The following is a 62,953-nucleotide window of genomic DNA, read 5'->3' on the forward strand; positions in this document are numbered from 1 at the left end:
TCTCTGTCAAATAAATAAATAAAATATTTTAAAACATTTATAAGTGCAAAATATATACATACATACATACATGCATATATACGTATGTATATATACACATACTGTGTAGGGTATATTTTGCTGGTTTGAAAATATGCCTACAAATTCTCTGACACTTCAACAGGTGGAGCCTAATTTATCTCCCTTTAAATATGGGTAGATTTATTGATCTGTTTCTAACAAATGGAATGTAGAGGAAGTGGCAGTATATGATCTCCAGTGCTAGATGAAGGGGCCATCTTGGCTTCGGCCTTAAACTTGACTCACTTAATCTAGGGGAATCTGGCCACCATATCATGGGGACATTCAATCTGCCCAATGGAGAAATCAACTTGGAAAGGATGTTGAAAGGATCTGAAGGTCGCCCCAACCACCAATATCAGCTTACCAGGCATCTAAGTGAATCAAATAAGAACATTAGAAAAAAATTAGAAAATATATTTACATAAAGTGATACATTAAGAATTATAATTCAACTCTCTAGATATAATCTTAAAATTAGTAATATAGAATTAAAAGGTAACTTTATTAATTAATACATCAATATTGGGATGCAGAATCCAAAGCTGCAATTATTGGGAACATTTTGTACACTGTTGGGAATGCAAATTATTGCAACCACTAATGAATAAACAGTATGGATGTACTTCAAAAAATTAAAAATCGAACTACCGTATGATCCAGCTATTCTTTATCTGGGTATCTACCTTAAGAACATAAAAACACTTATTTGTAGCTAAAATATGGAAACAACCTAAGTGCCCATCAATGGATACATGAGTATATATAACCAAGACCATCATAAATAAAGGTCATAAATGACACAAATAGATGAAATGTTTATAATACATAACAGATATCAACATCCTTAATATATACAAAAGCCCCATAAACTAAAAACAACCAGTGGAAAATGTTTCAATTAGAAAGAAATAATATACACAACAAATTGGCAATATAAAAGAAAAATCCTAAAAATCTATCCTTAACATTACAAGAAAACTGTGTAATAAAAGTTTTTAAAATAACAATCAACTTTTGACTGATCATATGAGAGAAAAAAGGAAATTATCATGAATAATGTTGATAATTGATAAGGGTCGATAAGGGTAAGAAACTTGGTATTTCCCTACAACATTAAAATAGAACCATTACATGCATATATTTGGAGGTCCATTTGGTAAAAACTATCACAATTTAATGTTTTTATAACTTTTAAACTAGTACTTCTCAGGGTTTCTAAGCAAAGATATGTGTGCAATGATATTCACTGGTGCATGGCTTGTGAAAACAAAACACTAGAAACCATTCCAAAGTCCATTAATGAAGGAATTGCTAAATAAACCATGGTACCTCAGTACCATAGATTACCATGCAGTAATTAGAGACAAAATAGAACCATACATATATACAGAAATATACATCATAAAGTTATATTCTCAAGTGAATCCCTTAGGAGAAAATAGTGAACGCACACGCAAAGGTCTTCTGTGGAAGAAGAAATCATGGTGGTTAACAGCACTGGCTCTGGAGCTAGATTATTTAGGTGTGAATCTTACATTTACTACTTACTTTAAAAGTGGTCTTTGGTGAGCCACTTTAACTTTCCATGTCTAGTCTTTTAATCTGTAAGCCCTGAGGGAAAGTCTTTAGCCCTAAATACTAGTATTTCTTTTTGGCTCATTTTAGAATGTATGATGAGTACTGAAGAACCTTTATTCTAAGCCATGGACACTGGACAAAGTTCATGGGCCAAAAGCAAAGACCTACAGGGTGGGGAAAAAAAAAAAGTCTTGAAACATATTACAAACCGTTTTAAACTGTTATAAGGGGTTATCAGTGGAAAGAAGTTTCAGATTAGAAGATACTTTTAAAGAGATACCTAATTGTTATTTTCTTAAATCTGCTGTTTTTGGATTTAAAGTATGCATAATCAAATACTGTGTAATTTACATAGATCTTCCTAATCAAGGAAGAAAAACAAATCATAAAAATATAACAGGAAGTAAACAATATAGTTTCCTACTGTAAGAAGTTTTTGTTTTGTTTTGTTAGCACACCACTTTTTTGTTTGTTTTAAGTAATGTACCACATGGCTCCTCCTATATGCAGATGCTTCATTCATTCTGTTGCAAAATGATGTATAAGCAGGACTTCAAAGTCCATTTCAAGCTTACCTAATCCACTAAACAAATTTTGGTTAATTAATTCATCATTTCTCCAGTCTACAAAATTTAACATTTAGAGTTGAATTATTTGTTCTAAATGAAGAGGGCTCATGATTTTATATATATTTGGAAATCCAACTTAAAAGATTGCTCGCTAGTTGTCTTTTATATCTATAAAGGGTCAAATTATTAAAAAAAACCTAAATATTCTCAAAAAAATTTCAAAGGACCAACAAGTAAATTTTATTAGTGCTCATTTTAAAATATTTTTTTGTAAATCTAGACATTTTTATGTTTTAAACACTCAGTTTTCTGATAAAGGTGATCAATACATGTATTATCCAATTACACTTATATAGGCATGTACTAGGGACTTAGTGGATCAGAAATATAAAACACTTCCTATTATATACTGAATATTATTACATGTTTAAGTCAAAATTTTAAGCTGTCTAATGAAAAATAATTTTTAAGGTATCACTGCTTTTAAAATTGCTTTTGAAAAAAATTAAAGTTACAGCAGAGACTATCAGTAGAAACACATTAGTACACATTAATGTATTTTAAAAAGCCCAATATAATATGGTCTATGTTTTGTTTCATGCAGTCCCTGGGTACAGCAAAGCAATGTAAAATCCTAAGATATCAGAGAAGTTTCATAAAAGCATCTGAAACTGAAAATTGGAGATTAGTGAGGATTACAATTAATGGCATAAAGATGATTACATCTTTATGTTAAAATAAAAATTTATCATAAAAAATTATGATAAATTACAAATGAATTATTGTTCCTGACTGCACTGGTAATAAAGTTCTTTATTACACTAGAAACATGTTCTTCATCTCTTCTGCAAAATAAGTATTTCCTCTACATGTAGTGTAGATGACTGTACTAAGTCATCTTGCCAAAATGTTTACCAAATTGATGGTGGTTAGATATGATTAATAATCATACAAGGGCATTTGGTTTCCTACTAAAATAATGAATATGAATGTAAAGATGCTAAAATATTTCATCACTTTATGTTAATGCATCTAGTATTATAGTTTTATATATCCTGTCTTTCTGTAATATAACATATTATTTGAAAATTTATTATTTTTATTCATTTCTATCCACCACTTTAATTCCACTTACCTACAACCTTCATGAAGGCAGAAGTCTTATCTCTCTTCTTCACATTATCTCTAATGTCTGCCATTACCAACGTGCTATGTAGTCAAGATATATTAATTGCATGAACAAATCTTTTTTCTCACTTTTATTCTTTTTCTATATATTTTATTTCTATTCACATATTTCACTTATTTTGTTTTCCTCATTCCCCTAATATTCAAATTTGTTAATAAGTGATCTGACCCTAATTTACCATCAGTGCTGCTTATTTCAGCAATGTTAATCTTTAAAGTCCATGTCTATTATTGATGCAGTAGAATTTTTTTAGTCATTCTCCACTAAATCAAATGTCTACACTAACCCACAGCACCCATTCCATCCATGAAACATATTGACATATGTCTGTGGCCAGTCCTCCAGAACATTTCTTCTCCCATCATTTCCCTGAAGTCAGTTACATTTGTTCTCAAAGAAATTATGTCATATTCTTATTAGAATTCTCTAATGTAATTTTATATTGTATTAACCATGAGTGTAAAACAGGGAATTTTTTCCCCTAGTTATACCATACTTTGATGTGCTTTGAAAGCATCAATAAAGAATTGCTAAAAATAATTTGCTGTTGAGTTACGGTTGAGAGAGTGTAAGACAAAAATAATGATCAAGGAAGATTTTGCAAAAAAAAAAAAAAAAAAAAGAAGATTTTGCATACAATTTACATCACATACTGTCATTTTTCTTTTCTTTAAAGAAAAACAAATTTGAAAATCACAAATAATGTATTTTAGATAGGATTTATGAAAGCAAAATAATAAAAAATTCTAATCACCTTATCCATCATTAAAGAACTTTCCTATTTATTTAAACACTTTATGAATGTGTACAACACTATATGCATAATTTTTGTACTTCCAACTTTTCCAATATTTAAAAAAATTATGATAAATTACAAATGAATTATTGTTCCTGACTGCATTGGTAATAAAATTCTTTATTACACTGGAAACATGTTCTTCATCTCTTCTACAAAATAAGTATTTCCTCTACATGTAGTGTTGTTAGTGATGACATTTAATTCAATAGCCTATGTTTTTATTTGCTAGGCTCATCCCCTTCAACTCCATTATCAATACTAATGCAAAAGCATTAGGTCTATTCTATTAAATGTTTTAAAATAAACTTTTTAAGTTACATTTAATCAATAAAAATTGATTAAAATGTAAAAAATCAAGGAGGCATTCAAATCCCTGAGAAAATCTTGCCAGTTGCCTACTAACTATAAAAAAAATATGTACAATAATGAAACACTGTAGCATTGGCAAAATAGTAGACATATGTCAATATAAATGAACTTTCATTCTGAAATAAATTCAAATGTATTTACTATTTAATATACAGTAATGCTGGATTTTCAAGACAGTTAAAAATAAGGATAATTGAATAAATATTCTTTGGGACAACTATCCATGGAAGCAAAATAAACAGTTAATCTGAAAATTAAACTACATGGAGAACTCCAGAATCTGAACAGATACTCAATTTCACTATCAATCAAATACATGAGACATAAAACAACCATAAAGCACTTCTTGTGCACTTATGTTGGGAGTCCCCAAGGCTACCACCACCAAGCTCAAGGCTTTTCTAGGAAGAGTTAACAGAACTCAGCATATAAAGTCATACCACAGCTATGATTTATTTCAGAGAAAAGGATAAACAACAAAATCAACCACATTGGGTACACGGGGGGGAAACCCAGAGGAAACCAGGTGCAAGGTCTCAAGAGTCCTCTCCTATAGAAGTTACACGGGCATGCTTAATTCTCCCAGCAAAAAATTGTAACAATTTATGTGAAATACTGTCTACTGGGGAAGCTATATACACAGGGTTTTCACTGGGAGCTGGTCACATAGGTACTGTCTGCCCAACACATATCAAAATTCCAGACTCCCAGGAGGAAAGCAGATGTTTGGTATAAACCACATAGTTTTTACAAAACAGTTTAGACACAGTGGACCATTCTTCTCATTACGGGTTGGGAACCCAGCCAAAATAGACGTTTCTAGACACCAGCCAAGGGTCAACCTTGTCATTATACAAAGATATAATGTTATTATTCACATAGTGAAAATGAAATGTATGTATTTCTAAACTTTAGGGGATGCATGCCAATGTTTCAGGAGCAGTCTCTCACCCCTCTTGGGTCCACACTATTTCTGGTGTTCAGCAAGCTTTTATCCACAGAACAATATACATACCAATGTCTCTTCCTTACAGGCTTTGACAATCTGGATATCGGATCCTCTTTAGCATTGCCCCAAGCCCTTTCCCACCCCAAACACATGTACTTGACTTCCAGGGCAAAGAAGAACATCTATTTAAAACAAATAAAATATAATTTTTAATATACACTTCACTGTTGTACAAAACTGTTCAGTTCAAGTCAGCTAGATGCTTTTCAATGAGGACTGTATTGGTGAGACCTTATTTAATGTTGGACAATGTGATAAATCAAGGTGATTAAGATTTATTTCCTCCTCCCAGAAATTTACAGTTCAACAACCATCATCAGAGTAAGACAGCCTTTCTCTAGAAATGTTCTGGTGAAAACAATGGTTACTATGCCAAGAAGCAAACATTGTTGATGCAATGTTCATTTTTCTCTCTAGCAAGACAAGGTATTTTCTTTATTTAGTCTATCTCACTCCTCATTTTGAATGTCTTTGTGTTTCCACAATTAACAGTGGAAATTTAGGACAATCACTTCAGTTTTGTATGCTTTAATATTCCTGTTTGTGCCTTCCTTTTTATTTTTTTTATTGAGATGTAAGTGACATATAACATTATATTAGTTTCAGGTACAAAATGTAATGATTTGATATTTGTATATATTGCAAAATAATTGCTATAATTAAAATAGTAACATTCATCACTACACAGTTCAAATTGTTTTTCTTGTGATGAGAAATTTTTAGACTTTCTTAGAAGTTTTCAAATATAATATTATTAATCATAGTCAATATGCTGTACAGTATGTATCCAGGACTTATTTACTTTATAACTAAAAATGTGTACCTTTTGATCAACCTCAACCATTATGCCCATTCCTCAATCCCTGGCAACCACTGGTATTTTCTCTGTATCGATAAGCTTGGAGTTTTGTTCTAGATTCCACATAAAAGTGAGATTTTATGTAATTTGTCTTTTTCTGTCTGATTTATTTCGCTTAGCATAATACCCTCAAGGTCCATCTATGTTGTTGCAAATGGCAAGATTTCCTTCTTTTTTATGGCTAAATAATATTCCATTATAGTATATGCCACATTTTCTTTATTCATCAGTTGATGGATACTTAGGTTCCTTTCATAGCTTCGTTACCATAAATAATGCTGCAATGAACACGGGTGTACATATGTATTTTTGAGTCAGTCTTTTCATTTCTTCCAGATAAATTCCCACAAGTGGAGTTCCTGGATCACATGGTAGTACTGTTGTTTTAATTTTTTCAGGAACCTCCACATTGTTTTCCATAGTCGCTGTACCAATTATTACATTCATACCAGTTCCCTTTTCCCCACCTCCTTGCCAACACCTGTTATTTCTTGTCTCTTTGATACCAGCCATCAAAAAGTTGACACCTCACTGTGGTTTTGATTTGCATTTCCCTGATAATTGGTGACATTCCTTATCCTTTCATATACCTACTGGCCATCTGTATTTCTTCAGAACAAAGTCTATACAGATCCTCTGCCCATTTTTTCATTAGATTGCTTGGGTTTTTTGGCTATTGAGTTGCAGGAGTTCTTTATATATTTTGGATATTAACTCCTTATCAGATATATGCAAATGTTTTCTTCCATTTCATAGGTGCCTTTTCATTTTTTTCTTATGGTTTCCTTGGCTGTACAAAAACATTTTAGTTTTATGCAGTCTCATTTGTTTATTTTTGCTATTGTTGCCTTTCCTTATGGTGTCAGATCCAAAAAAATTATCACCAAGACCAATGTCAAGGAGCTTATTGCCTGTTTTCTTCAGGGAGTTTTATGGTTTCAGGTTTTACATTTAAATATTTAACCCATTCAGAGATGATTTTTGTGTGTGGTGTAAGACAGGAATCCAGTTTCATTCTCTTGCATATGACTTTTCTATTTTCCCAACACCTTTTATTCAATAGGCTATCCTTTCCCTATCGTACATACTTGGTTCCTTTGTTGTAAATTAATTGTCCATATATGCACTAGTTTATCTCTGGGCTTACTGTTCTAATGATCTATGTGACTTTTTATGCCAATACCATACTGTTTGATTACTACAGATTTTTAACATAGTTTGAAATCAGAAAGCATTATGTCTTCAACTTCATTCTTTCTCCAGATGTCTCTGGCTATTTGGGAACTCTTGTGATTCCATACAAATTCTAGGGCTGTTTTCCTAGTTCTGTGATGAAAAATGTCATCAGAATTTAGATGGGGATTGTATTGAACATGTATATTAGTTTAGATAACTAATGGAAATTTTGAACCTCTATATTAGTTCCGATAACTAATGGAAATTTCAATAGTAATTCTTTCAATGCATGACCTCAAAATATCTTTCCATTTATTTGTGTCTTTTTCAATTTCTTTCATCAATGTCTTATAGTTTTCTATGTGTGACTCTTTTACTTCATTGGTTAAATTTATTCCTAGGTGTTTTAATTTTTTTGATGTAACTGTAAATATGATTGTTTTCTTAATTTCTTTTTCTGATAGTTTGTTATTAGTGTATAGAGATATAACTGATTTTTGTGTATGAATTTGGTATCTTGCAACCTTACTGACTTAATTTATACATCTAACAGATTTTTAGTGGAGTTGCCAGGATTCTCCAAATATAATATGTCATCTGCAAATAGAAACAGTTCTATTTTTCCCTTTCCAATTTAGATGTCTTTTATTTCTTTTTCTTGCCTAGTTGCTCTAGCTAGCATTTCTAGTACTTTGTTGAGTAAAAGTGGTAAGAGCAAGCATCTTTGTCCTGTTCCGATCTTAGAGAAAAGCCTTTAAGCATTCACAATTGAGTATGATATTAGCTTTGGGTCCATCATATTTGGCCTTTACAATGTTGAAGTACTATTTCTTCTACTATTCCCTCAGTTTGTTGAGAGCTTTTATCATGAAAGGATATTGTATTTGGTTGAATTATTTTTCTGCATCTGTCAAGATGATCTTATGAACTTCATCTTTTAGTTTCTTAATGTGGTATATCACAATGTTCAATTTGAAGATGCTCAATCATCCTTGAATCACTGTAATATCACTTGATCATGGTACATGATCCTTTTCATGTACTGCTGAATTTGGTTTGCTTATATTTTGTGGAAGATTTTTGTGTCTATGTTCATCAGGAATGTTGGCTTGTAATCTTATTTTCTGGTAGTGTCTTTGTCTGATTTTAGTATCAGGGTAATGCATGCCCCATTAAATAGGTTTGGAAGTGTTTCCTATTTTTGAAAGAGTTTGAGTAGGATTGGTATCAATTCTTCCTTAATGATTTGGTGAAATTCACCAGTGAGGTTATCTGGTTCTGGACTGTTGGGGGTTTTTGATTACTGTTGAAATCTCCTTATCAATAATTAATAACCTCTTTACTAGTTGGTCTGTTCAGGTTTTCTATTTCTTCATGATTCAGTCTTGGTAGGTTGCATGTTTCTAGACATTTATCTACTTCTTGTAAGATTGCCAAATTTTTAGAATATAATTCTTATTTATCATAGTCTTTTGTGACTCTTTGTATTTGTGTAGCATTGCCTATAATGTCTCTCATTTCATTTTCAATATTGTTTATTTAAGCCCCCTCTCTTTTTTCTTGGTAAGGCTAGTGAGAAGTTTGCCTATTTTATTTATCTTTCCTAAGAAATAGCTATCACTATTCACTATCTTTTCTATTTTCCTTTTAATATTTATTTCATTTATTTCTGCTTTGATTTTGTTATTTCCTTCCTTCTGTTACCTTTGGGCTTAGTTGTTTTTTTTTTTTTTTTTTTTTCTAGTTCCTTGACATGTAAAGTTAACAAGATGTCTCTTTTAATGGAGTTTAAGTTAATAGGGATGATAGATAATAAACATGCAAAGAAAACAAGCCCAGGGTGTGATCCTGGAGACCCGGGATCAAGTCCCATGTCAGGCTCCCTGCATGGAGCCTGCTTCTCCTCTGCCCTGTGTCTCTGCCTCTCTCTCTTTCTCTCTCTGTGTCTCTCATGAATAAATAAATAAAATATTTAAAAAAAGAAAACAAGAAAAATATCAAATAGTAACAAATGTGAAAGGATAATATAAAAGGAAGACAGAGTCAGGGAATAGCTTTCTAAATTAGTGGCAAAAATAATCAGATACATGAAATCCAACATAAAAAGCATTCTAGTAGATGGAACAATTGGTGTAAAAACACTAAGGTGAGTTTAAGCTGGGCATCTTTAAGAAACAGAAATAACCCAGGGACCCGGGTAGCTCAGCGGTTTAGGGCCACCTTCAGCCCAGGGCCTGATCCTAGAGACCTGGGATCGAGTCCCATGTCAGGCTCCCTGCATGGAGCCTGCTTCTCCCTCTGCCTGTGTTTCTGCCTCTCTCTCTCTCTGTCTCTGTCTCTGATAAGTAAATTAAAAAAAAAAAAAAAACTTAAAAAAAAAAAGAAAAAGAAATAACAGCAGTGTTACAAAAGCAGGTTAGAGAAGAAATGCTATGCATGGCACCAGGGAGGTAGGCAAAGGCTATTATCACACAGAACTTCATATATGAAGGAAAATAACTTGCATTTTATTGTTACCATTGGAAACCCACTGGAAATTATTAATTTACTATTGTTCTTAGGAGAGAACAAAATTTCTTAAACAGATTTGATATTTATGGCTATTAAAATGTTAAAATGTGTTGTATTGTTATATTCTTCAGACTCTTTTTGCATCATATTCTTCTTTGCCTTGGGTACAGCACAGCTGGCTATCTATCAGTCTCCTGAACTTCCATGATTCCTTGGACTACAGGGCACTTGATCATACTGCTTCTTTTACCTGAGAACTTTGAATTTTAAGTAAATGAGTGGGTAAGATTTAGACATTGTAAGAAAACAACTAATACCTAGATTTATGAAATAGCAAAACAACTGAAAATGAATAAAATAGGAAACTTTCTCCCAACTCACTTTTCACTTCCACATTGAAGATTTAGTGCCTGTGCCACCAAAGTTTCTAGGTCAGCCTTCCTCCTGATGTAAGCCTCTAGGTGTGGCTAGGAACCACTTGCAACTCTAAGTCTCAGTGCTTATATATTACAAAATCAGACAATGTTCTGTAAGATAACATCATCTTAGAAGGGGATCTGTGATGATGCATTTTATTCTGAGTTAAGTGATGTAAAAACAAGATGAACACAGAAAGCTGTACATTCTGGAGAGGAGTGCTTACATACAAAAGAAGACCCATAGGTTGCTTTAAATTATGACAGGAACCAGGAATGAAAAATCAGGTAAAATTCTCACCTCAGGGCAGCAGAGCTGCATTACACAAGTACCTAATACAAAGGCCTATTCAAGAGTTACTGAAAACAATTTAACCTAAAATTTTAGAACTAAAGATCTATGGGAATAGAGAACATAGATACACTGTCAGTAACCTCTGGTCTGAATAGATCTCTACTGCTTCAAGACTGCATAAACTACGGGTAGAGGGAAATGAAAAAAAAATACTGAGGCCTATATAATACTTCATAATATAAAAGCATGGAACTAGTTTCTTAAAATAGGCAGAAGGAAAGTAAACCTACACAAATATTTACTTGAAGAAACAATAGGACATGTAAAACTATATTCATTTGAGTTTCCAGAAATATTAAAATAACAGTCCAAGTGAAATAAAGTATTAAAAATTAAATAAAAAGGTAACTAGGACATATAAGCAACAAATGCTTAAAAATTATAGAGGATTAAAAATTAAATGAAAAGGTAACTAGGAGATATAAGCAACAAATGCTTAAAAATTATAGAGGAATGCAGAAAACATACATGAGTTAAAAGAATCAACCAAACACAAATTCAAATCTGCAACTGGAAATGAGACTAAAACTATACTTAAAACATAATAGCTATGAAAGACATGATGGTTATCAAAGGCAGAGAATATATAGTAAATACAGAGAGAATATAGTTCTTTCATGAATGAACTATGTTTCTAAAAAATTAACTAGAATAAATAAAATATTTAAAAAACAGAAAAAAATATTCAAAAATAATCTCAGCACACCATATGTTTGTGTGTATTTAAATTAACCTATTGACTACAAAAATTTACTACATTCCTGGTTCAAAGAATGCGAAAAGAATCTCAGTTTGACATATTCTAAGAAAGCTTTAAATCTTAATGATAAAGAAAATACAATCATAAACACCCATGCTTAAAAAAAATAAGTGACCATTTTTAGGGAAAGTAATGTAATTCTGCTTTATTAATACACTTGCAAAAGCTGCCATGAATGTGTAAAGACAATCTAAAGATATTTTTGAATATGCAAAATCGGAACACAAGGTAGAAGATGATCCTGCACCAGAAATGTATTAATTGAAAATAGGGACTATAGTGGAGGAAGTTAGATTGATATTATGTCATAAGCCCTGATTCTATCTCATATTATTACCTGTGTGATATATATTCTATATATTTAAAATTAAGTTTAGATTACTCATTAAATCAACATATATTTTTTCAGCACCAATACATCATGGACTATGCCAGGCAACAGACTGATGACAAAAAAATTGTGGCCAATAGAGTAACAAAATTGCCAAAGGAACAATATTGATACTTAAAAGATGACATAAAAATTAATAATAATTATACAAGTGTATGTATATACACAGATCTTAATGCATTGAGAGAAATTGGGGAGTGAGAGAGTATTATGCTAAGTTCTTCATTTTACATTAAGAGGGAGCCATAAGTAATGCAATTGCTCTTGCATACGACAATTTGAAAATCATAATGCTAATCACATGTATTATTTTAAATCTATTGTGTAAACTCTAAATAATTTCTAATATATGTAAAATAAAGATATGCATATAATTAATACTATAATTAATGAAAATAATTTAATAGCTTGAAATTAATATATAAAATGACATACCACATATTATCACATTTTTATTTTTATTTTTATTTTTTTTTAATTTTTATTTATTTATGATAGTCACAGAGAGAGAGAGAGAGAGGCAGAGACACAGGCAGAGGGAGAAGCAGGCTCCATGCACCGGGAGCCTGACGTGGGATTCGATCCCGGGTCTCCAGGATCGCGCCCTGGGCCAAAGGCAGGCGCTAAACCACTGCGCCACCCAGGGATCCCTTATCACATTTTTAAAAATTAAATTTCCCATTAAGAGAAAATATCTGTTTGATGGGATAAAAGCAATAGATTGCAAGAATATACTATTTATTTGAAAAGTAATTGCAAGAATATACTATTTATTTGAAAAGTATCTAAAGCACAAGAGTAAAAAGGTAAAAATATAAAATGATATATGAACATAGTTTTGAAGATAGAGGATTTCAAATGTTTTTATACATGACATATATGAGATGGGTACAGGTAAATCATATTCCCAAATACTTGTACTTGTTAGCATATAATGAATGTTATATGTATATAGGTTTTATATATAGGAATTATAGATTTTACAATTTGTAACTTGTATATTTCCAGTTTTTTTTTTTTTTTCTTAAAAGGTATATACTTTAAATTGGGAAAAAGGAGGTGGAATTTTTATGAAAAAACAAAATCTTTTGTCTTATTTACTGTTTTGTTTTTTACAGAATATTTCTCATCTTCCCTGCCTAATTAACCAGCCAGGTCAGTACTTTGTTATTTTAGCAAAGATGAATAAATCTGGGAATTAATGGCTATCAACAGGGAATATTCTTAGATATCATGACCTTGATTTTAATGTCTCTAGAAATATGAGATATTAAATGAGCTGGAACTTGTTTATTTTTCATCATTTGAAGTAATATTTATTCTTACCTGACGCACCTGCCCCCAAAGCTCTTGAGATTAATCGTTCTACTTTCCTACCAATTGACAGCTTTGAAGTGTTTATTTCATTTGAAATGTTATGCATACACTGCAACTGTTTATTTTTTTTATTTTTTTATTTTTATTTTTTTATTTATTTATGATAGTCACACAGAGAGAGAGAGAGAGAGAGAGAGGCAGAGACACAGGCAGAGGGAGAAGCAGGCTCCATGCACCGGGAGCCCGACGTGGGACTCGATCCCGGGTCTCCAGGATCGCGCCCTGGGCCAAAGGCAGGCGCCAAACCGCTGCGCCACCCAGGGATCCCTGCAACTGTTTAAATAGAGAAAAAAACAACATCACGATTCCAATTTGAGGTACAATTTAAATTTTAAAATAGTTATTCTAATCATTTTTATAAGGCTACTTTAACCAATCATCAGCTCTCCACTTGTTCTAGGATTCCCATGTCCAGACAGCAGTATTTGTTATTCCTGCAAAGTACTCTCCTGTTCCAAAGCATTTCTGATTATTCCAGGCTCACATACCCAGGCTAATTTCTTAAAAATCCCTTACATATTTTCCTTTTGTTAAATCCCACCTTAAAATACCATTACTAGTGATTTACTTTTGCTTTTTCTCCCCTCTTTGTAAGAAAGTCTTCCTGCCTCTTTTCCCTTCCATTTATCCCTGAGATCTTTTAATCCTTCTTCTCTTTTTAATGCTGGCAGATTAAATTCAGCCCCAGTTTTTCTCCACAGACATGTATATCCTAATTTATGCCAAAGCTCAGCAGAGCAAAAGGGCTTCTAATAAACAGGACTCTCCTGAATTAGAAAGTATTCTATAAGCCTTCATTTTGAAGTCTTATTCCTTCCCCAAAATGAGTATTTCTTCCTAATACGAAGCATACTCTCCTCAAATGGAGGCAGTGAATTAAGATTTTTCTGTCTCCTTCCACTACCATAATATAGCTCATACCATTATAAAAATGTGGTCCCACAACCAGCCTCAGCAGCTCCTGTGACCATGTTAGCAATGCAGATTCCTGGGCCCTCATCTCTATCTACTGAATCAGAAATTTTACTTTTTCTGGTGATTCTGATACACACAAAAGTTAACAACCAATGAATATAGTCTGCAGTGACATTTAAAAAAGGTAACATGCATGCTCTCAAAATATATTTCTATGTGATCAGGTCATATTAAGAATGCCAGAATAGGGATGGGAATGGGGATGGAGCACTGAGGAGATACCTGTACATTCCAGAGTTCTGGGCATGCTACTCTGAGCTTGTCTCATCCCTACCTTCAATATTCAATAGCACCTTTGAGTCAGTTTACTCTGCTCCCACCTGATTCCTCCGTCACATTCCTCCAGTCTACACTAATTCATTGTTGGATTCGTATACTCCCAGCCTGGATCCTAAATGTTCCAAAACTTTCTCTGTGCTTTCCACTGACAGAGTTCACCATCTCTTCCAAGAGACTTAATGTCTGTTCAAGGGCTCTTTGTGTCCTTTCCCTAATTTCCTGTTTCTACAGACCTGAACCACTTGGTAATGTCAAAGGACTGGTATAATTTCACTAATCCTAATAAGGAATCGTATCAATGAAATAATTTACTGCACATTTGAAACTAGTCTCTTTTTGCCCATTTAATCATATAGAATTGGTCCAACCAATGAACAATATGGTATGACTCCAAAATATTTTTACTCCATTTTTAAAGTAATTATTGAAATTTTTAGTTTTTTTTTTTCCTCCAAGCCTCTAATTATCATTACTGAATGGCAGACTTGTGACAGGTTTCAAAGACTTGAAGATATTTTGTCCTATACACAATGATAACAGGTGAGGATTTTGTTTGTTTGTTTGTTTTAAGATTTAATTTATTCATGAGAGAGAGAGAGAGAGAGAGAGAGAAAGAGACAGAGACACAGGCAGAGGGAGAAGCAGGCTCCATGCAGGGAGCCCGACATGGGACTCGATCCTGGATCTCCAGGACCACACCCTGGGCTGAAGGCAGAGCTAAACCACTGAGCTACCCAGGCTGCCCCAGGTGAGGATTTTAATGAGATTGGAGGTATCATGTCCTGAGGAGGGAAAGACAAGTACTACCTGCAGAGAAACAAGGTAGAAGCCTTTGATAAGTCTGAGTGAAGAATTATGATAATAATTTGGCTGAAAATTGGCATAATAAAGCTTCAGGCAAGCAGAAAAACTCAAGGAAAATATATAACACTTCGAAATAGCTAGAATAAAGAGGAGGTGAGAAAAAAGTACTAAAAATTATTCTCAGATTTCTGTCGTACATCAGTAGATGGTGAGGGAACCATTCAGTAAGTTAAGAAGTCCGAGAAAAGAAGCAGGGGATGGGGTGGGGATCTTGTCTTCTACAATAACCACCTAAGAGATCTTTTTGTTTCCTTTCTCACCTCTGTTTTGGAGACAGAGGCAGTCATAATAACCTTTACCAATTATTTATATGTAAAGTTTTGATTATCATATGTGAGAATATATATTGAGAATATATGTTCTCAATTCAATATATTCTCAATTTCACATAAGAGGAAACTGAAACAGAGAGGTGGACGGCTTATTCAGAATCACATAGTTAATAAGTGGTAGAAATCAAACTTTAGAGTTCAAACCTTGAGCTTTTGCACATTTGCCTACCCAAAACTGAGAAGTGATACATATTCATCCTTGATCAGCCTAACTCTTCCTGGAGTAACTCAGTCTAACTGTAATATTGGACCCTTTCCTGTGGCATACATTTTTTTCTAAGAATTGCTTCTTCTTAGCAGATTCCCAAATCAGGCCTATCTCTCTACAATGTTTGTTCTATTAAATTCCCTCATACTGTACCTCATCATAAACAGTATACACTTCTAAACCAAGATCTCTTAAAATTCATGGAATAAGAGAATCTTGGCATAATTTAATTGGCACACTATTTTTTCTTCTTAGTGGCACATGCAATTGGTACATCTTACAAATAAAGCCATCTTAGATTCTTTAAAAATTCTTTATGTCCTGATTTTGTATCTTTAGAGAAGCTCGTACAGACACTCATCCGTGGAGCCACCCAGGCGTCCCTATTCTGCTAATTTTTACTTGAATTATTTAAGGCTATAATATGCTTTTTAAATTTTTATATTCTTATGAATCAGAACATATCAAGTGTTTTATTTTTAGTAATTATTTATGTATATTTAATGTAATTGTTGATATGATTAGATTTTAATCCATCATCCTGTTACTTACTCTCTACTACCCTGATGCAAGGGGACCAGTTCTATGACCCTCGTTTCAGTGGGTCATTAAGTGGTCGCTTCCCCAGGCAATGGAGGTGGCCCATTTTGGGGTAGGATGTAGAACCTCCCAGGCAGGTTTGCTCTTACTGAGCTGACAGGAATTGTCCAGTGGAAGTTTTAAGCCTTTAGTTGTGAACATTCATCCTGCTGGTAAAAGAAACTGAAGTAAGATAGGGGGAAAAAAAGGACCCATTACACTCTTAGAAATCAAATAACTTTTGGATACAATGAATATAAATAGAGTCTAAATAAAGGCAGCGTTAGGACTTAGTTTTAGCTGCTTTTTATAAGAAGAAGCCTTGCCAGTTTTAGGCTTATCCTATAGAGTTGAGTTTGTTGAAAAAGTAGAGTGTTACCATATATCTTGCAAAATATATTTTTACAGGGCTGCCTATAAATCACATCTCTAGTTAGTCTCAGAACTTCTAAATTATTCAAGTTAAACCTGAATATTTTATCTTGGAATATCTGAAACATCTAATGTTTAATGTCAGTTACCTTTGTTAGATATCAAGAGAAGTTTTATATTTCTTTTTATTTAAATTGAATAAAGTTTTGAATTTGAATAATTTCCAATTCAGAGGTGAAAATCCCAGAAAAAAAAACTGATAACTTTGATACCTTAAAATTAGCAATTCAGATTTATACAAAGAGAGTAGAATCATCAATTTTGTTTAAATATAAACATGTATTCTCTTTGTAAAGAGAAAAATGAGCTCCAGAGAATTCTTTAAGTCATTTTGTGCCTTCTACAAGTGGTATATAACTTCCTTCCTATTAGTTTTGCCAATATGGTTATCATCTTTGTGCGTAATATTTACAATCATCTGCTTGTCTTCTCTCATGTATTTAGAATGCTTATGAGAGGAAGTCCTTTGTAATACAATTTGGTAATGAATATTTTTTTAAAATACCAAAGTTGAATTTTTATACCTGACATCACAACAATTAAAAATATTTATTCAAAACAACCTTCTTCTTGGTGTTTACTAGTCATTGAACATTCATTGTATTGCATGCAATGCTCTTTTGTTTTCTTTTCCTCCTCCAAAGAAATGGAAATCATTTTATTCAACTTTAGCCAGCAAAGAATTCTCACCAAAGACGTATGAATTTATACACACTTCTAATCTTCTGAGGGTGATCTATAATACCTGTTTTCAATTAAAGTGCAAGAAATACCCTGTATAATGCATGTTCTGTCAGAAAAGCAATATGGGAAATGAACACTAACATTTCATGAGGCTGCTACATCACTTCATATTTGAAAAGGGAAGTCAATCAGTATTTGAAATAAAATTGTTGATATGCATTTTATGTTAACTACTGCATTACATGGTTATAGAGGAAATATAATAGGGAACCCTACCTTTCAAAATTTTTGTATTATAACTGGTGGCATCCTAGCATGATAGGACCCAAAAAGAAGAAAAGAAATTCTGACCTTGGGCACCTGAGTGGGAAGAAATAGTACTGATGGGATACAAAATTAATGAGACTTGGAATAAAAGAAATAACACAAAAAGAAGAAGAGTTGCCTTTGCTTACATTCTACAAGCATTTGCTTCATGGAGCAAATAATTAATCAATCTGTTAATAATGGGAGGTGGAAAAGCCTTAAAATGGGTTTCACAAAATAAGCAAATCTTTGTACACCTCCTACCTTAGAAATAAAACCTTAGGATCTTTAAGAGAAAAATGTTGCAAACCTTCTAAGAGGATTCATAGTGTTAGCCTGACAGTCTCTGAGACTTATATTGAGAAGCTTTTGTGAACATTAATCTACTTCCCAATGAGTCATCTTGACAGATTCAAGAATAAAAATCAAGGATTGGTCAATTGTCATTCTCTCACCTTCCCTGGCAATTCATTTGGCATTGTGCAAACCTACACACAGAGCTTAGCATGAAAGACTCTGTGAAGAGCGCTTGAAATTGAAATGTTTGAAATTTCAAAGGACTTAAATGAAGTTGGGTTATCCTGGCCTCATTTTCCTGGTCAGTGAAGGCTTTTCAGGGAGTGAAAGCCTATATTTTAGCCGTGTATTCTATGTAATTAAAAGAATCTTCACATAAGACATCTGTTTTAATTAAAGCTGGAAAATGGAATGCTTCATTTGAAAAACAAAGCTATCTCTTTTCTCAGCTTTCTAGTCTGTAGGTACTTGCCTGAATTTAAAATCAGAAATGTTTAAATGGTAACAGCAATACATTGGCAGATCTCCCCAGCCCTCTGAAATATCAGAGAGTCATTTCCATTTGAGTGCACTTACATAATTAGTGTTCAACCCACCATCTACGGCACTGGAGTGTCTAATAATTCTGCCAGAAATAAAACAAAAACAAAATAAAAAAACAAACATCATCATGTGTTAGTTGTACTGTTTAATGCACTAACAACTAAAAACTGTCCCCATCTGGGGATTTGAGTAGACTCTAGCAGGGTCAATGACAGATAAAGAGAATGAACTGGAGCTGGTGAGAACTTCTGGAGCAAGGAGAAAACAGCAATGGTACTCAGTAGGCATCCTTAGAGAACACTAGCACTAATTCCAGAAACACAAAACCAACAAGGCTGCGAAAAGATGAGAAAAATTCAGATACAGCTCTCTGAAATAGAAGAAGGGTCGTGGGGTGAGTATGAAGCAAGGCTGACCCAAAACATCTACTGCAAGTGTGCCTGGTTACTGTTCTTTGCTGAGGCAGCAAGTTTCAAAAGGTGAGGTTGGAGCAAAGGTGTGAGATAGGATAAACAGGTTAAGAAGCAAGACTGAAATCTATAAAATGAGATAATGATACATTATGTATTTGAAATTTATTGTAGTGCCTGGTACAGAGAAGGTTTCAGGGCATTAAGTTGCTGTCATTAAAATTCTTGCTTGTCAAACTCTCAAAATATATATCAACTTGTTTTTGTTACTTCAGTTATATGTTTAATTTGAAAATAAATAGTATCCTCTGATATGCCCTACACTAATGCACCTTAGCCTAATCTCCAACAATACCCACTAGCATAGAGGGCATACCTGCTGAGATGACTGGCTTCTTGGATATGGTACCCACATTGCCATCTACTGGAAATTACTTCAAGTTACAGACAGAGATACAAAATGAGCAAGGATGCTGCTAAAAGAACTCAACTTTATGTACAGTGACATAATGGTGAAATTTCTGATGGATAAGAAAGGTAGAAATAAGCACTGTGTGATAACCCTGCTTTCATTTCTAAATGAACATGGTCTGCGTGAATTCCTTCATTCAACATGTCTTACAGGATTTCATTGGTGCTATCAACACCTCATCACCTGATTATTCTAAATGTTCTGTTTTTTATACATGGTGATATTACAAACTTTTATTAAGAAAGGAAAAAAAAAAAAAACAGGGATGTCCGGGTGACTCAGTGGTTGAGCGTCTGCCTTTGACCCAGGGCATGGTCCTGGGGTCCCAGGATGGAGTCCTACATCAGGCTCCCTGCATGGAGCCTGCTTCTTCTCCCTCTGCCTATGTCTCTGCTTCTCTCTCTCTGTCTGTGTCTCTCATGAATAAATAAATAAAATAAATAAAATCAAGAAAGAAAGAAAGAAAGAAAGAAAGAAAGAAAGAAAGAAAGAAAGAAAGAAAAGAAAGAAAGATTGAATTTATTCCATAAGGAAAATTATCAGTACTTCTTAAGTTCAATTTTTATTCTAAACACTGATATTTTGATATTGTATATTCTTAGTATTCTTTTCATCATGTTTACTCAAAGTAAATAGAAAAGAAATGCCATGTACCATAACAAGTATAATTTAAGGCAAATAGCACAGATATTTGAAAACCAAGGAAAATGTAATATAATGCATCAAAATATAGACTTTAAAATTTATAGCTAATAAATTAGGCACGGCAAGACTGGTCATAAAACCATAGCCATGTGATAGCAACACTTAGAGTGATACCAAGCTTGTGAGGGAGTATGATTTAATTTAATCATAACTAGACAAAGCCTCTTTAGAGGGTTCAATTTCCATTAATTTTTGAAAATGAGATCTTGAGGATCTGGAAATGATTTTTAAAAATCAAATTAAATTCTGAGGGTACCAACAATGTATGGTATTTGTCTAAACAAGAAGTGAGATTTCTTATTATTTCAAAAATGTGCTGATTCCAAATAAAATGTATCAAAAATTATGTCATTATTAGGAATTATTTTACATAATAAAGTACAACCATCAGAAAGCTTATTGTATGGGGAATTTTGCATTCTTCTTCACCAGGAATTAGCAAATGTTAAGAAATGAAAAAGTTCAGTATCTATCATTTATCAATATCTGTAAATATTGCAGAAGTGATTTGTATTCGCAACAATGTATGTATGCGTCTGCCTTCTGATCTTTGAATTACACTTCTTAAAATATATTGCATCAGTCTTGTAGAATTATATGACAGCAAAGATCCTTGAAAGCCTATCTTATTCATCCTGTTGACTTCAGTTGGAAATTGCATGAGAGTCATGCTAGACAGGTGAGTCCTATTATTCAATAACTACACAGTAGCAGAATCCATGATTCTCTCCCAAATAAGTCTATTCTTGAATTCAATGACCTTTGCTATCAAAACAGTCCTCAATATACGTGCCTGAATTTACGCTGCCTTAGGTTAAATCTATTTCTTCAGTGGAAAGAGAGAACAACATGACATTGTACACTTAGGATTTTATCAGTGAGTTCCACTGAATGACAGCTAATCACGGGAACCTTCGCTAAAAATCCCTTTCTTGTCAAAATTAATGTTTTAATATTAGATTTATATTATATGCTAGTCTCAGCTTTCTCTATTAAGGAATAAATTTGTTCATTTATCCACAGAGATCCCTTTCTATATTACAGGGTTATTGTTTTTAAGCTTAAGGGAAAGTTTCAGTATCCTGTTTTAGCTTTGACATTTCTGAGGAACAAATTATGAGTTCTTTACCTGGATTTCAGTATATTGATTTTCTTTAGTATTTTGGATTCAGTTTTTTTCTGTAGCAAGAGAACAATAGACTTATCATCCCAGGAGATTTACCCTTGGTCATACATTGGTTAGTATGACAGAGAAACACTATAGAAAGTAATATCCAGCCAAAAAGTTCGACTTAGAGAGAGAGGCTGTAATGCTTTTCCAAAGTCTCCACTCACCTTCCCTAAAGTCCTGAAGACAGTCTCTTAGATATTTCCCATTGCCACAGAACACTGATCCCAAATAGAAGCCTGGGTTTATCGATTGTAATGCCTCTCTCCACCTTAGGAGAGGGTTTTAGGCTTAATGACCTAGTTCAATTGAACTGAACCATCATCAGAGTTTGTGATGAAATCTAGGTACATCCAATCAAATCTCTCACTGGTGCTCGTGTCTACATCGGCTTTTATAGCCTTCTTCTTTTCTGATTTAGTGATTTCAGTCTAAGGAAAACGATGTATCTTCTCTAACTAAATCAAGACTCTGAGTCGGCGTAGCATATAGAAAGTCATTCCCAAAGATGATCTCTTTCAAGAGACCAATAATGTCATATAGTTTGTAACTGATTCCTTTTCATTTTATTCTTTCCTTTTCTATCCTCTTTGGTTTAAATACATCTACTCCAAAATAGAAAAGTGCTTAGGAAGAATAAATTTGGTTAATCTTGCAGATCATCCAATTAGAGTAACAAAAATTGCTCACTAGAACAATCCACAGATTCATCCGGTCTGCAAGCCTTTCTATAGCTATGTTGTATGTAGTGCACTTTGTTAGGTGTTACAATTTCATCAATAAATATGTTCCATTACGAGAAATGAGTATTTTGGAAAATAGTTTAATCTGAAATATGTACATGTTTGGCCTTTTCAATTTGGTCCTTTGAATCCTAAAATACAAAATGTATTTTATGTACCCACATGGAAGTCGAGTAGAATTTCAAAATCGTAGAAAGTTATCAATATAGCAAATGGTTTTCCAAAATAGTGATGCTAAATTTTACTTCACTAGAAGTGTGTGAGAGACCCTGTTGTTTCAAACTCTTGTGAAAATGGTACCGTCAATCTTTACAGGCATTTGGGAGAGTGTTTAGTGGTATACTGTAATGGTTTTGACTTGCATCCCCACAATGATTAATGAAGTTCTACACCTTTTCATATTTTTATTAGTCATTTTGATATCCTGTTTTATGAAGTGCCTATTCAAGTCTCCTTCCCAATTTCTTTTGGACTGTGTTCCTCCTTCTGATTTGTACATTTTCTATATTCTGGATGTGTCCTTTCTAATTATATGAATTGCAAATATTTTCATTCATTATGTCTTTTCTTGATGGTTATTTTTGATACACAATTTTAATGTAATCTGATTTATTGTTTTTATTGTTAATGCTTTAGGAAACCTATTCAAAAATATTTCTCTACCCAAGGTCATAAAGATGTTCTCCATGTTTTCTAAAATCTTTCATGTTTTGTCTTCCGAATTTTGCAATGTACATGCAATTGTTACTTAATGACATGAAAAAAGGTCAAGTTCTTTTTGTTTCTATACAGATATCCAGTTGGCACTGTCCCATTAGTTGAAACAACAATTTTTGCACACAAATTTATAGCATCACCCTTGCACTATATAAAGTTCCATATATTCACAATTCTGTTCTAATATGTTTGTTCTATTCTATTGATATATTTGTTAACTTAGCCAATACCAACTCTCATAATCATTGTTGCTATATGCTGGGACAAGTTCTATCACCTCTTATGTTTTCAACAGTGTCTTGGCTGGGAAATACTACTTGCATTAGCAAATTGATATCACCTTACCAATATTCAGATAAAATGTGCTGTATTTTTCTGGAATAGTACTGAATACAAAAATCTATTTGGGGCAACTAACATCTTTAAGTTATTAAATCTCTTAATCCTTGGACCAGGTATATGCTTCCATTTATTTAGGTCTTTTGTTTTTTTCAAATTTTTATTTAAAGTCTAGTTATTTAACAGATAGTATAATACTGGTTTCAGGAGTAGAATTTAGTGATTTGTCACTTACATATAACATCCAGTACTTAACACAACAAATGCCCTCTTTAATTTTAAAATCTATCTTATTACTTTAAAATATATCTTAATAATATTTCTAGTGTTTTCTGCAGCAATTTTTCACACATTCCAATGTATTTGAAATATTTTGATGCTACTGCAAAGGCCATATATACATACATATAATTTCATTTCTACCCTTTGACATGGTATCCAACAAGTTTGTCAAATTTGAATATTAATTATAGCAATGTATTATGGATTCTTTCTTCCTTTTCTATGCTTTTGCCTTTTCTTTTTTTCTTGCTGATTACTCTGGCTAGGATTTCAGGTATGATGCTTATTAGAAGTATAATCTCTGTTTTAGTATTAATCTCTGAAAGAAACATTCAATATTTCACTTAAATATAAAGCCTCTGCAATGTTTTCTATGCCTATCCATTATCAGATTAAGGAAGTTCTTTCTATTCATAATTTGTTAGAATTCTTAAGTCATAAATATATGTTTAATTTTACCAAGTACCTTCTCCATACTGATATGGGACATTATATATTTGTGCTTTATTCTGTTAATATGAGTACGTTAACTGGCTGATTATTGAAGGTTAAACCAACCCTATATTCCTGGAATAAACCTAATTTGATCGTGATACATCATCCTTTTTATATACTACTGAATTGATATGCTTTTATTTTGCTTATAATTTTTTAATCTGTGCTTAAAGTTGGCCTCCATTTTACCTTTCTTTCTTTCTTTCTTTCTTTCTTTCTTTCTTTCTTTCTTTCTTTCTTTCTTCTTTCTTTCTTCTTTTTCTTTCTTTCTCTTTCTTTCTTTCTTTCTTTCTTTCTTTCTTTCTTTCTTTCTTTCTTTCTTTCTCTTTCTTTCTTTCTTCTTTCTTTCTTTTTTTCTTCTCTTTCTTTTCTGTTTAAATATTTTATCTATTTATTCATGAGAGACACAGAGAGAGAGAGGCAGAGACCTAGGCAGAGGAAGAAGCAGGCTCCATGCAGGGAGCCCGAGGTGGGACTGGATCCCAGGTCACCAGGATCATGCCTTGGGCTGAAGGTGGTGCTAAACCGCTGGGCCACCGGGGCTGCCCCTTATTTTTTAACTTTTCTTTAAAGTGGGTACCATTTTTTTGTTCCTGACTTTCCAAAGAAAATATTTTTTACAACATGTTTTCTTTTTCTATGTATTTTATTATCCTGTGTACATATATATGAACCTTAAGTAACATTTTTTTCAAAATAGCTAATATAGGAAGCACTTAGAAAGGCAATTTGAGAAATCTTATATTTAAATAAATATATTAACTGATAACTGTTCTCTAAAGTTTATGTTTCCAAATATTTTTTTCATATTGTCTCTCTAAAACAGTGTTTAAATGTATACATGATTCAGAACAGGTGATTTCCAACTTTCCTAAAAATTCAAAGCTCACATGATAGTTAAAAAGCTTTCTACCTTATCCATTTAATCATTTAAGTTCTACTCTTGAGAAACCCACTGTGTAATTTTATGTGGTATAAAGTTAACATTTATGGTAAGACTCAATGAAGCTATATTAAAGGTAAGTCAACCTTCAGAATCAGAGGTACCTTATTTCCATCATCCATTATGTGGATGATGGTCTTCTTTCTCCCTATAAAATGTGTGCTACATTTTCATTAAACATAAAAATACATTAAAAACTCATAATTATGGCAGTAATGATGCCTTTTAAATAGTGCTAAAAAGTTTAAAAGTACAAAACCTCTCAAAAGACTTATATAATATGCAAAATAAATTATTATGCCACTTCATTTAGTGAATATTAAGTAAGCTTCCTTAGCTACTTGTGCCATCAGTTTATTTCACTCAGCTGAATAGTCTAATAATATTTTCATTAAATATTTATATGAACAATCAAACACTGCAAATGAAGAGCATATCCCTTGACATTCAAGATGGTTTCCAGGCTGATATCAGCAGTTTGTTATGTTGGTAGGGCTCATTTGCTATGGCTGAGAATGATGTTTTCCATTAGCTTCAAGTATCTTACGTCTGACCTTAGAATAAAGGCTATTCATCATGTCTTCTAATTTCTAAATTTTATTTCTTCATTGAGAAAGTACTGCTGATAGAAAATTAAGTGCATTTAAAAGCCGGGGTCATGTTATACTAATTCAGCCAAAGAAATTGATTAGCACAGATTATTTCTCAAAGCAATACAAAATATACTCTTTGGTTTTATACGTTTAATACAATCCTGTTTAAACAACTTATATATCAATTAAGTAAAGGTGAATCTAGTACCTGACTTCCAATTTATGTGATTTTTTTTATTTACAAATGCATGATAGCTAGTGACTGTTGTAATATTTAATTTGAAATCCTACAAAAGTCATCATATATAATTCTGTATATTTCTCCTCCTGAAATAGTTGTCTCATTTTCATGTATACTATTTAAGATTACTCGAAGTTAGTATCAAAATGATCCTGCATATGACAGAATATAAATCCAGAAATCAGATTCAAATAAACACAAAACTTTTGGGGTGGCTATTTTGAGTACTTAAAAAGTTATAACTAAAACTTAAAGAGGTAATAAATAATTATTAACTGTATCATACACTTCTATAAAATGTGATGTTAGAAATCTATAGCCATAAACTTGGATGTATACCAAAAAAAGTATTATATTTAAATCAAATTAAATATGACTTATTTTATCTCTTGAAATTAATGAAAAACCGAATCTTGATCATTACTAGGGCTGATGCACAAGCAATTCAGAGCATGTGAAGGCCTTAGGTGTGTTTCATAACTTCAGGCTTCAATATTCTCTGTTTGCTAATACCTAGCTTTGTCCAAACCTGCATAGCCCCAGTGGTCTGTTCTGTTATTTCCGTGATATATCTGGGTGTAGGGAATTTTGATAAGAACAGGAATCCTGGTGTCTAGCATCTAGCTAGCCTTTTGTCACAGTAAACAGGCCAATCTCCCAAACTCTCCAGGGTATTCCAACAGTCTGAATCACTATCCCTACTTGTTCTGGAAACCACAATTTTAGACCAAACCCTATTGTTGAAACACCTCTTCCCTCTTATGCTTCCAATTTCCCATCCTACAGTCACTAACTCATCATCTTCTGTATATTTCTTGAGAACACAGTGCAATGTCCTCAAAAAATTATGTGGTGTTTTTTTGTTTTGTTTGGGGGGGTAGATTTTTGATTTTGTTTTGTTTTTTAAAGATTTTATTTATTTACTTGAGAGAGGCAGATAGCATGGGTGGGGGAGGAACAGAGGGAGAAAGGTAGGGACAAGCGGACTTTGCATTGAGCATGGAGCCTGACACAGGGCTATTACCCAGGACCCTGAGATCACGACCTGAGCTGAAACCCAGAGTTGGACGCTCAACTGATTGAGCCGGTCAGGGGCCCCTTTTGGTGTTTTTAATGACTAAAACAAGACAGATCTAATACCACAGCTTCTGCAAGAAACATTTATGTTTTTATAATAGCTTGAATGACCATATAATTTGTCATTCAAACCAGAACATTTTGAGAATGGATTAAGAACCACAGTAAGGCAACAGATTTAGCTAGTTGTCTGAGATGAGGCTCCCTGGAAGTGGAACCCTGATTCATATTAGAGAGAGATTTCTTTCTTTTTTAAAAAAAGATTTTATTTATTTATTCATGAGAGACATGCACAGACAGAAAGGCAGAGACACAGGCAGAGGGAGAAGCAGACTCCATACAGAGAGCCCAATGTGGGACTCGATCCCGTGTCTTCAGGATCAGGCCCTGGGCCGAAGGCAGTGCTAAACCACTGAGCCACCTAGGCTGCCCATATATTAGAGTGATTTCCTAGGATATATTCCCAAGAAAACCTGGTAGATGAGTGGAGGTAGAACTCTGATAGCAAAGAAGCCAAGCAGGAATGCCACATCCAGTGAAGTCTCACAAAAATAGGGGGTACCGAATCATGTACAAAACATCCAGCTACATTGGATTTCAAATTGAACAAAAATTAATTTTTTGGTATGTTTATAATATTGCATGGGACATACTTATATTGAAAACAATTTCTTCCTGGGCATCCTGTATCTTTATTTGCTCTATTTGGCAACCCTATCTAAGAGGTCTCTGGAGAGAAAAAAAAGTCTGGGTGGCACTTAAGAGAGCCAAGGGACAAGTTGGCTAGGATATTTAAACCCGTGCACCCAGCAGTCATTAAGTGCAGCTCTAGATGAACATAAATTCCCTGGTACGTTCAGCTCTCTAAGGGCTGCCAGAGTGGGTCAAAGGAGTCCTAGAGTAGCCCTCCCACAAGAAGACACAAATGCTCCCTACTGGGATAGAAACCACACTTCCATGAAAAAAAAAATCTGAGGAAGTATTGGGCATCTGCTGCCCTTATATTAACCCAGGAAAACAGAGATATGTGGCCATCCTAACATAGCTAGCAATCTACAGTTAGAGCTTAAAAGAGCTCCTAAAACAGGAAGAAACACTTCTTTTTTGGAATCAAATGGTAAGGGGTCCTTCCAAAACACTGGAAAAAGTAGCATACCCTCCCACATACTCACAAATTTACATCTCAATAAATTGCCTTGCCACAAGCATTAATTGGGACATATAATTTCTATTTTTCCAGATATGGAAATCAATTTATTCCCTGAAGACTACTTTAACTTGACAGAAATTAAAAGGTCATGAAATGAAGCTTCTTGCTTTATTTTCACACAAGTTTAGCCATTTGTGATATATTAGTATTCCATAAATGGAGCTAGCACGCGCATTATTTACACTCTACCTGAAGATTTATTAGAACCTCATGTGGCAATGCCTTCCCCAATTAAAAGTGAAGAAAATCAGGCTATAAGACATAACTTTGAAAAAGCTTCCATTTCCTCTTAGGTTCTGATGGTAATTTCATATCCTAAACTTAATGTATAGGCATCCTAGATAATTAGGATGCTAATTACTATTGGAGTTTTCCTCTTACCCAAAGGATTTGTACAGTTAAATTATTCTAAAAGTTAACTACAGTTTTCTGACTCCTTGGGGTAAGTCAGGAAGTCGCATAATGAAAATTTGCCTCAAGGTTAAAGAAGGCCTTCTCCTGTAATATATATTGCCTAATTATTCAAGATAGAAACATTACCGTTTCACACAGACAATTCATAGTTTCTCTTCTACTGCTGGACTTGGTCCTTAATTACCTTATTGAATCTGTTACTACACACATAAGTATGAATGTAGTAGGTAATGGTACATGAAATGGTTAAATGGTAGGTAATTAGGTTGACATTCTAGAGATAGTGCTTAATAGCACTACATAGCCCATCATGGCGTAGTTTAAGCAAATATGAAGAGTAACTTTAAGTCCAGAACCCTAACCGGGATGTGTATATATACTTTCTGGCAAGCCACATTATATAGATCCTCCTCTCTTCAGAGCAATGAGACCAAAAGTATGCAGTATAGGCTACTGAATGTCTTTGTACAGAGAAATATGGAACAAATTGTTCCTTAAGCAGAAAAAATCTTGGCCCCTCCTGCCTAATTTGATTACATCCATGTTCCTTAGTTAGCCTCCACGGTCCACCTTTACCTTGCCCCTGCCTCCTTCCTAATCTCGCCTCTTTGTGGTCCCCTCTATTACATGGCATTATAGACATACACAAAATTAACACTCTATTTTCCCCTCTTCTTCTTCAATGAATGGGCGCCATCTTACTGGAATGTGGTCACTACATCCCCTCCTTGCTTTCCTTAGCTACTTACCCTTTAATATTCTATTCAGAGAACACACTTCAAGAAACCTTCTCTGTTCTTTCATATACTTCGTTAAGTATTTGAGTCAGTCTCCCATAAAGTACAGTATATACACTATCTTCACGACTTGATGCAGTGGTGTACTTTACCTATTTATTTATCCTATTCCCTGGAAAGGAAATTTTTTAGAGGAGAAGATGAGACCTCTCTGCATTCTCTAAATTTAGCAGAACATCTAGAACACATAGGAGGGTTTCAATAGTAGTCTGCCAAATGAATGAATAATAGAGAAATAAATGACAAAGACTCTGGCTGAGTATGAAAACTGAAAATCAATAAGCATGAATGCAGGGTAAGAAGATGTCAAGACTTCTGTTTAAATATAAGACTAGTTCATTCTAAGTTGACCCTTAAATAGGGCTATAATGCAGGTAATTATTAGCTGGTAGATTTATGGAATAATTATTAATTCAACTGTTAAATGAAAACATGAAATTCATCATAGAATATTTATCGGTCTATCATTAACAAAGAATGACAAAATACATGCAACTTTTTAATCCTCTTTTAAATAATTGTATTTGTGCATATATACAATATAAATTATATATATAAAAGTGATTATAGTAATTTTACTCTGATGATAAAATAGTAATTATCCATGTACATATGTCCACATCATCTTATGCCTTAAGAGCTGAAGAAGACAAGAATTAACTTTTTAAGAAAGAAGACAATTGATTAGTACTATCAAAATCAATTAATAATGATATTTAAAATGTCAGATCAACTGCAAACCCTCTCATTTTAATTTTTTTTATTCCCATGAAAAGGAAAATGTCATTTAGTCTCATCAGAAGAAACAGAGATTGCCTAACACCAACAAACTTAGAACTAGATTCTAGTAATCAAGGGTTCTGCCTATCATCAAAGCATTAGACCATTACTCTCTCTTACTATTTAATTAGAATCTAGTAATTGTCATTTTGCACATAAATTAAATTCTTTGAGGCACATTAGATGATACCCTAACATTTAAATAGTGCTTTTCATCTTTAATATAATTTATAAACATGAATTAAGTAATCTTCCAAAGTGGCTATTTGAAAATTTTATCTCCCTTGAAAGTAATTATGCCTAAAATTTCTACTTAGTGGCATTGTACTTAATTTTGCAACCATTACACTTCATAACTAAACTAATCCATCACTTTCTCCCCAATTACCATTTACTTTGATACTAAATGAGATAAGCATTAGACACTTAAATGGTAATTTTATCAAGGACTTAGACCAGTGAACAGTTTTATCCTTCATATTCTAGCTCTTGTGCTTCTAGGGCAACTCTCAATGGTGCAGTTCTATTCCTTGGAAGTAAAGTGGACAATGGTCTTTTATACCTGGTTCTTTAGGAAGAAAAAATATTCACCACTAAAAATATCACTTAGGTGCCATATTACTGGTGAAATGAGAGGGAGAACTGTGTTCTATATTATCTACCTGTTTGCACTGAATGAACAGAGACACATTCAGTAATGTGAGTAATATAAAATCATTAAGAGGATAGAGGAGGAAATAGGAAAGAAGAAACATGTCTGAGGATTTCACATTCAAAATTCTCCAAAAAAAGGGCTATAAACAGCCCTTTGTGCTCTTAGTGTATCCCTACATTAAGCCATAGGCTTACTAGCTCTTTGCTCAGTCAACTGGTTATAGACTGATTAAGTGCTGGTCAAAATGGCAGGGTCAGGTAATACATATTCATATAAAGATTTTCGCCGTAGAGAGATGAATAGCCATCACGTTCTCAACAAGTACCCAAAGGGGACAAAATAAGTAGCAGGTACCTGAGGTTTATCAGAAGAAATGCAATGCATCTATAAGTGACGGTGAAGATTCAGAGTTTTTCTGTTATAAAAATAATCATTTGTGGAGTGAGTACTTAGCGTGATATGCACTGCATCTATCAAATTATTTTATTTAGTCATTATAACAACACAGGAAGGTAAATATTGTTAGCCTCATGTTACAGATAAGGCCCAGAAATTGAAGGAACTCGATTAAGTTTACACAACTAATAAGCACTAAAAAGAAAACATCAACTCAGGCGTGGCTGATAGTAAATCTAGTTCTCTCCTCAATTAAACCACACTGCCTTTCATGGTAATTATTATAAAATCAATTAATGATTATAGGTTGATTCTCATGCTGATTAGACATATGCATACACAATAATTTCTCATTCTCACTAACTTGAAGCATATTTCTCTCCTGTTTGGGAGAGGGAAAACAAAAGTTATACATGTTCATGGATATGAAAAACACTATTATTATTTTTTGGCTCAGAATTAATGGGAGGCAAAATTCAGGTGCACTCAACAAAAACAAGAATCAGGGACGCCTGGGTGGTTCAGCGGTTGAGTGTCTGCCTTCAGCTCAGGGCGTGATCCCGAGACTGGGGATCAAGTCCCATAGGGGCTCCCTGCGGAAAGCCTGTTTCTCTCTCTTCCTCTCTCTCTCTCTGTCTCATGAATAAATAAAATCTTTTAAAAAAACAAAACAAAAAACAAGATCATTAGGAATAGTCAGGGAGTACCTTATCCCTTGTCCTCTGTCTCCCAGGCTGGTGCTTCCTGAATGGTGCCATGTTACCCCTTTGCCGGTGTCCTTTTTACTGGGCAGCCAGCATTCTTTTTATAGCTAGAAGAAAAATATTAATAGTTCAAATCATGGGTAAATGAAATATACCCTGATGTTCTGCACATAGCATTTTGTTCTCTACAGAACAAATTCCGTGTTCATAAATAACTCTTTAAAACCACATGTAAACCACAATGACACCAAGAAGAATTTAGACCTTTGATCTTAGAACAGAATATTTTGAATATTAAAATAGGTTTCTCACTAGAACTCAGCAAAACAGTAGTAAAATAATAATAAAGGAAACCTTTGATTTTTCTTATTGAGAAAAATCTATGAATTTTCCATATTGCAATCAAATTGTTATTCCATATGAACCATGAAAATGGTGGTGATAAAACTTAAGAAAAAACTAAATAGCAAAATATTTCTGAAGCATATCATGTTCTTCTTTTACTGATACAAATTTTGAGAAATATCTTTGAACCTATAAATTGAACTATTTGGAAAAAAGACTCCAAATTATACAATGACAATAATGTGATTTGTGAGCATTAAAGCTTTCAAATCGCTCTCTATCCCTAAAAAAGCCCTGCTTCATGTATTTATTATCTAAAAAAGAGGAAGCACTTCTAAAGGAGTTTTTACTTCTATTTAAATGGATATATATATTTATATATATATATATATATCCTGAGAGAATACTCATAAAATTCAAAAGACTGTAGGAAGTGCTTGCTCTCATATAGGCACTAGGAATTCCTGTTTTGCCCTAAGGCTACAGCAAATCTCGTTCTTTTTAAGAAATCTTGCTTTCTTGGCCTATTGAGATCTATTTAAAATGTGTTTTGCCTTATGAGTAATACAGTTTCATCTACTACTTGTATCTATATAAGCCACTTTACTCCTGTGATGCTAAACAGCAGTATTAGTCACTCGAGATTTTCAAGCCTATCATCTCTCTGCATTCCTCTGGCTAATACCATTCTCCTTTCCTCTCTTCCTCCCCTAGAAAATAGAGTTTCTATTCAAACAAAACCATAAAGTCATATAAATAATTTACTCATTTCTAAGAAGGAAGTTAAATGCAACTATGTCTCCCTTGCACTAGGTGAGGGGTTAAATGTAAGATAATTCTAGCAATACCTCAACTATGAGAAGGTCTTGAGTGGAGTCTACTAGCTCAGCAGCATCACATAGCTGGATGGCTGACACAGACATTTCTTCTGCTTCCACACCACATAGGCAAAGGGAAACCCTGGGATCTTGCTACATTCTTGGCCCCATTAGACAACAGTGGTATAAGCCTCTTCTGATCGAGTTGCCACAGGGGTTCTACAATCCCTTTTCTGGGAACTCCAAGACATACTAGCTTTTAATCTTTAGACTTTCCCTTCATTCTCTGCTCTCTTTCATCCCAGACAGGGCAGGAATTTCAACCCCGGGAACAGAAAAAACGGACGCTGACTGTTCAAAGAAATATAATCCTTCTGCCATATGGAATAGTTGGAAATATCAAAAAAAGAAGCCTCCATCTGTTTACGTCTCAAAACATTAACCTCATATACTTATTCAAATTGATGTCTTTTCAGCAGATATCTTTGCCTGCTAAAGACAAAAATGTCACAGAAATTGGGAACATTTGACATCTCCATATACTGTAGATGCTTTACAAAATCATGGCTTCAATCTTTTAAAGCACAATATAAAGAACCCGGTGCAGTTCCTGAGACATGGTAAATATTCAATTAATGATACTTATTTTTTGTTATTATTGTAACACTAGGTTTATAAATATTTTGAATAGGACCTGCTATGAGGGGAATGTGACTCAACTTCAAATTCTGTTTAGGTTGACCCACTTCCCAAGGTATCCCACCTCCAAAGTTACCATTCTTTCATTGTTTCTAGTCTTTTAAACTGAACTGTAATTTTCTTACTCCTTTATTCGCAGTCTTCATTCAGCAAATATTCAGTGAGGTGGCAAGCACTATACTAAATAAAGAGAACAAAATATTTCCATAGTATCATGTTAATAATAGCTAACACCACCCTGCCTTCATAGGACTGTAGTCTAGTGACAGGGATAGGTAGTCAACAAATAATTACCCAAATTACTATTATGATATGTGCTAAGAAGGAAAACTACAACAGATCATATCTGTCAGGGAGCTCAGGGAAGGCTGCTGTGCTTGCTCTGAAGCCCAAGAAATGTCTCAGACTCCTTAGTCAGTCAGGAACTGGATGAGAAGGGAAGAAATTATGCTCCAGGCCATCAAGATGACATATACAAAGACCCTTGGGTAGAAAAGAACATGACAGGAACTATGGACTGTAAGAAGGTAGAATGGAAAGGCCAGGAGAATGTGCAAGATGAGTTTGGGGAGTTAAATATGGGTGGGGCCATTCAGGCTCCTAGACTTTCCTGGAATTTCGCTTGACATTCATGGTACAACTGAGGGCTGAAAACATGAGAGTGACATGGACATAATAGAAGATAAATTGAGGAGGGAACATGTGGAAGTAAATTGACCTGGGAAGTAGTACTTTTTGCTGGTACTAAAAAGGTGCATGAACAAGGATGTCAGCTTCCAAGAGGAGCAGAATGGCAGCAGACAAAAATGATGGAATCTGGAATATCTAGGAAGTGAAGTCAACATCACTGCTAATAGATTGCATGAGAGGGAGGTGTTAAGGATGACTAACAGACTTCTAGTTCTGAACTGCAGGGAAGACGTTGGGAAGAATTGTTTTAAAACAAGAGAATGATGTAGGCAGTGCCTTTTTTCTTCAGGGCTTGTTTTACTCATGTGTGTAAAACAGCTACTACCCTGATGGCAGGTTGCCTATGATTTTCTATATATTTATAATTATGTCTCTGCTAGAAAAAGAACAAAGTTTAGTTTGACTTGGTTTTCTCTTCCCACCTCATATGATTACTTTATTATAGAGGAGTAAGCCAATTCATTCAATAAAATCATATAATGTTAGCAATATAAAGGATTTGGGGAAACTAGTGCCATTTTGAAAAAAGAAAAACTTGAAATAGGTCTACGAATATCAGTAAATTCTTAATGTATGCCAGATTGTCTCTTTTTAACATGAACAATAAAGATAAATGACCTATCAGTACCTGGAAGATAGGAATACACTAGAATGCATGGCAGTAGTAGAAATTCATCATTTATTTCTACAAATCCAATGCATACAGTTTAATAAGCATATAATCATCCTCAAGCTTCTAACAGGACTGGATTTCTATTAGTATTGTACTCTAACTCAAGTCCAACCCTCCATAAAAGCATAACAAATTTTAAGTCATTTCTTCCATTCATTGTCATGGCATATGCTGTAAAAAACGAAATGTGGCCCTATATCCAATATCATAATCCTATATAAATATATGTAACTTATTTCAAAGTAATAAAGATGCCTTTTACTAGGAAACAGCAAGCCTAAGTGATTCCTTCTAAAATATGTTAATCGCTAAATAACAAATAATGCTGTTTTGAAAATCAATAAATACATATTCTACATATATTCATAACTTTACAATAGTGTAATCCAAGTTAAACTCTATCTCCAAGTCTCACCAAGCATACGTTCTTGCTTTATGAGCATACACATGACAGTTAAATTATGTGTTTATCATTTTTATTGAGAATATTTGACATTTATAGGTTGTGGTAAAAACAAATTGGGTAATTTTGCTGCCTTTAAAAGACAAACCCACCACAAAAACTGGATGATCTCTGCTTTCAAAGGAGAACAGATTCTCTTACAAATGGGGTTTTTACATTTTTCTTTTATGTACATAAAATAAAAGGAATTGCAGACATTGACAAGCTTTTCAACCAAATTTTTGTAAGTGGGATACATTAGCTCCTGGCTAATAGCAATTTAAGGGACAAGTCATTCATTGACTTAAATGAAATAAAATCATTAGAATGGTTCTCTTGTGCACAATCTGTGTTGTTCTGCTGAAGCAGACTTATTTTGTATCATATCTTATGATCAAGGTTAGAGGTGTTCTCTGAAAGTACAACCACAGTAGAATTTTGTGTGAGGGTAATTGCTATCAGGAAGGTCTAGAAGGTGTAGTTTTCTCCTTGCATTATAGGCCAAAGAGAACAGTTTGACTTTCAGGTCACCACTTACTCTTTGGGAAAGCGAGGCATGAATTAGATTCCACAGAATCTTCTACTCACAGCATTTAAGCTACAGTACTATAGAATTCTTGCTAGAGATTCAGGTTCTGAATTGCAAGACAGAATATCTATAAGCTCTTCTGTGCATTCTCAAGGAAATAACCCAAGCTTAAAAGAGAGAGGGGGTTTCTCAGTTACAAATGAAATTATGGGAAAAAAATGAAATTATGTTTGTAATTTTGCATTTTTTAGTATTCATCCTATAAATCAGAGAAGCCATAAATGATACCTTCTCTTCAATGGATCACTAAGAGTTGTGACAGTATTATTTAGTGTCCAATTTTCAGGTTCCATCCCATCATGATGTAAGACATTTAAATGGGGAAATATAAAAAAACAAAATGGTAACTAACAAGAATAGCAGTTTTAAGGCAAGATGACATTGTTTGTGACTCAGGGCAAGAAGATCTGAAAAAGCACTGATGCATCTAATACAGCAGGGTCTCCTGTTAAACTTGTCTCCACAAATTCCAGTATTTCCACTGCCATCTCTTATTCCTTTCAAGCTGAATATCCCATCAAAAGAGTGGATAAGGCTACTTTTGCTGGGACCTCAGGCCCTTGTGGCTCATTTAATCACATCCTTTCACTTACAAATTATATACATTAATTCTTTTTATATGTACCTCAAAAAAGAAATGATTCACATATGGAAGATGTAGGCTTAATTTTAACTTTCACCCTCATTTTTTCCATGATGTATCCTGCTTCTTAAATACTGTAGGATCCCTTTGCATTGTTCAAAATATGGATTTAAAGGTATACTTCTCAGGTTTATTATAAGAATGAAATGAGTCAGCAGAACATATTAATGGAATGTCCATAACATTATAAATCTCATAAAAGGAGAGTAAAAAAAATGTTGTCAAAACTATAAAATAAAAAAAAAAAATCTCTCAAGTAGTTTTTGGTTCAAAACCAATACAAAAAGAAAAAAAAATACAGACTGCCCTAAAATGAGCAATAATGAAAATATTATATTGGATAGCTGATTTAACACATCTAAAGCAGTGCTCAGAGAAATATTGAATAGTCTAATGATTTATATTACTAAGCAGAGAAAAAAATTTAATGAATACCCAACCTAAAAAGCTAAAGCAATAAGGAAAGGGAATAAATATTTTGAAAAAGTAATAAATAGCATATATTGAACTAAAAAGTAGAATATAGTTAAATTTCTGAGAAAGGAGTCTATAGGTAAAATAAAGAATAAAATAGATAAATCCTTAACTTTTTTAAAAAGGGGAAAAACCAAATACACCAAACAAAAATAAAAGATGCAGATTTTCATAGAAGATGGTATTAAGGAATTATAAACTATGAAGATTAATTTGCAGATGCAGGTAAAATAATCTAAGATAATCCATTTAAGATACCATACTCATGAAACATACAGACTACCACAGAAGAGAGACATTTGTCAAAGAACAACCTTTCACCTCCCACATCTCCAGACACACAAGCCCATAAAAATAAAATACTAATCACAGATATTTCAGTAAACTCAGGGAATTCTACCAATTACTTAGGCAACATAAAACTTACACTATTTAAATTGTTCAAGAGCACCTTTAACGGATCTAAATGAAGGTGGAAGACAAGCCAAGGAAATAATACATTTTCACTTCTTAGACATAAATCCTGAATTAAGCATTAGCAAGCAGAATAAAGGAGCATAACACAGTGATAATCTATTATTAACTAAAATCTTACTGGATTTGAGTATAACTCAATATTGAAGGAATACAGTTTGCACAATATTGATTCAAATATAAAATGCTTGTGATCACTTCTTAAGTGTTAAAAAAAGTTTATGATAAAAATTCAACATCCATGTTTGATTTAAATAGTACATAATAGGGATCCCTGGGTGGCGCAGCGGTTTGGCCCCTGCCTTTGGCCCGGGGCGCGATCCTGGAGACCCGGGATCGAATCCCACGTCGGGCTCCCGGTGCATGGAGCCTGCCTCTCCCTCTGCCTGTGTCTCTGCGCCTCTCTCTCTCTCTCTGTGACTATCATAAATAAATAAAAATTTAAAAATAAATAAATAAATAAATAAATAAATAAATAAATAGTACATAATAAGTTTAAATCATGGATATTTATTTGACATTAGAAAATGTAGATATAAGTTTAATCATATTTGGATATAAGTCTAGAACTTATTGTATTAATATGGATATAGATTTTCATGTACAAATCAGTGCTTTTGTTAAATTTAGAAACATGCAAAGCAGGACACCTGGGTGGCTCAGTCAGTGAAGTATCTGCCTTTGGCTCAGGTTATGATCTTAGGGTGCTGGGATTGAGCCCCACATAGGGGCTCCCTATTCAGGGGGACTCTGCTCCTCCCTCTTCCCCCACCCCTTCAGATCCCCACTCATGCTCTCTCTCTCTCATATAAATAAAATATTAAAAAAAAAAAAAAGAAAAAGAAACAGTGCAAGGATATTCACTATCACCACTCTTGTTTAACACTATTTTGGACATAACAGCTTATATGATTTGACAAAAGAGAGAAATAAGGTAAAAAACAAGCAAAACCATCGTTATTTATCCAAAACAATATCGTGTGCCTGGGAAACTAAAGTAAATCAACTGAAAAACTATTTTAAAAAATAAGGGCAATCTCTTGGAGGTTGAAATTTAAATTGCCTTCCTCTATCAAAAACTAAAGCAATTTGACAGGCCTCCATTTACAATAGCAACAAGAAAAGATTAAGCCTACAGAAATACATTTAAAAAGTAATGTTCAAGATTCATATGAAATAAATTTTAAAACTCTCTTGTGGAACATAAAAATAAAATTTGAATCAATTAAAAGGCAATATGCTGTTCTGGCTAGAACTGCTCAGTAAGATAAAATGTTAAATTTTCTAAATTAATATTTAAAGCATAATCTGTTACCAATAAAAACCACAATGTAATTTTTTAAAACAAGTGAATTATAAAGTTTCTACATATAGACATTAAAAACAAGAAGAAAAAGAATAACAACAGTAACAATAAACTTCTGGATATCCTATTATTCTAGGACTGGTGCAAGATTAGACAGAGAAACCATACGGAAGGAGAAAATAAATAGTCCTAAATTAGCCCTTCAATACCATATGTACACACACACACACACACACACACACAGGGCTTTTGCATAAAACATCACTGATTTTCATCAGTGAAAATAATAGATTATTCAATGAACAGTCGTAGAAAAATTCATATGTCTTGAGAATACATAAAACTACTATCTCATAGCTTACACTAGAATTAATTCCTGATAGGTTCAAGATTTAAATATGAAAAATAAACTGCAACTGTACTAGAAGAATATATATCTTTAGTGTAAAAAAGATCTTCTTAAATTTCATATGAAACATGAGAAGCCATAAAAAAGGTATGTAAATTAGAATAAAGCAGTCTCCTTGGCAATATATACTATTCCAGAGTCAAGAGCAAAAGCAAACATCAAAGAGAAACAAAGCAAAACAACAAAAAAAGAAACATCACCAAAATTTTTTGGTAACAAAGGGGTGGTTTCCTATAGAGTTCCTTCAAGGCTGTAAAAAAACAAAACAACAGAAATTAATTGATAATTTGTAAAGGTTACAGTGACAGTTCATGGAAAAAATGTATGGAAATATATGGGAATAATAAAAATAAGTTATCCTTGCCTTTTATTCCAGTATCATAGTGTTCTATTGCCCCCCCCCAAAAGAAAAATTTGGGGAAATCCCAAAAAACCTACTTAGAGTTAACAGAAAAAAAAAAAAAAAAGCAAATAGTAAAGAAGGGGCAAATATCCAAATCGGAAAACCAGATGCATAACTCTCAAAGCTCTTGTTAAAGGGCCATTTGGGAAAAAAGAAACTATTCTTGGATAATGAGGAGTGAGAGCCCCAGACCCTCCAACAGTGAGGTGCAAATGGACTTTCCATGTGTGTTTTATAGCTGTGCTACCAATACAATAGCCACTAGCCACATGAGGCTATCGAGCACTTAAAATATGTCTAGTGCAGCTGAAGATTTTAAAGTTTATTTAAGTTTAATTTACCCTTTTTTTGTTTTGTTTTTTTAAGTAGGTTCTATGGCCAACATGAGGCTAAAACTAGCAACCCAGAGATCAAGTGTTGCATGCTTTATCTAATTTAAATATCAAAAGCCCCACACAGCTAGGACCTATGGTGTTAGACAGAACAGCTAAGAGGCCTTGACACCAATAATAGACTGGGCTACTCAAAGCTTTCTTTCCATGCAAAATGGAACTAACAATGAAATTGAAACTTGATTGTCTTTAGAACAACACTGTATAGAAAAAGAGAAAAAAATATTGGGTTAAATATATATTATTTATTGGTTATGGGAATTCCAAGTCAATATATTAAATTAGACATATTTTTAAATTAAAAATAAACTCACAAGAACTAAATAGCTGGACGTTAAGTCCATGTGAATGGGAGGGCGTATGTGTATGTGCGTGTGATCAAAATGAAAACATTCTAAATTCACTGAAATATTTGAAAAGAAGTTTGACATTGATTAACTCAAGAAATATAATAAAATTCATAGCTGTATTTCAAGTATAATTAAGAATATAAATAGAAACAAAAATTTCAAATCTAGTACAAGGGAGAAAAACTGAATGGGAAAAAAATGTTGATAAAGGAAGTAAGTGGAAAAGAAAAAAGATGACAAGAAAGTATAAAATAAGATGGTTGAAATACGTTAAAATATATTCAAAATTATCTTAATAAATTATTGATAAAATTATCTTAATAAAAATGAATCAACTGAAAGAGACTATTGAGTTTGATTAAAGATCCACCCCAACTTTCTTTGATCATAATAAGATGTTTGTTCCAAACATAAGAACACAGAAAGACTGCAAGGGATGGTCTGGAAATACATATAGGAAAATGGCAACTGAAAGAATGGTGAAGTAGTTGTGATTAGGATAAAACAGAGATTTTAAGCTGAGAAGAATTACTAGAGATAAAAATGGTGACTGTAAAAACATAATTTTAGTCTTAGAAGATAATAAAATTCTAAATTTATTTATTTATTTAAAGATTTTATTTATATATTCATGAGAGACACAGAGAGAGAGAGAGAGGCAGAAACACAGGCAGAGGGAGAAGCAGGCTCCATGCAGGGAGCCCAATGTGGGACTCAACCCCTGCACTCTGGGATCACGCCCTCAGCCAAAGGCTGAGACACTCAACTGCTGGGCCACCCAGGCTTTCCTAAAATTCTAAATTTAAATGCATTAAATAAACATCTTATTTTATACAGAGAATAACAGAAATTGATAAACCTATGATCACAATGGGTATTAAAACACACCACTCACAAATTTCTAAGAATACAGTGTTTAATGAATGTACACAGAATTGTACTACCAATAATTACAGAAAAAACACAAACAGAAACTTCATTAAAAATTAATCTCCCAAAGTTTCAAAAATATTTTATAGATTATGAAACCTTTCACCAATGCAATGAAATTAGAAATCAATTACAAAAGATAACACTTTTTAAATGCAAAAATCTATTCCATGTGCATTAAAATAAAAAATACAGGGGATCCCTGGGTGGCGCAGCGGTTTAGCGCCTGCCTTTGGCCCAGGGCGCGATCCTGGAGACCCGGGATCGAATCCCACGTCGGGCTCCCAGTGCATGGAGCCTGCTTCTCCCTCTGCCTGTGTCTCTGCCTCTCTCTCTCTCTGTGACTATCATAAATAAATAAATAAATAAAAATAAAATAAAATAAAATAAAATAAAATAAAATAAAATAAAATAAAAAATACAAAGTTTTAGAAATAAATATCAGGCACATCTTATTTATCTATAAATAGTAAAATATTTCTTAAAGTAATCCCTGAAATGTATACACAATTTAAAAAAATTGAAAAATCTGATTACACTAAAATTAAGAACTGCTTAATAAAAGACACTCAAATAAGAAAATATGTATAACAAAAATAAAAAACTATTTCTATCCAAATTACATAACTTTCATTAAATATAAGAAAAATGTGCAACTCAATAGAAAAATACATATATGTGAGTATTTATATTATTGTTTCCCAGAAGAGAACACTAAAGGACCAATAAATAAAAAAAGTTTAAAAATGCCAACTTTTGGTAAAAATATGGAGTAAAGATCACTCTCACAAATCGTTGATATTATATATAAATACACACTCACACACACACACACAGTTTAGAAACACCATGGCAGTATCTAATAACATCCAAATAGACTGCAAGGTATTGCCTATTGATAAAAATAATCGTAAACACATTGGAAATATCCTGATTAAGACTTTTATTCTCATCTCTATGATTAAGTTCTATAAGACTAGAAGTAGATTAAACGTAAGTCAAGTGAAAAAGTCACTAATGAAAATGATATTAACAAAAAATAAATAAAATTGAACACATGACTTGATTAAAAGGTCAAATGTAATCATTCAAGTTTTACCATCCGTAAGAATTACACTACCAATTACTTGAATCATATTTTAAATTAGTAACAGACTTGGCCTCATTTGTTCAAAGACTGAACTATTAAGATAATAATTAAACATGAAATTGAATTTTTTATTAATAACCTTTCTATAGTGAAAAAAGTTTTAATGTCTATTTTAGAAATTTAGCTCACTGAAGCTCAAGTATTACAAAGAAAATGTTTTTTTTTCCAGTAATCCAATTGGATAAAAATATTTGCCAATATATGCAGAGAGATAGCAGGTTCACTAATAAAAGGTTATGAAAGTCCTTGAACTTATTCTCAAATGTAGGTTTAACTTTGTTTTGTTTTTAGCATTAAACAAAAAAAAATAAAATAAACATATGAAGATAACTTAATGAACAAGCTGTACTCCTGAAATGCTGAGTCCATAATTCTTTCTCAATTATCAAGAACCTGTCCATATAAAGTAATTTCTGTACTGTTTCAGTATCCTTTTTCAAATTACTATTGTTATCAGAAACATCAGGTTGATATCAATTCTCTAACACTTGTAAATATGAGTAAATTAAGTATTCTGGTACAAAATTATGACTGAAAACACACACTCTCTGTCTCTCTCTCTCACACACACACACATTCTCAAAAAGCTTGCCATATAATACATTTTAGAAAAATTTAATGACTTTTCATTCCTTCCTTCTCCTAAGTCTGCCTTTGTCTGTAGTGCTTTGAAAACACTTCTCAAATATGACATTTCCAGCAGCAGTTAATTTTCTCTTTTAATTATATAGTGCATATGTACCAAACGGGCGTTCAACTTTCTGACATTCATCCCATCTATACTTGATGAATGTCTTTATTTGCAAATGGTCACTAGGTTTCTTTATTTAGCACTGTATTTCATGGAAGATTAAATTTTCCCACTGCCCTGAAGTTACTGCTCTGAAGTTTGATTAGTGATGCTGTCGATGAAGATTTTTCAGACAACCTGTTTTCCTTTTCATATTAAAGCAGCAATCCAAAAAAATAAAAATAAAAAAAAAATAAAGCAGCAATCCGAGGTCATATAATGGTTAGAAAAGCCTCTTCTAGTTAGAAACTCAAGTTTAGAATGTTTAGATCCAGTTAACTATTGCGCATAAAGTTTTGGTGACTAGAACAGGCAGATGAAGTAATCAATGCTTATTAATAAGTATTTCTGTATATTTTTGTTTTATTTGACACTTAGAAGAATTCTATGGTATAGGACTCAATTATTCTAGAAACATCTTACCCTTTTGGTTTGCTGACAATTCTGCCCTCTGCTAATACTGCTTTATTGCCCATCACTCCGTACTTGTCTGTTTGGTCTTCTCCTTCTTTACCTAACCTATGAATTCTGCAGTTTCTTTTTTATTTTCTATCTGAAATGCCCCCCCTACTGATTAATATATGAATTAACAAATGTTGATTAAAGACCTCCTATAAGCTACATAGGATCTCATTGAGTCTATTTATAGACTAATTATGCTTAATTTCATATTTTAACTTAGTATTTCCATTTGAATTCCTTTTCTGTAGTTTGCCGCCTAAATAATATCTCTACTTTGATATATGATAGATTTCTCATTCTCAGTATATCAAACTAGCATCACACCAAACAAAATATAAATCAAAAAAGAGAGAATTTATCAATGGAAGATGATAATTTTAGTGACTGACAACCTTAGATCTGAAATGTTTATTTCTTTCACAACCTGTTCATGTATTCATCTATTTGTATTACCATCCATTCATTGGTACTGACCAAATGTTGACTAAAAATTGTACTAGAAGATTATATATCACTTCAAAAACACAAAGAACAAGTATAAATAATAACTACATAGTAGGGTCCAAATAAATAACCAAAATACTAAAAAACAAGCTACACAGATCTTATTCCCTAATCAAAATCACGAAAGCCAGGAATATCTAACTAAGAGACAAAAGAAAAATGGTAGAAATATTGTAAATAATTATGTGTCCCAGAAAAAATTATATGTAATTTAGAAATATTTACTATAGAACAATAATAAAGGCATTACATATAAAGGTTGATAAATGAACACAAAATATTGCTTATAAGAAAATGATCAGCAGTAAATAATTATACTAGAAAATAAGAAAATGGAATTAGCCCAGTATCCAACTTGCAAAGTTAAGTATAATTAAAATGAGAGTAAACCCATAGGAAGTAGAAGACATTAAAAAAAAAAAAAAAAAAGAGCAAAAAATTAATGTAATGAAAACGAAGAAACTTTACAGAGAACAAACTGATAAATGGTCTTTTGAAGATACTACATTCCTAGACAAACATAATAGATGAAAGAAAGGAAGGAAGAGAGGAATTAAAAATAAGCAATAATACCAATGAAAAAGGTCATATATTTACAGTAAAGTTTTAAAATTATAATAGTACTTTAAGAAAGTTAATAACTTCATATTTAAAATCATAAAAATGAGAATTTTTATAAAAATAGAAATTATTAAAATTGATTCAATAAGAAAGAAAGACCTAAAATAGATTAAAGAAATTATGTTAGTAGTCAAACCTTCAGTTGAAAACTACTAGATTTACATTTTTATATAAATAAGTTTTTGTCAAAATTTCAAGAAATAGAAATTCTTAGATGATAAGGGAAAGACAGAAATTCTTTAATTCAATTTTATCTAGTAAATTTGGAGATACACTTACCTATGACCCAGAAATTCTATGCTTAGGTATATGCTCTTTTTCATAAAAGTCCAAGTAGTAAATATTTTAGGATATGAGGGCTCTGTTGTCTTTGTTGTAATTACTTAACTGCCATTGTAGTATGAAAACAGTCAAAATATAAGTCAAAAGATAAATAAATGGGAATGGCTGTGTTTTAATAAAACTTTATAAAACCAGGAGGTAGACTGGATTTGGTCAGTAGGCAATAGTCTGTCAACCTCTGTACTAGAGGATGAGTTTCATTCAACCAAAATATGACAGGGAAATTTCAAGAAAAGAAATAAGCATGTTAAAATATGTAAATGTACTTATAAAACAAAGGTGTAGGGTAAAGACAGATGAGTAATACAGAAATGTTGCATATTGTATTTAAACATCAGGCAGTACAATTAGACAATAAAAATCAAGTAGAGCCACAAGAATAACTAAAAAGGAAGTTAAACAATATATATTTATAGATATAATAGCATACTTAAGAAGATCCCAGAGAATCAATGAAAAAACTTATTCAAAAGGTAATTAAATTCAAAGAAATACCAGCGTATATAATCAATGCAGAGAATTAAAAAATTCTTCTTTTACACAAACAAGAAACACAATATAAGGGTAAAGAAACCATTTTTACAATAACAACACAGAAATCAGTACTTAGAAATAAATTTCAGGAGAAACATAAGAACCTTTACAAGTACATTCTAAAGCATTCTTGAAAGACACCAAATAAAAAAAAAAAAAAAAAAAAAAAGAAAGACACCAAATAAGATTTGGACAAACAGAGGTAGGAGAATCCCTGATTCTTGGATAGAGTCAATTATACACAAATATATGTGGCAACTTGGTACATGACAATTAAGGTACTTCAAAGCACTACTGTGAGGCTAATCTTTTTAAATAAATGGTGCTCTTGGCAACAGGATAATAATTTAGAAAAAAAGATAAAATTAGAATCGTATCTTAATAATAAACTCTAAAAAGATTAAGGATCTAAATTTTTTAAATGAAGTAAAATAAAATTACATGAGTAGCTTACTCTTTAACTTTGATATAGAGAATGGTTACTCACCTATGACATAACATTGAGATGAAATAAAATGAAATAAAACTACATGAATGTTTTGCTCTTTAACTTTGGTGTAGAGAACGGCTACTCACCTATGACATAACACTGAGATGTGATAAATGAAAAGACCAATCAATTTGACTAAGCACGAAATTAAAAGTACATTTTATTATATGAAACAAAATTTAAAAACTGGGGGGGGGTTACAATAAATAACATAAACAAAGAGTTACTATTCTCATATATAAAGAACTCTTTAAATTGAGGATAAAATGTCAAAAAAATTTAATAAAAATTAGGAAAAAGTATGAATAGAAAAGTCACCAAAAAAACCCCATAAAAATAAATGATTGTCAAACACACAAAAAGACCTTCAAAACTCACTCGTAACTAGAGAATGAAAAGTAAAACAATATTGAAATACCATTTCTCAGCTATCAGACTGACAATAATTTAAGACCCTGACAATACTTTCTGTTCATGGGATTGAGGAGAAACAGACACATTCATTTGTAGCTAATGCCAATGGAAATCAATACAATCTTTCCAAGGAAATATTTTGGCAAGGCAGCAATAGATCTTCAGGTACACTTACTTTTTGACTCAGTAATTACACTCCTAGAAATCGTATTGTTAAATTCACCTCTAATGATATGAGCATAAGCACAAGGTTATCACTGCAGCACTGTAACTACTAAGGTGTTGGAAACCATCTGCTCATACACAGGAGGACGGCTGAGTAACTGGGGGAAGGCCACACAAGGCTGCAGCAGGGCGCCCAAGCAGAGCTCAGGAGATCCCCTAGTATCAGAACATGAAGGCAGAGAGACTGGGAGATCAAAGGAGGCAGGGCTCCCAGGACAGAGTACTGGAGAAAAGAGAGCTGCCTGGAGACCTGCAGATGGGACCCCTGAGCACTGATCAACACGTGTGTGAGGAAACTACCCAAAGTCAGGGAAAGAATCACCCAGAAGTCTGGAGCCAGAGGTGTTGGAACTCACGTAAGGCTGGAGGGAATAGTGCCCGGTCCCACTGACCCAGCTGGAAAGCCTCATCATGATTCCTGAGGCCCTGGAATATTCACAAGAGTCTTACCTCTGTGGTAGAGGAATAATCAGTCCTAAATTGAGCTCTGCTCTGATCCCCCCTAACAAATCTTAAAAGGAAGGATGGATCTATTCCCAAGCAATTTATTTGCATCCCATAATGAAGCTCAAGTATATTTATAGGAGTTATAGGGGAGGAAAAATCTCTTTCTCTATCCAACCTAGTTTCTTCCAGCTGGGGCCCTGTAAATTAGATGGGCCTAAAACAGATTAACAAAAGAAAAACAAACGTATTTATTAACATGCATTGTGCATGCAACGCAAGGGAGTAGACGAGATGAGTAACTCAGAGGTTTGGTTAGAACTTGGGCTTAGGTAGCATCTTAGCAAAGGGATGATACATTTTTAGAGAAGCGACAGGACAAGCAAAAAGGATTCTGGGTCTCCAGGGCTAGCAAATTGTGGGGAGGCAAATACATGGGAGATTAACGGCAAATGAGGTTAGTTAATAAAGTTTGTTTTATCAGTTCCTCTGATGCTGTCTCTAAGCTGATAAAGGTCATAAATTGTCTCCAGTGATTAACCTTTGTCCTTCCTCATAGAAAAGGAAAAGAGGGCATCTTTGTAAATTTGCATCCTGCTTTCAGGCACATAGGGGAGGGCAGACAGCTTTTCTTGTATCTGCTTTTTTTCTTGCATCTGCTTCTTCCCAATAGCTTTCAGCTCAACCTAAGCTTTATGCCAAAATAGTATATGTTGGGGTGCCATGCTCTGCTACCCTACAAAACACAAAAATAATGAGCACCCCGCAAGGTGGGGTGTCTCATATTAGAGAGCAGCAGCTCTGCCAAACCGTAGGGTAGGCCAACGAGAGAGAAAAAGTCTAGTTTTAAGGTTTCTGCTTAAGCCATTTGCTTCATGTTATGGATTTAACTGTGCCCCTCAGTAAAATATATTGAAATCAAAACTTCTAAACCTGTGGAGATGACCTTCCTTTGAAATGGTCTTTATAGATATAATTAAGTTAAAACGCGGTCATACTGGATTAGGGCCTCCTTGAATTCAGCGACTGATGTCCTTATAAGAAAAGGGAAATTACACAGACAAGGGGGGAAGAAGGCCCCTGTGAAGAGGAAGGCAAGGATTGGAGTGACACATCCATAGTCGAGGAACACCGAGGATTGGTGCAAACCGTCAGAAGCCAGGAGAGAGGCAAACAACAGATTCTACCTCAGAAATTCAGGGAAGATTCAAATCAATGCTGCCAGCATCTCAGTTTTTCACTTCAAGCCTCCAGAACTATGAGAGAATAAATATCTGCTGTTTTAAGGCTCATACTTTTTGGTCTTTGGTACCTTGCTAAGGCAGCGCTAGGAAACTAACACAATTGGCAAGCGTGGAATTCTGGAACTGCTCCTTGGCCCTTTGTTTAATAGATCACTCTCATAAATTTTGTCAATGCAGAGGAGACACGCCGTTCACTCGGAGGGAACTGAATTGTTCTCCACTGTAGAGAGAGGGGAGATTTTTGACTTAGGGAGAGACAACCAAGATGAATGAGAATAAGAAGCCTACAAAGATGAGGCTCTTCAAGGAGAGGCAGATTTTTAAACCCAGAGATTAGGTACAGCTCCTGAGTGACCTTCACGTTCCGTACTGTTCTGTGCTCTGCTCTAACTGCTACTACCCACACCACAATCCTTGGAATGTTGGTCACGGTTTTATATTGTTATGCACTTATTCTCATTTGGGTGGTTCTGTGGGAAGGCTTAATAAGGGCCTGGTAGGGATGAAGAAGAATGACAGTTCAGCAGGAGACAAAATGGAGATTCATGTAAGAGCTGAGTTACAGACAAATATTTGAAACAGCCCTTTTACCCCTAAATCCCTGGAGATTTGAAAAAGAAAACAGGGCTCCCATGGTATATTAAATGAAACTAGAATGAATTTTAATTAAATAGTAACTGAATTTAAAGGTCATGGTAAACCATCAAACTGGAGTCAAATGAGAGTTCATAGAGTTGATAATTGAATTTCCTAAGTGTCTTTGCTACCAACAACTTTTATGAATTAGCTGGTTTTTAACCATGTTTTATTTTTGAGCTGTTTGATTATATTATTTCAATTAATTCCTATCATGTCTAATGAGAGTCATTCTATATTTTTGATGATTGTGCTTAGTAGTGCTTTGCAACACTGATTTTATGATTTGACTCTCAAGGAAAAATATCTAATTTCTAAATAATCATGGCTTTTTTAACTTACCTTTTTTTTTTTTCCCACCCATATACCCCCACCTCTGGCAACCAGTGATCTGTTCTATGAATTTGGTTGTTGTTTTTTTGTTTTTTCCCCTTCAGATTCTACATATAAATGAGATCATACAGATTTGTCTTACTTTGACTTATTTCACTTAGTATATAATGCCTTCAAAGTCCAATCATACTATTACAAATGGCAGGATTTCCTTCTTTTTATGACTAAAGAATATTTGTGAGTGAGTCAGTGTGTGTGTGTGTGTGTGAGTGTGTGTGTGTGTACCACATTTTCTTTTATCTATCCATCAATTGACACTTAGGTTATTTCTATATTTTGGCTATTGTGAATAATGTTACAATGAAAAGGGGGTGCAGATATTTCTTTAAAACACTGATGTCATTTTCTTCAGATACATGCCTAAGACTGGAATTCCTGAACCATACGATACCTCTATCTTTAATATTTTGAGGAACCACCATACCGTTTTCCATAGTGGCTGTACCAATTTACATTCCCAAAGACTGCTTTATCTCTGATTCTACATATTAACAGAGATCTGTATGGGATTTTATGGTTCATTCATATGTTCATCTACATAATTTTACTTGTTGCTTAGAAAAATATTATTTTTAAATGAGATTACCTTTTTCCTACAGACTTTTTTTTTTTTTTTTAAACAGAGATTCAGAGAATGATTTGCTGTTCTCAAAATGCTGGAATGTGCCAAAATTAGAATTCAGATTCATGTTTATTGGCACCACTTTCCTTAGTCTTTCAATATTTTATATATATATTAAATTCATATATATATATATATATATATATATAAAACCTCTTGCAAAATTTACCCATGATTTTCACCTGCAAGCATACAGTTAATATGGTTAAATTGGCTAGCCAATGATGTTTCGAACCCTAAAATTCATTTGCTTTCAGGATGGAAAGAAAAGCAAAGAGAAAAAAATGTATTTTTCTAATTTGAAGTAAGGTAATTGGGGGGAATCAATGATGATAGTACTAATCAAAATAATTCCCCACACAGATCATTTCAAATTTCCATTCCATTAAAGACAGTAAAAAACTGAATTTCAAGGGTAAGTTATCCTTGAAACTGCAATTGTTATACTTCTGTGTTGTTATACATTTTGACAGACATTTCATTAATGTTGACAATATACATCAATTGTATAAATATAACTTTAAAGAGTAAATAGAAGGAAATGTCTTTGTGTTGGAAAGCTACATTTGCTTGTAAGAGAAAACAAGAAAGTAAATGCAATGTTTCTCTAATCTTTGATTCATTTCTTATTAAAACGGTAGCTTACATATCTGAATGTCTGATTTCACAGACAGTACAATTATTTTGAATTATAAAAGCCTACAGAGTGTCTTGATTAAATCAAGATGTTTTTCAGGACTGGGCAAACGTGCTACTGATTTTTGTCCTTCTAATGTGCTAAACTGTCGGAAAATTTAAAAGTGATCTTTTATGCTATAACTCGTTAGCCTTTTTGTGGCAATTTCATATTTTTTTTAGCTTAAAGGGTTATATACACCATGTAACTTTCTACGAGAATAAGTGTGTCATTTTAAAAAATCATAATATTTTTAAGGTTGAATGAGAGCAGCTATATATATTGAACTATATATATTAAAATGGTAGATGAAAAACTCTGTTTTTTTAAATATTAGTTATTTGAAATATGTGAAAATTTTTAAAAAATATTTTATAATAAAGAGAAGCATTTCAGATCTTTATACCCATCATATAAGTGAACATATGGAGCTGAATTATTTTTTCACAAGCAAAATACACTTTCATTAGTGTAGAGAACTATACACACAATTTATTGCAGAAAACCAGATGAATTAGCAAAAGTGAGGCTGTGTTCTGGATATTTTGATTGTTCTGTGGGAAATGGAATTGGTTTGGGTAAATGCCATAAACATTAACTACCATTCTGTTCCATAAACAGCTCAAGAACAGAGCACCTGACTTAAAAATAATAATGGAAATATTAGAAATAGTGGAAAATAATAATCAGTATTTGAATGAGAAATTCAACATTACCTTAACAATGTAATCAATGTGGTCAAAGTTGGCCTTCAGGACAATTATAATGTTAAGCACATTTGATTAATCCTCCCATAAATAAAGAAACATTATAACACTACTGCCTTAAAATCACCTCAAAGTTGAGCCATTTAGAAAATAATAAACACAAGAGAGAATGAGGAGTCAGGTATGCAAGCGGTGAAGCATTTTTTTTCCACAGTGGAATTGTATTCAAGATTAGAGTGTGAAAATATATTACAGACTCAAATATGTGGCCTATTGCTGGGCATCATTTCTCCCCTCTGGTTTCTCTGCCTCCTTTTGTAATTCACTAGTGCTCTAAATCTGTCTGACAGACAAAAGAGGCCCCAAAAAAGACAGACTGAAGAAAAGGAAAAGAAAAGGAAAAGAAGGGGAAGGGGAGGGAAAGTAGAGGGGAGGGAAGGGAAGAGAGAAAGAAAGTGGGGTATCTATATTTTTTTTACAACTAGTCCAACACAAATTTCTCTGGCATCTAGGAACTTTTATGTACAATTAGGAGGTTAGAGAAAGGATCTTAAAAGGAAATCTAATAGGTATTCATTTTATAGAAGTCTAATAATTCTTACCATTAAAAAAGAAATTTGCTTTCAAGCAGAGGAGTACTAAAACAGCTTTGCTCTGCTCCTGTATTCACTCCTCTTTAGGGGTTTTTGAAAAGTATGATGCTTCTATATGATACAGAGAGTGTGGTTAGGCAATGAGTTTTTGGACTTAGGTCTTCTAATGGGCCTATCCCTATGTGCAAATGGGAAAGAAATCTGAGATTTCACAAAGTTGCTCAAGCACAAGCACCAGCAACTGCCATCCAATAAATTGCTGCCTTACCCCCATTTCAACTCAAAATTAATTCCTATAGCCTCCCGGACTCGTTACTATCATTGGTTTTGAATAAAGACAGTATTATATAGCATCTTATGTCTTCTAATACTTTCCTCAATAGAAACTTAGTATATTTTGCTGGTATTTGCTTCTAAAAACATTTTTTTACACAAGCTTCTGTCTCTTGACAAGCTTTTGCTATCTCATCTGTACTTTTCCAGTTTTATGGGCTCTCTGGTTTCATCACTCTTCCTGATTGGCAAAACTCTTTGAGAACAGAACACTCCAAAAATCACAGCCTAAGTTCAAGCAGCGGGAATGGGATAGGTTAAGTGAAAACGTGAGCTTTCTATTTTGTCACTTCTTTCTATTGTTCCTCTGCCTTCCCATGGTCTTTCATTTGTCCCCTGGCTTCAGAAGAAAGGATTTCCTAGACATCTCCTTTACCCCTCCTATTTATGAAAATTTGTTTTCAGTTGGCTAGTTGTCATTTTGCAAAGTAACTGACAAATGATTTAATCCTCAAAAGTCTGACTTTGCTTAATTAAAATACTCCCTGCCATCACGAACAATGCAAGTACTAGCTGAATTATAGCAGTTGATAATTCTGGTACCTAAAGGGATCATTTCTTTAATGGCTATAATGAATTCTATTTAGAAGACCAGTGCCTTCTTACAAGCACAAGCATGCATCACATCACAGAAATACCTCCTCTAGTTACATCGAAAGTTGGGTTTTCTAATTTTACTTTAACAAGCTTTTACCCACTTTCCAGACTTTTCACCAATATGGAATAAAGTATGCAGATGTGCGGACCTGCCAGAATTTAAATACATACTGGGAATTGGCTGGAAGTCAGTTATGCTTAGATGCAAACTTCTGAGGTTGTCTTATTTTGCATCTCTTAAAAATCAAGGGGAAGATGGTCATATTTTCTTCTTCATTTTTTTTTAATATTCTATTTATTTATTCATGACAGACACACAGAGAGAGAGAGGCAGAGACACAGGCAGAGGGAGAAGCAGGCTCCATGCAGGGAGCCCAATGTGGGACTCGATCCTGGGTCTCCAAGATCACGCCATGAGCCAAAGGCAGACGCTAAACCACTGAGTCACCCAGGGATCCCCCTCTTTTCAATTTTGAATTGCACATTCCTTTGAAAGAGAATATGCTTGCTATCTTAGAGCACAGTAAACAAAATCCAGAGTAAGTCTATAAGCTATCTTAGGTTAGGGGCCATAATAGCACAGTTCAGCGCTACAGCCCCTAACATAGGTCATGTATATGTATATGACAGATGATGAAGATGTATTTGTTAACTGTCAAATGTAATATCAAATGATGATGACAATGAGGTTGAAAGTGGATTATTGACTTAGAATAACTATGCCTAAAAAAAGATCCCAGAACACACAGGATACTTCCTGAAAAGAAGCACCAGTAAGGGGTTGACAAAAAATTACCTCATTAGCAAGCAAATGGTTATTATAATTTAGACAGTATGATGCTGGCACAAAGTCAGACAAATTCAACAATGGAACTAAGTAGAAATCTCGCCAACAACTCCACATTTGGAAACTGGATATATGTAGAGATGGCATTATTTAACAGATTCCTTTGGAATCTCCTGGGTGATAGGAGTGTCTTTTGTTCTTATGGAGCAATGGTGGGTGGGCTCCTGAATGGAGGCTGGCCACCAGGAGGACTAAGCTATGATTAGAAGCTTGGAAATTTCAGCCCCATCTTTTAAATTTTTAAGGTGTGATGTATGGCCCAGAATGTACTCTACCTTGGTAAATGTCCCATGTGAGCATGAACAGAATGTGTATTCTGCTGTTGTTTGATGAATTCTCAATAGATGTCAACTATATCCAGTTAATTGATGGCATTGTTGAATTCAACTATGTCCCTACTAATTTTTTGCCTCCTGGATCTGTCCATTTCTGATGGAGAAGCATTCAAGTCTTCAATCATGATGGTAGGTTCATCTATTTCTCCGTGTAGTCCTATCAGCTTTTGCTTCACATATTTTGATACTGTATTGTTAAATACATATTTATTAAGAATGTTTATGTTTTCTGAACTACTGACCTCTTTATCATTATGCAATTCCTTCTTTATCTATGATAGCTTCCCCTGCTCTGAAGTCTGCTCTGGCTGAAATTAATATAGATCCCCACTCTTTTGATTAATGTTAGCATGATCTATATTTCAGCATCCCTTTACTATCAGTCTGTCTTTTTATTCAAATTCAGTTTCTTGTAGAATATACATTGAGATCTTGTTCTTTTATCAGCTTTGACTACCAGTGTATTTTTTTTTTAAAGATTTTATTTATGGGACACCTAGGTGGCTCAGTGGTTGAATGTCTGCTCAGGTTCCTTGTGGGGAGCCTGCTTCTCCCTCTGCCTATGTCTCTGCCTCTTTCTCTGTATCTTTCTTGAATAAATAAATAAAACCTTAAAAAAAATCACAGAGAGAGATCCTGAGCAGGGAGCCTGATGCAGGGCTCAGTCCCAGGACATTGAGATCATGACCTGAGCTGAAAGCAGATGCCCAACCTACTGAACCACCAGGCACCCACCAGGCATTAAAAGACTACCTCTGTCTTTTAATTGGTGCATATAAGACCATCAACATTTAAAATGATTGATATAGTTGGATCAATATCTACCATATTTGTTACTTTTTTCTTCTTCTTGCCCATTTTCCTGACTTTTGTCTTCCACACTTTTTCTGCCTTTTGTGGTTTTAACTGAGCATTTTATGTAATTACATTTTCTTTCCTTAAGAATATCAATTATAGTTTTAAAAAAAACCTTTTGAAAAGCATATGAAGTGTTTCTTCTTTATGCTGATGCTTATCCCTGTGTCTTCTTTCCTTCTATTTTAGGATCTCTGATTATGAGCATTTCTTTTCTAGATCTTACTCTGTGGGAATCCTAAGTGCCTAAAAGTATGATACTTTAAGCTATAAAGGATTTCTGTTTGCTTCTGCTATGATCTAAGAGATTCTGGTAACTACTTGGGGCTCCTGCTTAAGCTCCTACACACTGTGATACATTCTCATAACAGCATTTAATCTCAGGGTTAGCATGGGCATTTACACCTTGGACCAACTCAGCTTTAAGGTTAACTTATTCTTCACTGCTTTCTGTTAAATTTTCAACTTACATCTTTGCTGTTTGATTGTTGGGCCTTTAAAGGTTTTGCTTATTTCTTCAAACTCAACAAAGCATTTTTAATGTAAGATTTAGTTGTTTTGTAGGAGGAGAGCTCTTCTGAGTATCTAAACCACTACTCTGCTGGTAACGGACATGTTTGAAATATGTTTTTAGTTCTATGAAATTTTAAATGTTATTTTTTCAGTCAAAAGGATTACATGCATCTCCCTGAAATATTCTTTAGATTTAGTAAGAATATACTACCATCAGCATTTTAAATTTGTAACTCCTAAATAAGTTCAAATCCCTGTGACTGAGAATGTATTATTTAAAATGTGTCATACTGATGATTTAAGCCATTCCCTAATCACAAAAATTATAAGAGTAAAGTAACATAAGTACAAACTATGTAAAAATAACTTTCAACACGTAGCCAGTCTACAAGGAAAAAAAGAAAAGAAGAGTATCTCAATCATATATCTGTACCTTTCCAATTAGGTAGCATTCCATTGATTACCTGCATTTTCAATGTTGGGCATTTGGCACCATAAATATACAATTTATTTTTGCTACAATAATAATGCCTTCTTCAAAAAAAAACAAGATTTACAAACTTACATGATTTAATATTAGCTTAGCTATTTCTATTCCATTCTATTACACACTTCCTGGATATTAACAGAATTTGCAAACACCAGAGTCTGAGTATCACTATCAATTTGCATTAACATAAAACTCTTCTTCATACTGTCTGTAATTATTTCATGCCTCATAAATTCAACTTGGTCCCTGTGTATTAATTTACCCATAACTCTTCCAAGTCTTGTCGCCAAAATCTTGGCATATATCTTTATAGCACATTTAGTTATTTAAATGTGCCTATAATTTTCCAGACTGTTATCCCTCCCTTTTATAAATTAGTAATAGGTACTTTGCTCATAGCTGGGGAAAACTCACCTTGTCCTGTTTGCTCCACAGAAACTTATCATACAAGGTGGTCAACTTCATCCTGAAATTATAAAATGACTCATTGGATAGCCATATTCTTCTGTTCTTTGCCCTTAGCAAGTTTTCAAATGTCATTTAGAGAAAATTAATTTGTCTCCACAGGACGTTCTAATCTGTGACATTGAAGATATATTTTCAAGCATTTCTTAGCTTTTAAAGTTAGCAGGAAATAAATCCACTAGAGTTATGACACTGTTTTTTTTCCCCTTTATATAAAACCGATGGAAATGAGAAACTATTCTCTGCCATCACAGCACTCTGAGTCTGTTTTCCCTGGGGCAAAACATACTTAGATATAGGACAGAAACTAGGGTGAAACACTATGTTTGAGTGTTAAGGAAATTGTTCCTTAGAGGCCTGAAAAGTTAATGTGTCTCATTAAATTACGACCATGGAACAGTACCAGGTCTCACAGAAAGTCAGAACTAGAAGAGCCTGAAGAAATCACCTAATACTACAAAATCAATTTCTAGGTAAGAAATTGAGGACCAGGAAAGTTATGAGATTTGGTGAACTAATTAATAAAAAATAGAAGATTAGAACTTAGGTTTCTAATTTTTTGTTAAAGGTATTACTCTATATAACTTTGAGCAGATATCAATATTTTTACTTTGATTAACCTTGATAATCCATTTAATTAATATTTTTACTTTGATTAACCTTGATAATCCATTTAATTAAATAATTAACACTTCGTGAACATTTTCCAGATGTGGGACATTTTTCTAGGATTTAGAGCTCAGGAGATACTTCAGAGACCTCATCATCAAGGGACTTATAATTCAAAAGAAGAAATAAATATGTAAATAATCATAGAGTTCTATGTAGCGGGGTAATAAGAATAGATGGACAATAGCCACCTCTGAAAGGTTTCTTATTCCATGTTAAGTAATTCTGGCTTTATCTTAAGGGCCAAGAAAAGACACTGAAGGATTCCAAGCAGACAAGAGGTAGAATAATTTCACTGTTGCAGAAACCTATAGCTATGTCAACATTTTAGATGGTGGGTAGGGGTGAAGAACAAGAGACTAGTCAGTAGGCCATTATATCATTAACACCAAAATACAAAGGCTAGTTCACAGTCATAATAATGAATTTAAAGGGTAAAGAACAGCTTAAGACTTTTTTTTAAGTAGGTAAAATTGATAGAAGGTAAAGACTTAGGCAAGTAGTACCAGATGCAGTGATAAGGAATACTCTGGGAGAAACATCTTTGTGTTGGAAGGCTAAAGTGGTTTGGTTTGCCTTAGTTTACATTGGTTAAATTTGAGGTATCTGCTGGATATTCAGATGAATGTCTGTTGTGTATGTGGTAAAATAGAACCTAAAAAATATTTGGTCCAATGATAGAGATTCATGAATACAAGAATAAATGGAAATTGAACTTATGAGATATGGATGAAATTGTATAGCTTTAAGTACAGTTAAAGAAAGACTGAATCAGGGTTTGTGGAATACCAATATTAAGAAAGAAAAAAAAAAAGAGTGGCTAGGGAAGTTTGAAAAAAAAGTGAAAAGAAGATATTATGAAAAACCATGATGGAGAGAACTTCAAAAAGAGAAAGCTCCCAAAAGATCATGTCCTGCAGAGAGGTTAAGGGAGATAAAAATTCATATTCTTATCTTGAGTTAGTAACACAAAGGTCTTCAGTGGATGATCTAAAAAATAATCTGTTAAATGGTAAGAGAAATGCTGTATCATAGAGTTGAGATATTAGTGAATCAGAGTTTTACATGTACAAAAAATGGAAATCTATTCCTTCAGAAGCTTCTCTCTGAAGGAAAGGAAAAGAAAATTAGAAAACCAGAGATGGAACATACAATAATGAGAAACATGGGACATGTGGGTGGTTCAGTGCATTAGCCTCCAACTCTTCATTGTCCCACATTGGCCTAATTAAATAACAATGGAAAGAATGAAGTTCAGAAATTCTATTACAATATGAAAGTAAAACACTCACCAAACATTCAAGGTGGAAGACATTTTAGAGGCTTATTCCAACTTGCTCACACATCTAAAATCCAAAGAGGACAAGTTATTTAGATAAGTAACCACTGCCGATCAGTAACTGATCCAGGACCAAAACTGATGTTTCCACAACAAAACACAGTATTGCTGTGTGTTCTACTCAAACAGTTGGTAAAGTTTTGTTTTGCTTTGTTTTGTTTTGCTTTGTTTTACAAGAACTTCTATTACTGAAGCAACACCAATATTTCTGTTCAAATATGGAAGAACTTGAGTAGATGTGTTCCTTACCATTGGCAAACACTGGAAAATGATCAGTCCTGCCAATTTAGAGTACAAATCAGGATACAAGTAGACTATTATTTGAAGTGATTCTGAGGAAGAAAAGGAATAGATACCCTAAAAATCTCTTTCAACTGATTTTAAGGAACCTTAACTATAACAATGTTATTGTTTTTTGTTTTCTAGTTTCTGTCTCTGACATTTCCATCACTGTCCAGTTACATTTTTTCTTGAACTACTTGCTGTGATAAACATTTTGACTTTCAAAGAGATTCCCACAGATGAGTGACTTTATTCAATCTATTACTTGTTATCTCTTTAAAGATGTTCCTATACTTTACTAGTTCTTCTCTGAAGATAAGCACTAAAAGGAATCAGTTGAAAAGCATCAGGCATTTGGAAACATAGATTTTCCTTTAAATTCTGTTATTTTTAAAATCAGTTTTATTACAAAGTTCTACCTATTTAGGCTACAGTTTATGTGTGCTACATTCTAAATTTACTTATAGTTTGTGTGTGCTGCATTCTAAAACATTTGAAATGCCATAAAATGCTAATACGTCTATTAAACAAGAAAGCTTGAGATGAATGCTCTGAAAATGGACCTGGTGGGGTCTGTTTCCTTCAGTGATGAGCTCCAGCAACCTAGCTCCCATCCCAGAACTCTGTAAGTACAAATGAATGAAATAATGACAAAAGTTCCCCCTGCCCAAAGTGAAAATATACACATTAGAATATGGGAAATTTTAGCTAGCACATTTTGCAATAAATTTACAGGATCTGTGTTTGTAAATTTACAGGATCTGGTGAATTATTTATCAGTAATATGAATATTTGTCTTACTTTGCCCAGGAGAGCCTCAGTTATTTCATATAGTTATCCCTTTGTCCTGGTTAGTACCTCCTTTCATTTTCAGAAATATCTATGTTTTGACAGTTATTTATATTATTTATGTAGTCATCATATTTACTAGCTATACTCTCCAACTTACTCATTACCTACATTCTTTCTTCTTATACACTGAATGAAGTGAAAATTAGAATAATTATTTGAATTAGTCTGAAAATATATACTTTTGCTTTATCTGAATAGCTCAAGAAAATGTTTTGAGTTTTAAGTGTTGTAGAAATGAAGTTTCTCTAAATCATATACTTGTTAGAAAACAGTAAGCTAAAAAATATAGACAAGTGCAAGTATGGAGAACTTAGAATTCAGACTGTCTTTCTAAAGGCATTTTAAGAGAAGGGAACATAGATTTTGGGGAAGGAAAGCTAATTGTTTCCCTATAACATATTTCGAAAATGATTATGTAAGCTGAGGCAACTTATTTTATAAACATAAATTTATTAAGTTTATAATATAGATCACTGATTAATTAAGAGTAAAGTTTTTAGAAATAAACCACATTGCTAATTTACAACTAATAGCTTTTAATTCTATAATACAGGAATGTTTTTTTAAAAGATTTTATGTATTTATTCATGAGAGACACAGAGAAAGAGGCGAAGACATAGACAGAGGGAGAAACAGGTTCCCTGTGGAGAGCCTGATGTGGGACTCGATCCCAGGACTCCAAGATCAAGACCCAAGCTGAAGGCAGAAGCTTAACCACTGAGCTACCCAGGTGCCCAATAGGAACCTTTAATAACTGTTCATTTGTACTTTGAATTTGTTTATTCCATTTGACTAAAAATATATATTGTTGGACACAGAGAAGTATAGTTCATGCTTTCAACCTCAGAAGCTTCCAAAATTAGGGTAAGTATAAATCAACAACAAAGTTTAGTTTCTATTTACCCAATAATCTGGAAATGAAGTAAAAAGCCACAACAATTATTTTAGCAAAGCCCTATGCTTTTGATCAGGAAACATAATTCTAACTTAAGAATCTGCCCTTCCCTTTCAAATATCATCTCTTGGGGAAAGATAAATAATTTAAACAAATAGTAGCCAATCCAATAATGCCACTGTGAAGAATTGCTAAAAATCATTACATAGCTTACTGAAAAGATGAAATTCAGCTACATTTTAAGATATATATATATATATTTTTACTTTATTTTCCAAAATGACAAAATATTATAATAGGTATGAGAAAAGCACTGCATGGCTATAAACTGCTGCCTTCAAGTGGCTTACATTCCACTGGTATGAGGAGGGGTCAGAAGAAACTAACAAATATGTAGAATAGAGTAGATGCCGGATGATCATAATATTAAATTAATGACTGTTCAGTGACTAAATGTGCCAACAATTACAACAGATCTATCAATAAGGCACAGAAAACTACTGACTTTCTCCAATAAGTCCATAAGTAGAAAATACTGGCTGGCAAAGAACAAGAAAAATCAAGTAACTACAGATAAAGATAAAATATAGTTAAGATATATATATATATATATGTATATATATGTGTATATATATATGTATATATATATTATAGATTAAGATATATATATATATATATATATAATAGATAAGATAAAAATTAGCCTAATTCCAAATATATTTTTTTAATGGGCAACTTTTACTTTTTACCACTTCACTGATAGAAAATACTTTAAACCTCATGCAACTAAAAAGGCTTTTGAATAAATGAGGAAAGCTAGTAAAAAAAAAAAAAAGCATAAGTAGTAAAAAATTATAACTGAGAAACAAGCGCTTTACTAAAGTATGTGGTCTGAAAGTTGTTCAGGCTATTATTGGTTCATGCTCCTTTGAGTAAAACAACTTACAATGTCTTTGTGAAGACAGATTTTCCAGTGTTGCTTTTTACTCTTCTCATGTGTCTACTCTACCGCAATGACCTATTCTCTCCCCTGCCACCCCCCAAAAAATCTGATAATCAAGAACAGAAAACTTTCTAGACTGGCAAAAGAGTCACCCTGATTTTTTTTTAATTTTTATTTATTACTTATGATAGTCACACACACAGAGAGAGAGAGAGAGAGAAAGAGAGAGGCAGAGACACAGGCAGAGGGAGAAGCAGGCTCCATGCACTGGGAGCCCGATGTGGGATTCGATCCCGGGTCTCCAGGATCGCGCCCTGGGCCAAAGGCAGGTGCCAAACCGCTGTGCCACCCAGGGATCCCTCACCCTGATGTTTTGCTAACTAGAGTGCTGGACCAAATCACAGCTATGCTGTCTCTGAATCGCTAGGGCACTCTCAGTAGTCAGCGTTATTAAATCCATGATTAAGTTCTTCAAATGATATGAGTGATATTTTTAACCATTGCTCTTTAAAATAGGAAGAAGCTCGGAATGCCTGGGTGGCTCAGCGGTTGAGCGTCTGCCTTTGGCTCAGGGCATGATCCTGGTCCTGGGATCCAGTCCCACATCAGACTCCCTGCATGGAGCCTGCTTCTCTCTCTGCCTATGTCTCTACCTCTCTCTGTGTGTCTCTCATAAATAAATAAATAAATAAATAAATAAATAAATAAATAAATCTTTAAAAATAAAATAAAATAAGAAGAAATTCATTGACATGACAATTAAATAATTAGATTTGATAGGATATACTGACTCGTTGACTACTGTATCAAAGAAACAGAAGAAATGAATATTTTTAAAAATCTCTACAGCTGAACTTTCTTTTAGTCTCATTCTTTCCTAGACAATCTTCCAAAACTCTACAGTTAACCGTGTAGAAAATATATTTTCCTTAAGGAGGAAGATCATAAAATCATCAAGTCCAGAAAGGAAGTGCATTTTAATCCTCAACCACA

The 62,953-nt window shown here is 33.4% G+C and overlaps 1 long non-coding RNA gene across 2 annotated transcripts; it reads right to left on the reverse strand.

Moving 5' to 3' along the window:
- Positions 1–13,524: 13,524 nt before the first annotated feature.
- On the reverse strand, positions 13,525–60,556 carry LOC140608655 (uncharacterized). Of its 2 annotated transcripts, none has more exons than XR_012010620.1 (6): positions 59,238–60,556; positions 58,942–58,995; positions 56,930–56,981; positions 32,065–32,168; positions 16,632–16,825; positions 13,525–13,694 (listed from the first exon to the last, which is right to left on the reverse strand). It is a non-coding gene; the product is annotated as an uncharacterized lncRNA (long non-coding RNA). The 2 variants fall into 2 exon arrangements; XR_012010619.1 differs by having other exon boundaries at positions 16,632–16,828.
- Between the last annotated feature and the right edge of the window lie 2,397 nt (positions 60,557–62,953).

This window comes from Canis lupus, chromosome 18 (genome assembly GCF_048164855.1).
Source record: "Canis lupus baileyi chromosome 18, mCanLup2.hap1, whole genome shotgun sequence".
In the NCBI taxonomy this organism is placed as follows: Eukaryota; Metazoa; Chordata; class Mammalia; order Carnivora; family Canidae; genus Canis; species Canis lupus.